Genomic DNA, 71,920 nt, shown 5'->3' on the forward strand with positions numbered 1-71,920 from the left:
GCAAAAATCCCAGAACCACACGGGGGGACCTAGTGAATGACCTGCAGAGAGCTGGGACCAAAGTAACAAAGCCTACCATCAGTAACACACTACGCCGCCAGGGACTCAAATCCTGCAGTGCCAGACGTGTCCCCCTACTTAAGCCAGTACATGGCCAGGCCTGTCTGAAGTTTGCTAGAGTGCATTTGGATGATCCAGAAGAGGATTGGGAGAATGTCATATGGTCAGATGAAACCAAAATAGAACTTTTTGGTAAAAACTCAACTCGTCGTGTTTGGAGGACAAAGAATGCTGAGTTGCATCTAAAGAACACCATACCTACTGTGAAGCATGGGGGTGGAAACATCATGCTTTGGGGCTGTTTTTCTGCAAAGGGACCAGGACGACTGATCCGTGTAAAGGAAAGAATGAATGGGGCCATGTATCGTGAGATTTTGAGTGAAAACCTCCTTCCATCAGCAAGGGCATTGAAGATGAAACGTGGCTGGGTCTTTCAGCATGACAATGATCCCAAACACACCGCCCGGGCAACGAAGGAGTGGCTTCGTAAGAAGCATTTCAAGGTCCTGGAGTGGCCTAGCCAGTCTCCAGATCTCAACCCCATAGAAAATCTTTGGAGGGAGTTGAAAGTCTGTGTTGCCCAGCGACAGCCCCAAAACATCACTGCTCTAGAGGAGATCTGCATGGAGGAATGGGCCAAAATACCAGCAACAGTGTGTGAAAACCTTGTGAAGACATACAGAAAACGTTTGACCTGTGTCATTGCCAACAAAGGGTATATAACAAAGTATTGAGAAACTTTTGTTATTGACCAAATACTTATTTTCCACCATAATTTGCAAATAAATTCATTAAAAATCCTACAATGTGATTTTCTGGAGAATTTTTTTTCTCATTTTATCTGTCATAGTTGACGTGTACCTATGATGAAAATTACAGGCCTCTCTCATCTTTTCAAGTGGGAGAACTTGCACAATTGGTGGCTGACTAAATACTTTTTATCCCCACTGTATGTTCCTTTTATCTAATATTATGTTTTGGTTGAAGATCTGATAACATTCATTATCACAAATATGCAAAAGTAGAGAAAATTAGAAAGGGGGCAAATACTTTTTCATAGCACTGTATTATTGAGTCAGGAATAAAGAAAGATATCATAATTTAGAAGAAGTCATGGAAATCCTAAAAAACGGTTTTACTACGATTGCCACCCGAGTCAGCGACCTCACATAGATAAATTAAGAGCCAGTTTTTCGCTTTTACTGGGAAAAATCCACCAAAGTAGTTTCTCCAAACAATTGCAAAAGACAGAACCATTAAAAGGGAGGGTGTAACCCCACCAACAGTAAGAGGATAATACAAACCAGATGTTGTGGTTGTGTGACACGCTGTTTTGGCCTGTCAACCAAAGCCTACAGTCATACATAATACTCCTGGGATGTAAAATGTAGTCTATTTCATGACTTATGTCTCTGTGATCCCTACTAGCATTTGAAAAGAGGTTAGTTACACACCACAAATACTGTAATTACACAAATATAATATAGTTCTTAACATTATAATATAAAGGCTCAAATGAATATTCAATAACACTTCGGTTCACCAGGAAGAATAAATTAACTTCAATTCAAATCAGTTTCCCAAGAGGACACAATTCTTTATTCTTGCAGTTTGGTTCATAAAATCTCCTGAATAAACCCAGCCATCTTCGAGGACAGTGTTTGTTGAGCTCCCTCATACTCCAGCTTCCTCTGTGGCCTTTCAGTTTCCACTGACTGACCACAGCTCCCCCAACGCAGTCCTCCTCTGACCTTTCTAAATAAGCAGCAGCACTATGAAGTTTGCCAACACCCTGATGGTCAAATAACAGGGTTGTGGTTGGACCAGCATCAGCCTCCAGACTTCACCATGGGCTGATTCTACTCGTTAACACTGTGGTGGCCCAGACAGGCCTGAAACGCCCTAGAAACTTCTGCCTTCAACTGCCCCATCCCACTGGCCCAATTATTCATGATAATTACACACCTTTTTTCCCTTCTTGATGTTCAGACATGGGACTTGCTTTGGAGATTTATGTTCCTCAACTTCCTAAAGTTACTTCACTGAAGAGAAGGCTTTGAATGGTGGGGTCTCTTGTTTAGAGGGAGATAGTGTTTGAGAAAGACAGAATGATCATCCCTCCCTGCCAGCACTGAGAAACAACAATCACAACAATCACACAGCACAGCTGTAACTAGTTACTGTATGTTACCACCACATCCATGAGGCCAAATACAACTTTATTTATGAAAAGTAAATCAGCGACCCACAACTGCCTCTGTGGCTGGTTTCATGGCAATGGAATGGGTCCTGTGCAAGATACAGTGGGGAGAACAAGTATTTGATACACTGCCGATTTTGCAGGTTTTCCTACTTACAAAGCATGTAGAGGTCTGTCATTTTTATCATAGGTACACTTCAACTGTGAGAGACGGAATCTAAAACAAAAATCCCGAAAATCACATTGTATGATTTTTAAGTAATTCATTTGCATTTTATTGCTTGACATAAGTATTTGATACATCAGAAAAGCAGAATTTAATATTTGGTACAGAAACCTTTGTTTGCAATTACAGAGATCATACGTTTCCTGTAGGTCTTGACCAGGTTTGCACACACTGCAGCAGGGATTTTGGCCCACTCCTCCATACAGACCTTCTCCAGCTCCTTCAGGTTTCGGGGCTGTCGCTGGGCAATACGGACTTTCAGCTCCCCTCCAAAGATTTTCTATTGGGTTCAGGTCTGGAGACTGGCTAGGCCACTCCAGGACCTTGAGATGCTTCTTACGGAGCCACTCCTTAGTTGCCCTGGCTGTGTGTTTCGGGTCGTTGTCATGCTGGAAGACCCAGCCACGACCCATCTTCAATGCTCTTACTGAGGGAAGGAGGTTGTTGGCCAAGATCTCGCGATACATGGCCCCATCCATCCTCCCCTCAATACGGTGCAGTCGTCCTGTCCCCTTTGCAGAAAAGCATCCCCCAAAGAATGATGTTTCCACCTCCATGCTTCACGGTTGGGATGGTGTTCTTGGGGTTGTACTCATCCTTCTTCTTCCTCCAAACATGGCGAGTGGAGTTTAGACCAAAAAGCTCTATTTTTGTCTCATCAGACCACATGACCTTCTTCCATTCCTCCTCTGGATCATCCAGATGGTCATTGGCAAACTTCAGACGGGCCTGGACATGCGCTGGCTTGAGCAGGGGGACCTTGCGTGCGCTGCAGGATTTTAATCCATGACGGCGTAGTGTGTTACTAATGGTTTTCTTTGAGACTGTGGTCCCAGCTCCCTTCAGGTCATTGACCAGGTCCTGCCGTGTAGTTCTGGGATGATCCCTCACCTTCCTCATGATCATTGATGCCCCACAAGGTGAGATCTTGCATGGAGCCCCAGACCGAGGGTGATTGACCGTCATCTTGAACTTCTTCCATTTTCTAATAATTGTGCCAACAGTTGTTGCCTTCTCACCAAGCTGCTTGCCTATTGTCCTGTAGCCCATCCCAGCCTTGTGCAGGTCTACAATTTTATCCCTGATGTCCTTACACAGCTCTCTGGTCTTGGCCATTGTGGAGAGGTTGGAGTCTGTTTGATTGAGTGTGTGGACAGGTGTCTTTTATACAGGTAACAAGTTCAAACAGGTGCAGTTAATACAGGTAATGAGTGGAGAACAGGAGGGCTTCTTAAAAGAAAAAATAACAGGTCTGTGAGAGCCGGAATTCTTACTGGTTGGTAGGTGATCAAATACTTATGTCATGCAATAAAATGCAAATGAATTACTTAAAAATCATACAATGTGATTTTCTGGACTTTTGTTTTAGATTGCGTCTCTCACAGTTGAAGTGTACCTATGATAAAAATTACAGACCTCTACATGCTTTGTAAGTAGGAAAACCTGCAAAATCGGCAGTGTATCAAATACTTGTTCTCCCCACTGTATATAAATGGCCCCAAGTCTGTTGGACAAATATTGGTGAACCAAAACAAAAAAACATTCAAATACTGGACTGTGATAGAGCATTTTAAAGTTTATTTAGGAGAAATCAAGTACAAAAAACAGTGTCATATTCTTCTGGAGAAATAAGACCAAAAATGAACAAAATACAGATGAACAAACCGTCTAAGGCAATGTAGTTTCCCATGTGAAGAGACAAATGGAGGAGTTAGTTCCTGCAACTTGTTGTTTAGAGGCAAAAGCAGTCAAATACCAATTAAATAACATTGGAACATTAAACCCCAACGTATCACTGAGATTCAACTCGTGACAAACCCTTACAGTTCCACTGCGGTACAGAAACAGGCAGAGACTCAAAAACCTGCAGCAGTAATGTCACCCTGACATCATGCCAAGAGAGCCTTATTCATAGAACGACTGGTGTTCCTGCACTTATCAAACCTCAGACAACCCTGGAAAAAGATCAACTTTTTAGATAGATACAAATGCATGGTTAGAGGATCATGAATATCCAACGGCTACATATCATGTACATTGTTCTGTCAAAAAAAAAAATCTCTACGATCATTACGCGCGGCGCAATGATAGTCTTTAGATATCAAAGTAAAAAATAAAACGAGAATATGAGTTTATATAGTAATTTTCAAAACAGAATATTGAATGCAAGTACATAATTTTTTCACAAAGAGCTGACTAAAACAATCTCAACGTACTATACCATTTTCTATCAGCGTTAACTCATAGGTTTACTAAAGGAAATGGAAAACATTTCAGAAAGGTCATTCATCCTCATAAACTGCACCTCTATAAAGTACTTTAGATTTTCTGCTAATCCCCTTGATTCTGTTAATGTTTTTTAAAGTCCCATACAGTTTACACTATAGAAACACCAACGTTAGGAGACCCTATCCCTCTTTCCTCAAAGCTTACTCTTACTCTTATTTTAAACAAACAAATATTAAGTTGGGTAGTAATGGTGGAATGTTCATGCCATCGTCTCAAGACAAGCTTGAGCAAGGCTTTCGTTCAAGGCCAGCCATGATACATGTGGGTGAAGTCATCAGCAATTAAATGTTTAGGGGAAATAAACCTTACACTTTCCAAAGTGAAGAATGTCAAGTAGACATCCTCATCGCGAGTCATTTTAACAAAATAAAAGTTAGTCAAAATGTTATAGTATTCCAAGTTAAACTGAAACTAAACATCAGATTGGAATAAATAAAACCACAAATAATGGCATTATGGTGAAGATAGTCAACTCTAAGACAGGACTGCTCTACAGATGTTAAATGTTGACTATTCAGTCATGCGTCTAAGCCATAGCATCCCGTACCAACCACATGATAACAACATAGCCTATTATACTGCATTCAGACAGCCTTGCCAGAGGCTGCGATTTGTAGATGGATGCTAGTGTATACATATTTTAATGAAAACCATATACAAAAAATATATTGAGTACGACTGTACCAGCAGTAAGTATTTCTAAAACTGTTACTGACAAAAATAAATTCTGAGGGTAAATAGTATAGAATAACAAGGCTTAGTTATTATAATAGACACCAGCTATTTGAAACATGCATCTCGGTAAGCAGAATACTATCCTTATTACTAACTGTATCTACGAAATAAACCACAGTGAGTACTAAAATAACAAAAATATAAAAACAAAAACGTAAAAGTCCACAAAAGAGAACATGAGTCCAGTTCTGAATAGTTGAAAAGAGAAAAAAATAGAGAAACATTGGGACCAGAGAGAGACCAGAGCCTTGATAGCATTACCACTGTTAGTATTGTTAAAACAAACAAAAACGTACTGCATGCTCCAAATGAAACAGGTATGCTGTTACCACAACCTCAATCTAACACATAATAGTGCAAATCAGAACCGGCCTTCCTTTCAAAGCAAAAACACACAAACACATGGTCACATGTGGAGAGTTAACGGAGATGGCAGGAGGATGAAAACAGAAGAGAAGCAAAGCAGACTATGGCTTTCTGTTTGAAGCAGCAGGCAAGTTCTTTGGTTAATAAGAAAGGCATGAGGGAGTTAAGACAGAACAGTATGCCTTCTCAAAGGCCAAATTAATTGATCGTTTTGGGAATCTCTGTCAGGGTAAGTGTTAAAAATATACAAAATGATACACCTCAAATAAAGACAAGTTGACATCAAGGCTGCCCAATACTGGTCCTAGAGAGCTCCTCAAATGGATATTTCTGCTTTCAAAATTAAGAATTTGAACACTTGGACTCAAACCAAAACTGCCCTAACTGAACAAATGTATAAAATCCTCCCAGATCGGAGTGTCATTCATTTAATAAGAGCAGGGAGAACCCCCCAAGGTCTGTAAAAGGCCAGCCTTGGTGTATAATACAGTATTAAAACTGGTGATTCATCATCTTGTCTAGAGTTGTTCTGAGCTCAGGGAAGTCAAGCTTGACAATGAATGGTATAGGGAGGTCAATCGGTGCGCTTGTCTGATGCGATAGACAAAGGAAGTGGTTGTGGTTCACCATTCAACATTAAGGGAGGTCCAGCCAGTGTTTCAGGAGTTGGCCTCTGGACTGTGGGGGCGTCCCCCCGGCCCCTTGGCCTTGATCTGGAGCCAGGTCTTCCCCAGGGCCTTGGCAAAGTGGTCATCCACCGAGCCTGTGATGGACACAGAATTGGAGACGAGCTCGGGCTCCTTGTAGTTCTTCCCCAGGCTGCGGCGGAAGTGCTCCTCGATCACAGGGTCGACTGCAGTGTTATCTGGGATTACAGAGGAGAGGAGAGTAAATCAACATTTCAAGAGTGGCATGGTCACAATGGTACAAATTATATCCAATTTATGCACAGATTTACCACATTAGTAAGGTAATGTGGTGCTAAACATTTACCATTGGCCTTCCTCTGATCCATGGGTGGGCTGGGGCTGTGAGACTTGTGGCAGTGAGACAGGTTGCAATTGCGATTGCTTGCAGGAGCACAGGTGATCACAGAGGGACGATTCTATAAGATATAAACAAACAAGTTAACGACATACTATACAAGACTGTACGTAAGACACAACTGACCAATGCATTTAGTAATTGTCAGAATTACCTGTGGTCTGTCCACAGGGCCGGGCATTGCAGGCCTCTCTGTGCCACCCAGTCCAGAGTCCACACTGTTTTTAGTCAGAGCCAGGGGCTGGTCCATCGCATAGGAGGGGATGGAGGCGTACAAGTGGTTGCCATGGAGGCCGTTGGAGGAGGAAGTGATGCGCTCCACGGGGCTGTGGCCGAGGATCCATGGGTCGTTGCGGTTATCTCCACCGGAAGGCTGTCCCCTTGTTAAAGAGAGGACAAGTGGCAGATTAACCAACAGCCTGACACAGACCACCAACTGCTACGGTTATTCATAGGCCACTTAAAATCAACCCTGCTTTGAAGTCAGGAGATTGGGCCTTACAGACTGTCGCTTAATGAGGGTGCAGGGATTCAGTGCATGGATTGTTTAAAGAGCAGCAGACACAGTGTTTACTTACGACACACTTTGGCACATACAGTGAGGGAAAAAGGTATTTGATCCCCTGCTGATTTTGTACGTTTGCCCACTGACAAAGACACGATCAGTCTATAATTTTAATGGTAGGTTTATTTGAACAGTGAGAGACAGAATAACAACACAAACATCCAGAAAAACGCATGTCAAAAATGTTATAAATTGCGGGCGCTGCAGGATTTCAGTCCTTCACGGAGTAGTGTGTTACCAATTGTTTTCTTGGTGACTATGGTCCCAGCTGCCTTGAGATCATTGACAAGATCCTCCCGTGTAGTTTTGGGCTGATTCCTCACCGTTCTCATGATCATTGCAACTCCACGAGGTGAGATCTTACATGGAGCCCCAGGCCGAGGGAGATTGACAGTTATTTTGTGTTTCTTCCATTTGCGAATAATCGCACCAACTGTTGTCACCTTCTCACCAAGCTGCTTGGCGATGGTCTTGTAGCCCATTCCAGCCTTGTGTAGGTCTACAATCTTGTCCCTGACATCCTTGGAGAGCTCTTTGGTCTTGGCCATGGTGGAGAGTTTGGAATCTGATTGATTGATTGCTTCTGTGGACAGGTGTCTTTTATACAGGTAACAAGCTGAGATTAGGAGCACTCCCTTTAAGAGTGTGCTCCAAATCTCAGCTCGTTACCTGTATAAAAGACACCTGGGAGCCAGAAATCTTTCTGATTGAGAGGGGGTCAAATACTTATTTCCCTCATTAAAATGCAAATCAATTTATAACATTTTTGACGTGCGTTTTTCTGGATATTGTTGTTGTTATTCTGTCTCTCACTGTTCAAATAAACCTACCATTAAAATTATAGACTGATCATTTCTTTGTCAGTGGGCAAACGTACAAAATCAGCAGGGGATCAAATACTTTTTTCCTCACTATATAACTATATTGAACAAAAATATAAAACGCAACACGTGAAGTGTTGGTCCCATGTTTCATGAGTTGAAATAAAAGATCCCAGAAATTTTCCAGATGCACAAAAAGCTTCTCTCTCTCAAATTGTGCACATATTTGTTACATCCCTGTTAGTGAGCATTCCTCCTTTGCCAAGATAATCCATCCACCTGATAGGTTTTGGCATATCAAGAAGCTGATTAAACAGCATGATCATTACACAGGTGCACCTTGTACTGGGGACAATAAAAGGTCACTCTAAAATGAGCAGTTTTGTCACACAACACAATGCCACAGATGTCTCAACTTTTGAGGGAGCGTGCAATTGGCATGCTGACTGCAGGAATGTCCACCAGAGCTGTTGCCAAAGAATTTAATGTTCATTTCTATACCATATAAACTCAATTTTTGAGAATTTGGCTGTACGTCCACCTGGCCTCATAACCGCAGACCATGTGTATGGTGTTATGTGGGCGAGCGGTTTGCTGATGTCAACGTTGCCCTATGCTGGCGGTGGGGTTATGGTATGGGCAGGCATAAGCTACGGACAATGAACACAATTGCATTTTATCGATGGAAATTTGAATGCACAGAGATACCATGATGAGATCCTGAGGACCATTGTCGTGCCATTCATCCGCCGCCATCACCTCATGTTTCAGCATGATAATGCATGGCCCCATGTTGCAAGGATCTGTACACAATTCCTGGAAGCTGAAAATGTCTCAGTTCTTCCACGGCCTGCATACTCACCAGACATGTCACCCATTGAGCATGTTTGGGATGCTCTGGATCAACGTGTATGACAGCGTTTTCCAGTTCCCGCCAATTTCCAGCAACTTCGCACAGCCATTGAAGAGGAGTTGGACAACATTCCACAGGCCACAATCAACAGCCTGATTAACTCTATGCGAAGGAGATGTCGCACTGCATGAGGCAAATGGTGTTCACACCAGATACTGAATGGTTTTCTGATCCACGCCCCTACTTTTTTTTTTTTAGGGCATCTGTGACCAACATATGCATATCTGTATTACCAGTCATGTGGAATCCATAGATTAGGGCCTAATTTATTTATTTCAATTGACTGATTTCCTTCTATGAACTGTAACTCAGTAAAATCTTTGAAATTATTGCATGTTGTGTTTATATTTTTGTTCAGTATACATGCACACTTCTCCTGTGTACAATACTTCTCTGATATTAATGCCAGCGAATGTTTGGATACATTTGACATTTAAAAAAAATATTGTAATGTAAAAAAAAAAATATTTCAAAGTATGTAACGGTAGATTAAGACAGACATGTTTACACTTACAGTTGAGCAGCAAACAGTCGACTCATTTTGGTCATGTGGTCGTTGTCACAGTCAATGCAGTCGTCCACTTGCTCCTCACCATACTTCCTTTTGCTGGGGCAGATGGGGGGAGGACCGGTCCTCATGTTGGTCATTGTAGAGGGCAGTGAGGGCATCCTGGACTCACCTGTGAGAGAAGATTCAGCTGTAGAGAACACTCTCTGTTTATACCTTGCATGCAAACCAAGGTGGTCGTCTCAATAATGTAGAACTGCAGAGTATTCAGAACGTTTTAAAACACTAAATCAGTAATACTAGGAGTTTGCCATCCTCCCCCACATGATCTAGTTACCAGCTGTGACCATTACCTGAGAAGTGGGGACTAGAGAAGGTTTAGCCGATTAAACTCAAATCCACGATGGAGTTGAGTGGTAATTATTGTGGGTGGACTTGAGCTCTGACGTCAAATAAAATGATGTTTTTATCAGAAACGACTGATTTCCGCACCCAAAGAATAGCCCACAATTACACACGACATTGTTCTGTGTTTTTGATCAAATCTTCATTAAATGTGACATCGGAGCTCCAGTCCGCCCACAGTAGTCGCCATCATAAATCGTGGAGTTGAGTTTAGTCGGCTAGAGAAGGTTTAGCTTTACCTCATCTGTCAAGCCTTGCAGCCACACTAGCTAGGTTTCCATCCAATTGGTGACAGATTTATGCAAATATTCTAAAATCTGCATAAATAAAATATGCGCATTTTCCTACCAGAAATGTGTTTCCATCAAATTGACTTGTTGCGGATGATGTGATGACATTTGTTGTGGATGATGTGATGACATAGTGCACATAAAAATAACTTTTGCGGTTAAATTGCTATGTACCGAATACAAGTTAAATGGGTTTCCATCGCATTTTTAACCTTACTGATGGTTTTGTCACACAAAAAAGGCGTTATATACTGAGTATACCAAACATTAGGAACACCTTCCTAATATTGAGTTGCACCCCACCCATTTGCCCTCAGCACAGCCTCAACTCGTCGGGGCATGGACTCTACAAGGTGTCGAAAGCGTTCCACGGGGATGCTGGCCCATGTTGACTCCAATGCTTCCCACAGTTGGGTCTAGTTGGCTGGATGTGTCCTTTGGGTGGTGGACAATTCTTGATACACACAGGAAACTGTTGAGCATGAAAAACCCAGCAGCGTTGCAATTCTTGACAAACCGGTGCGCCTGGCACCTACTACCATACCCCGTTCAAAGGCACTTAAATCTATTGTCTTTCCCACTCTGAATGACACACATACACAATCCATGTCTCAATTGTCTCAAGGTTTTAAAATCCTTCTTTAACCTGTCTCCTCCTTCTTTAACCTGTCTCCTCTCCTTCATCTACACTGATTGATGAGGATTTAACAAGTGACATTAATAAGGGATCATAGCTTTAATCTGGATTCACCTGGTCACTCTTTGTCATGGAAAGAGCAAGTGTTCTTAATGTTTTGTATACTCAGTGTATTGATGATTGTGGTCTACAGGGAAAAAAAGAGGACTAAGCACGCCCCCATTCTCATCGACGGGGCTGTAGTGGAACAGGTTGAGAGCTTCAAGTTCCTTGGTGTCCACATCACCAACGAACTATCATGGTCCAAACACACCAAGACAGTCGTGAAGAGGGCACGACAAAGCCTATTCCCCCTCAGGAGACTGAAAATATTTGGCATGGGTCCTCAGATCCTCAAAATGTTATACAGCTGCACCATCGAGAGCATCCTGACTGGTTGCATCACCGCCTGGTATGGCAACTGCTCGGCCTCCAACCGCAAGGCACTACAGAGGGTAGTGCGTACGGCCCAGTACATCACTGGGGCCAAGCTTCCTGCCATCCAGGACCTCTATACCAGGCGGTGTCAGAGGAAGAAAAAAAAACTAGCCACCCTAGTCATAGACTGTTCTCTCTGCTACTGCACGGCAAGCAGTACCGGAGCGCCAAGTCTAGGTCCAAAAGGCTTCTCAACAGCTTCTACCCCCAAGCCATAAGACTCCTGAACAGCTAATCATTGCTACCCGGACTATTTGCACTGCCCCCCCCCACCCCCCTCTTTTACGCTGCTGCTACTCTGTCTATTATTTATGCATAGTCACTTTAACTCTACCCACATGTACATATTACCTCAATTACCTCGACTAGCCAGTAGCCCCTCACATTGACTCTGCACCGGTACCTCGGTATATAGCCTCCCAACTGTTATTTTACTTTACTGCTGCTCTTTAGTTTTTTTTTTTTTTTTTTTAATTTACTTAACACTTTTTGTATTATTCTTTAAAAAATGCATTGTTGGTTAAGGGCTTGTAAGTAAGCATTTCACTGTAATGTCTACACCTGTTGTATTCGGCGCATGTGGCAAATAACATTTGTATAGCAAATTGCATTCTTTTAATTTGTCAAATGGCAGCCAAGCATCAAACCTCATGTCACCAGAATAAGACCCTCTCCTTTATTGGAAAGGAGCATAAAGCTAATCACCTTACACCCCTGTGAAGTTCATCATAACTTATTTTATCTGTATCCTAATTAACTGCATGCTTTCCCGAGACGTAGTTGGAGGACCACAACATGCCATCGCGTGACTCCAAGTTTACTTCGATATGATGGTTATTATATCAACATTTGCGCATAAAAGCGTTTCCACCGCCATTTCTCACATAATTTTACAGACACAAAAAGATCCCACCTTGTCAAGTGTATTTTGTTTTGTCGACATTTGGCAAGTTTACCGACAAAATTTGCTGTTTCCATCAGGCCTGTCGTGACATTTTGTACTTTACTCGCATGAAAAGGTTGGATGGAAACCTGGTTAATGACTCAAATCTTAGAATTTGAGTGGTTACAAAACTGATCAATAAATTCAATTGTGCTTTTAATGCTAGTTAACTAAACACACGGTATTGTTTGTTATGGTGATAATGGATTGATCAACAAATAATGGGGGAAGCCATAGCATAGATAGCTGGCTACCTAGCAGTGGTGTAAAGTAGCCTACTTAAGTAAAAAAAAAAATACGTTAAAGTACTACTTAAGTAGTTTTTTGGGATATCTATACTTTACTATTTATATTTTTACTTCCCTACATTCAAAAAAAAATAAAAAACGTTTTACTTCCCTGACACCCAAAAGTACTCCTTACATTTCAAATGCTTAGCAGGACAGGAAAATTGTCCAATTCACGCACTTGTCAAGAGAACATCCCTGGTCATCCCTACTGCCTCTGATCTGGCGGACTCCCTAAACACAAATGCTTCGTTTGTAAATAATGTCTGACTGTTTGAGTGTGCCCCAGCTATCCGTACATTTAAAAAACAAACAAAAAAGGGTGCCGTCTGGTATGTTTAATATAAGGAATTAGAAATGATCTATACTTTTACTTTTGATACTTAAGTTACATTTAAAACCAAATACTTAGACTTTCATACAATTTTGTACTTTTTCCACCACTGTTTGCTAACTATCTGAACTAGTTACGAGGGCTACTAGTTAGTTAACGTTAGTTACTGTAGTTAGTTAACGTGAGTGACTAATGAGCAGCTAGGATTAGGCCGATAACAGATTTAGCTAGCTATTGAAAATGAGTTATTCTGCCTTACCTTCGTAGTGTAGTCTCCCGATATTGTTGTTCATTTTGTCCAGGAACTGATAGTTCAACAGGTCCATTCTCGTGAAAACCATTTACGCGTACTGGCTACTTGCTAACATCAAAGTTAGCAAAATAGCAGCTAGCTAGCCAGCTAGCCAGTAAGTGTCCGTCCTAGAATATAATATAAAATATTAGTTAGTAGCTAGCTAGGTAACGATAACGTTCGAGTACACGCGTTGCTGTACCAAATACATAACATTAGCTATCTAACGTCATAGCTAATAGTTTAGCAACCTCTGCGAACTAGCTAGCCAATGCGTCCGTGTCAAATGGCCCTCTTCGCCTGTAAACATTGGATAAGTGGCTAGGCTAGCTAGCTAACTAACTACCTTGGTAGTAAGCTACTAAGAAGCTAGCTGAGCTAGTGCAAGCAGCTAAAGTTAGCTAAGACGCTAGCTAACTTTTTCAAAGTTGGTAAAACCCACAGATATAAACTTACAATGTGTTCGAGGTCCAGATCAGATGATCGATAGTCAAAACGAACTGTGGATCAACGTTCGAAAATCAGTTCGCTGGTTCCATCGGTATTACAATTTTTTCCGCAGTTTTCAGACAAAAGGGACGTTGCGCCACATCTCAGACACAGCCTAGCTAGACAGTGAAGCTGCTAACTAAGCTAGCTAGCTAGCCAACTAACCCTGGTGACTATCTTCTCTCCCACGACCCCTCTCAATTTACTACAAGGTTCTGTGCGTCAGGCCCCACTGAACGAAGGGGCCACACAAAGGGGGGACTTTGACAAGCAAGAGAGAGGTAAAGTCTTCGGTAACGCTTCACTTGAAGCAAATAGAATAACTTAATTTTTCCTGAGAGCTGTTTGGTTTTTGTATTCAGATTAGTCATAAACCTAGTGATTCTTGAGTTTCGACTCCTGGTGGTCTGAAAAGCAACTAGCTAATACATTGAAAATACTACAAGGCCAAAATATATCACATTTGGAAGAGCTGTTTTAAAACATTGTGTAATTTTCAATGTTGAGTGTTTACAGTGAATATTGAGCACACATTTTACTCTTAAAAATGTGATCTCTGATATAGGGAGTTCCCATAATTTTTTTGTGTTTCAGACATTTCGCCCCGGAATAGAAAAGATTGAAAACCTCTGCTTTACTTTTATTTTTTATAATCTTTATTTAAAAATTTTTTACATTTTACAAACATAATAGATTAATTCATATAAATACAAATCTGTTTTCACATCAATACATGGGTTCATTATTAGGCTGATTTATATATTTAATAGTGTCCATGGAAGTTTTTGTTGGTCAACTTGTTTTTTGGACAGTAACCCGGCCTAGACTCCCCAAGCACATAGCAAGGATCATACTCTCTGGAAGGATAACACCTTGAGAGGAACCAGACTCAGGGGGTCTGCATTATGGATGGTATGTAATGTAAAGGTATGCAACTCATTATCTAAAACCTTTATAAGCCTATGGGTATGGGATCCTCGCCACAAAATAAACGGCAGGTGAAATATGATACCATAGGCCTATGGGTCATTAGGCCTAATGATATTGTATGTTTAACTAAAGATAGTACATCACGATGACTGGATTATGTCTTTATGAGCGTGTTTATAATGTGTTAATAATTTAGCGACAACACCTAGCGACCTTGTCAAAGGGTTCGGACCTCTTGGCGTAATGGTTGACAGTCGCTGGACCTGGTTTTGAGTCCTGGTTAGGGCTATCCCACAAATCCGCTGTTGGTGTCAGAAGTGGGATAGCGCCTGTGAAGCCATCGGAGAGGCATGTACACGTGAGGGAATTGGTATAGAGAAGCTTGGGGACTCGCAGTCCTGAAGGAAGGGGGTAATGTAGTGACCTTAACCCAACACCTAGCGACCTTGTCAAGCGGTTCGGACGTCTTGGTGTAACTATTAAGGTTTTGGCTTGACAGTCGCTGGACGTGGGTTCGAGTCCCGGTCGGGGCTACCTCCCGAATTTGCTACAATATATTATATAATGTATTTGTAGGTGATGGGATGATCATAGTAATTTACTAGTGTCGTTTGCAGAAGTCTCTACCCTCATATCAACCACTGTTGTCCTCCTACTCATTAAGACTTGTGTCCTTCCTTTCTGTCTAAATCAGGTCTGATCACATTTACATTCCACAATCTCTACACTTATCATCCTACCTGAGAGAATAGCAGATTTCTAATGCCAGTTTCCATGGAGATACATTTTCTGCCACTGGTTACAATGCGTTCTACACTCGGTGCAGCGAATAGCCTAGAGCTGTAGAGGAGCAGCATGACATGTAATAACATTGCCTGAGGGAAAGAGCACCTCTGAGGTCAATGTGTTATGTGGGAGAACATGATTCATGCCCTACTATAATAATGGCGTAAAATACAGTACAGCGTCATCATTAGCATAGTATTTTTCTTCATATTTCACAGTACATCATTTGTCTGACAATGGCTTTTAAGGATGTTATCAAACACTCAAGACAGAGCAGGGAATTAATTATGGTATCTCAAGTGAACAAGAAGGCTACATACAAATTGGCAGTAGGCAACGTGACATACAGCATTTAATCTGTGTATGCAAACATTTGTATTTTTTATGAGCTTTTCTCAAATACTATTACAAAAACTCTCCCAAATATTAAACAGTGCTGCAGTATATTGTATACTATTTGACTATACTAATTCATATTCTTTTACACCATCAAAGCCATAGAAAAGACTGTGATGATCAGTAGCCTATCTGAAAAAATAATTAGATAGCATGGTATTATGGGAATTAATCTAATTGCAGCAAGAGCAAAGCTGCCCAATCATACATTATGCAGACCTCTACACACCCACATTAAAAACCATGTTAGTCATGTGCAATAGTAAAGATAGGTCAATATTAACAAAAAATACTGTGTTTTAAATCACCTCTAGTGGGAAATCCACTTGGATGAATCAGAATGGCTGCACGGGGCTTTCCTCAGCTAAATTATCTGCTTTATGGGGATGGGGATGAATCCATCACATGGCAACGTGAAGGAGGGGGTTAACACTACAGCATGCATTGGTGTCCCAGGGGACTGCTGCTGCCACTTGCCTGCCTCTCCTTCCGCAAGCCACACTGACAGCAGACCAAACAGCCATTTTCTCTCTCCATCCTCATAGCTGTATTAGGCACAGGCAGCTATGGATATAGAGGCATCATAAGGAGAGAGAAGGGGCAGGCTGTGTTGGAGGTTTCCTCTATATTACTACCATGTGCAGTTCCATTGGAAACCCCACTTCCCCCTTTTTTCTTTTTTTTTTGCAGTGGTACGAAGAGACGTGACTCTTGTGAGGCAGTACAGAATGGGGGGAGGGGTAGAGGAGGCAGGCACGACACAATACGAATGAGTGGGAGTATGGAGGAGAGGAGAAGAGGGAGGGAGAGCGTGTGCATCTCTTGCAGTCGTTCAGGCTAGCAGAGAGGCAGGCGATTGGCTGAGGGGGAGAATAGCGTCACTGCCACAGTGAGGGGAGCTCTGAGGATGCACGGCTGAGCTGGGAGGAAACACATTACATTCACTGGGAGTTTGCATGGAGAAGAGCTGAGCCTTCAACCAGCTGCATCCTGGGAAGTGGCGCCTTCTGCAAATTAATCCAACCCTCAGGTGACATCGTTTGGCCTCGACCGTTCCCCTAAGGACTCTTCACATCCAGCCCTTGTTGATTCGTCTGCTCTGTCTGCTCTAACAGCCCTCCATCTTCTCCAGCCATGAATTACCTGCGTCGGCGCCTCTCTGACAGCACCTTCATCTCCAACCTTCCCAATGGCTACATGACGGACCTCCAGAGGCCTGACCCTGCTCAGCCTCCTCCCCCAGCTACAGCAGGCCCAGCCAAGTCTCCCACGGCTGGGACCACGCCGCCCGCCACCTCCCCTACCCCCTCCCCGGCCCCGGAGAGGAAACCCCAGCAGTCACAGTCCAGTGGGGCAGGCTTCTTCAGCTCCATCACCAACGTAGTCAAGCAGACTGCGGCCTCGGCAGGACTGGTGGAGCAGACCACGGTCACGACGCCCAAGAAGTTTAAGATCCTCCTGGTCATCGACGAACCACAACAGGAATGGTGAGGCAACATACTGTGTCTTGCTGTAGAATGGTGTGATGTAATGATGTGAATTATTGATGTGTTGATGTATGTGTTGTTTGTGTTCTGTAACGTTGGAGCTGCCCTCTTGGCCAGGTCACTGTTGTAAAACAGATATTCTGCTCAGGTTCCTTCTTGAAAAGAGGAGCTCTCAGATGGACCTGGCTTGTGGTAAAGTAATGGTTAAAACAACCTGTCTGCAGATCAGATTTGATCAGGTTACTGCTGTGGGTGGTCTAATGCCAGTGCATGTCGCTCTAATGACAAAACACAGATGCTGCTGCTCAGGAGGAGAGGAGGAAACAAAGTCCACTGACTGACTCACCATGTTAATGACATTACAGCATCAGGGAGTCTTTTTATTGCTTGCCTCACCCAAATACAGTGGTTTCCTGCAGTAATTGACAGGCATTCAGTGGTTTATGTCCTTTTTGACATGATTCACATTTCAAAATGACAGATTGGCCTTGCAGCAGGAGGACAATTCTATATATTTTGAGGAGGGTTGACTTGGTATTCCAAGAAACCCATGTGCATTCTGCTGCTATTTTTTATATTAGGTCAGTTTCTTGCAACCACCTGTGAGCATGCGCCAGACTTAAACCCATTTAATTGATTAGTCTGTTCAACCCAGTGCACTCTTTCGTGGCTTTGCATCATTGTGGAGAAAGGCAATTGCATGAATATTCAACAGCCAGTGTGGGCATGGGAAAATGCATGTGTGTTTTCACTATTGAGTAAAGACTGCAGTGCTTTCCAGTCATCATTGAGGTTCCCTTTCCCTTCCCGCTCAATGATAGGATCCCTGGTCACATGACCACCTGTCTACCATCACAGAGAGTCAATCCACAGACTTTATCTTTGGCCAGTCATGCAAAGACAACACATGGCATCATTGTATGAATAGGTGATACATAGGCTAGTAGTAGCACTTGAAGAAATTGAGTTAAAAATTATGTTATGTGTGTGCTCTGCATTACAATGCTAGTTCAGGCGGACACCTCTCTTTAATGCTGTGTGTTGAGTAGGAGGCAGGCAGGAGAGAAGGCAGATCATGACATGAATCCAAAGAGCAGATGGCATATATTAAAGGCCCAATGCAGCTGTTTTTTTGTCTGAATATCAAATCATTTCTGGTACCTTACTGTAATAGTTTTGCATTAAAATGGTCAAAAAGAAACAGAAATAGCTTTTTAGCAAAAACTATTTCTCAAGCAAGAATTTTACTAAGATGGTCTGGGAGTGGTCTGAGTGAGGAGGGGGAGGGATATGTAATCAGAAAACTAGTTGTTATTGGCAGAGAGGTTTGTAACTCTCTTTGTTATTGGTCTATATGAACTTATACTGCCTGGTGATGTCACCAGTCAGGCCAAAACTCTACCCATGCAAAAACCCTGCTGATTAGAAGTATGTTTCATCAGCTGTTGTACAATATGATACAAAACACAGGAAAAACTGAATTTTGACTGCACTGGGCCTTTAAAGGGTTTTCACAGCAGCACTGACAGGTAGCTGTTGGCTCTCCTAAGAGCTACTTTAATAATATTTTTCCAATGTTCTGTAAAATCGCATATCTTGCTTTGAAGAGGTAAATGCAAGATATATTGTAGATAGTAGGCCTACATTATCACATACCAGAGTCCTGAAGAAGGTAGCATGAAGATCAATGTTTTTAGATTTTGTGATTGTTTTGTGATTCTTGCTATGTGTTTTGTCTTGTGAATTCATATTAACTAGGTATATTTGCTTCTATGTAGTGTTGATGGTTACTTGTTTGAAAATGGTTCCTCAGCATCTGCTGATTTTCCTCAGACATGTGTAGCTATATACAGTAGGCTATGTGCGGTAGGCTATATAGAGTGGTCTATATGCAGATGGCAACTGTAGCCTGAGGGACACATCTGCATTTGGATGACATGTTGCTTTCTGGAGAGTGGCTATTCCAGGTTGAGTCCTGTGTGTGTGCATGATTCATCTCACCATGCAAAATGGCTGCTACTACAATAACAAAGGCAGAGTGGACGGATAACGTTTATTGGCATTTGGCATACTGCAGATGCATTTATGATATTGGTGTGTATGTTGAATCAGTGCAAGCTCCTTTTAACAATGAGGATCACTATGCTTGCACTGCGGATATAGCCTATAGCCTAAGTAATGCTAGATATTTGAATACACGTCACATTGTATCACGGCTGAGGGAGCCCATTTAGGTAATAGAAACCCAGATAAATCCTAATAAGATCATACTCATGGCATTTTAAATGATGCCATGTTTTTTGGCTCCACATAAGAGCAGACAGTCAACGACCTGAGAATAAATATAATCATTGTTTTCTTATGGGATATGGGAATGCATCTATAATCATTAAATAATCATTAAATGTACCTGGATTGTTTTCGGTCTAATACCACATACAGTAATGCGAATCATGACCGGACTATCTGCACTGACTCTATGCACACTCACAGGACTATCCACACACTCACACATACTTACACTAACATACACACATACACTTATATACACACACACACATAACCCACAAACACATTCACACGCATACCGATGCCACAAACACATACTTACATACACTTACATACACACACACATAACCCACACACGCATACTGACACCGCACACACACACACACACACTTTCACACATGTACACATTCACTAATCATATATGCTGCTGCTACTTTGTTTTTTTACTATTATTATAATAATAATAATAATTATTATCTATCCTGATGCCTAGTCACTTTACCCCTGCCTTAATGTACATACAGTACCTACCTCAACTACCTGGTACCCCTGCACATTGATACAGTACTCCCCGTATATAGCCCCATTCTTGCATGTTTTTATTTATCTTGTGTCTTTACTCAATTATTTTGAACTGGGAAAGAGCTTGTAAGTAAGCATTTCCCTATAAGGTCTACACCTGTTGTATTCACTGCATGTGACAAATAACATTTGATTTGACATCAAAAACAGTTATGGAAACATTGAAGACATCTGAGTAAATTACGTTACCTTTCACATACCAGCCGTAGAGCCATAAGTAGAGCCATTACTTTTCTATTATTTCTCTATTTTCTTTCTCTCTCTATTGTTGGGAAGGGTCCGTAAGTAAGCATTTCACTGTTAGTCTACACTTGTTATTTACGAAGCATGTGACGAATACAATTTGATTTGATGCCTCTCCTGGCATCGTTAGCTGTTTCCCTGTTTCATGTTTCCACCACTTAGCCACTAGAGAGACCTGCCACTCGCTCCCAAAGCCTGCCTCAGGCTCAGCACCACATCTACATTTCATGTGTAGATGTGGCTCTGTCGTAGCCGGCCGCGACCGGGAGACCCATGGGGCGGCGCACAATTGGCCCAGCGTCGTCCAGGGTAGGGGAGGGAATGGCCGGCAGGGATGTAGCTCAGTTGGTAGAGCATGGCATTTGCAACGCCAGGGTTGTGGGTTCGATTCCCATGGGGGGCCAGTATGAAAAATTGTATGCACTAACTGTAAGTCGCTCTGGATAAGAGCGTCTGCTAAATGACTAAAATGTAAATGTATGTGTCTACAATAACAGTGATTCAGTTCTGAGGCCCTCTCACCTTTTACACTCTTTGGGATTGGTGACCAACAGCAATCTGTTAAACAGTAGGAGAGCTAGCTAGGGGACTTTTGCCTCTGTCTGATTGCCCCATTGATTGTGTAATTTCTCGTTACTCTTTGGCCTTTTAGCTTGCGGTTGTATTTCATAAGGATGAGCTGTTTATGACTGTAGGTTTTTACTTAGGCGTTGACATTAGCTTGTCTTTCAGTGCCCAGTAAAATATCCGTATTAGCATGTCTGTGGTGGTGATTCATTGTTAATAAAGGTTACTGATGTCACCATAAAGAGCATAGGCCTAATTACATATATAGATGTGATGAATACGTAATCACTTAATTGTCTTTGAGTCTGGAATATTGGAATACAAGATATTCTGTTTGAACAAGAACAGTATTTAACCCATAAAATTATCAGATATCTACTTCAGACAATATTTTACAACTTTAGTGTTTCCTACATCTCCTCCGTTTTCAGACCTGATCATTTTTAGTCTGTAGGCCAACCTCATGTGACGTCAGCTCTGAACTCTTGGCTAGAGGGGCTTTGAGGGTTGTGTTTTAGTGTTGGAGGGGCGGTTTCTGGGTCAGAAATGTTGTGCCCTGTGCAGGAGATAAAGACAGAGGCTGACAAGCCCCAGTATAGTAGCCTTAGGACATACACTGAAATGGAATCCGACAGGAATACTCCAGACTCACTAACACAACAGAAGGCTAAGCTAGGCTATGACCACTGGTTTCAGGCCTAAACACAAACCTGCTGCTGATTATTGCATGGTAGCAATGCGCTAACATCTTTCACAGTTTATGTCCTTATTATTATAGTTGTGAATGTTGTTGCTGACAGTACTTGTTTCTTGGCATTATCACTGCAGGCATTTAATAAACCTTTCCTCCCCTTCTCTCCTACTCAACTATCTTAATGAGACTGTTAGTTGCTATGGAGAGCTAGACAAATTAACTTGCTAGAAACCAAACAGAGAATTTTCTCAAAATGTGATAAACTGGAGAATAGCACACTAGTATAATGACCAAAGCTTGCCTCAGTGACAGTGATTATGCCAAATCATCCCTCCATTAGTGTGATTATATATTTAGCTAATCTAATGAAAATGCAATTAGAAGTAATTGCTTCAAGTATTTCACAGTGTCATGTTTTTTGTGAAAATGATATTTGTCTTTATGTGGCGTAGCGACAGTGATATTCTAGCTTTTTGTGAATAGATCCTGGCTTCTGTAGTCGTATGAAAGGGTATTGTTTCAGCATGATGACACTCTCCCACTGTGTACCACATATATCATGCTGTCCTTGTAGCAGAGATCATGGCTCTAGGACTGACCCCAGGCCTGTACGTATATCAGATCAACCGTCTGACACTGCTGCCCTCAAATGCCTAATTATCCTAGCTTTACATTTACATTAACTCCTCTTTCCATGTACAATGCAAATAATGCCATGAAGTGTACAATTCCCTTGTCAAAGTATGTTATCTGCATCTGCCTCCTATACATTTAGCATGAGCATACTGTGGTGTCAGAGGTTGTTGAGCTGGAGTTGAACTGTCTAAAGATGCACTACAGCCAAGGGCCTAAGACAACGTGTTATCTGTTATTAAAGTGTTATCTAGAGAACAGTCTTCCTTTATGAAACCCTAACAGAAATGGGACAGCACTCACTCACTCACAGAATGGCTGCTCAGTGCAATATCATCCTGCCTCAGAAGGAAACATCAGAACAAAGCAGCACTTCTAGTCCCTGGCTGCTCTTTGCCTGCTACCTGTTGGAAGTGGCATGGCAATTTCCCCTCGACTGACAGACTTTCAAATGGCTTTAAGATTACATACTCTCTAGTGGTTCTGTATTGACTTTGTGCATTGTAGGAATGAAGCATGTAGGCCAGATCACCATTACCATTATACTGGATGTGTCACAAATATGGCATGCTAAAGACGCCTCTTCAGATCTCATTGATATACTAGCATGGTGAGATGAGTTGGACTACTGCTTGAGTTGCTCTGTTTCAGAGGTTTGGAGATCAGATAAAATAAGTAGTAGAATAAGTAATAGCAATTTCCTGAAGACAGAAATAAACACAGAAATATAGAATATTATAAACTGGGTGGTTCGAGCCCTGAATGCTGATTGGCTGAAAGCCATGATATATCAGACCGTATAGCATGGGTATGACAAAAATACATATTTTTACAGGTCTAATTACATTGATAACCAGTTTATAATAGCAATAAGGCACCTCAGGGTTTTGAAGTATATGTCCAAAATACCACGGCTAAGGGCTGTATCCAGGCACTCCGCGTTGCGTCGTGCATAAGATCTGCCCTTTGCCGTGGTATATTGGCCATATACCACACCCCATTGGGCCTTATTGCTTCAGGACTAGAAGCTTCCCCTAACCTCTGATAAAGGATCAGATGGTTACGGTTAGGATTGGGTATGTCTTGTGACAGGAATGCTGTGCTATACATCACAAGGTGGACAAGGACAGATGGAACTGTCTCACTTATCAGACAAGTGTCAGAGGTTTGCTCTTGCCTCGTACAGTAGAGAGACAGCAATAGCCATTACTCATTCACTCAGTGTTGTAGAGTGGAGGTCACATACTGACTAGGAAAATTAAGACAAAATAGGCCTGTTAGTCAGACTTGCAGTGCAAAATTATCATAATTAAGTTTGCCTTTGTTTGACATATTCATCTAAATCAACTAATCACTGGTTATTTGGTAAATCACTGATCAAACGGAAGGCACTATTAACTGTCTTGGCCATGTTTTCACAATGGGAGGAAGCAAATGTTAATGATACATTAGTATTCAGGTAGGCTTATGCATGCCTCCATCCCACCCCAACCTGTCAAACTCATCTCTGAATCATCTCACTCTTTCAGAAACAAATATTTTTAGAGGCCATTTGAAATACGTTGTGCAATTGAGCATCTGAACTGTCCTATTTTCATGCAAACAATTTGATTACCTCCGGCTATTGTTTCTCCATCCTAACCTGCTCAAGCAATCTGCAATCTGCAATTTGCATAGCAATGTGATTCCATCAGTCAGTGAAGATCAACAGATGCCTTTAGCTCGCTCTTCTGTTTCTCATTACTTCTTTCATTTGTCTCCTCAATGTCCATGTTGATTTACAGAAATTAGCTACTGGAATGCCCCTCCAATATTTGCTCTTGTGCTCTCTCTCTCTCTCTCTCTCTCTCTCTCTCTCTCTCTCTCTCTCTCTCTCTCTCTCTCTCTCTCTCTCTCTCTCTCTCTCTCTCTCTCTTTCACTCATAATCCTTAAGAGTCTATCTAATTAACATAATATAACAATCTCCATAAAAATCTGTCAATTTAAGATAGAGATATGTTTTTTTGCATGGGCTACATCTCAATCCACAGCATCCCCCTATGTCGGCCTCCCGCATTTGGGGTGGAAAGTGGCAGAGCTACAGCGCTGTTTGTAAGGCCAGGAGACATCCTGAAAATCGGTCTTCTCATGAAAATGTCTGTAGCATCCGAACTCATATGACCACTCTATGGAAAGATGATACTCTCATGAACAGGATGGTGTTTCTCCATTTTGCTCTACGACCCCCACAAGCCCAACGGGACACGTCTGAAGTTGGTACCACCGATTTGCAAACTTCTGTATGTAGCGTCCGAACCGTTTGGCCTACAAACAAATATGACCCCACTATGGAAACGGGAGACTCTCACGAACACGATGGTGTTCTCCATTTTGCTGTACAACCAGGTACTGGTGTAAAAAATTAATGGAAGTATGGTGGTAGTTTTGTGCCAACAAAAAAATGGGGTTAAATATATGTTAAAAAAAAAAAAAAAAAAATATTTCCTGATCTTTCTTAAACTGTATCTCCGAGATATAGGAAAGAAACTTCAAAACCTTATTCCTTATGATTTATTTTTTGACTGTCTGTTTTGCCATTTATGAATGTGTTATTCAATGCATTTCTATGGGCTATAGTAGTAAAGGCCAAATTCAATATTTAATCAAATAATTATTTTAACAAGTGGCATGTACTTCATTTAATGCAGGAAGGTGTTGTTAGCATGTGCAATGGTCAGGGTGCAGAGCAAAAAAGCAAAGATCAATCAGTTGATTGTAGGTTTAATTATCTTTGCCTCAATGCATAGGCCTATGTAATGTAACCAACTGGGGTTTGAACCCAGGCCTCCTGGGATCAATAAAACTGTGTTAACTCGCTGAGCTAAAGCCTAAGCATTAGCTAGGGAAACTAATGCAGGTATTCAGGTGTCAAGGAAGGTTACTCATCATGTGAGTGTGATTCTGAACCACCTCCGCTTGTCACGAGTTACAAAGCCAGAACCCAGAAGCAGACCAGGACAAGGTAAGTTGAAACGAAGGTGAGTGTTTATTTACAAATTCAAGAGTGATGCTGAATAATCCAGGGAACAGAGCGGGCGGCGTTGATTAGTTGTTGGGGGTGCAGTGGTTGATCCCATCATGGCTCGGCAGCCGCCGACCACCAGGCAGAGGTTGGATGAAGGTCCCGGATGAGTGACTGCAGATGGAACAAAACGGAGGTAAGTAAACAACAAACCAACAAGGTGCAAAACAACAAAACTAACGCTAGACGCTCTAAGACTGATACTCTGGTAAACCTACTGTTCATGGCTAACGATCCGGCAGGGAATGGATGTTAGGCCAGAGCCTAAGAAGGGTGATGATCAGGACCAGGTGTGCAGATTGCTGATGGGATGCAGGTGCGGAAATCAAGAGAGCTCCCGGAGCGTTCCCGAACCCTCGGGAAACTGGAGATCACGAACAGAAAAACTAGTCCACAGACAGGACCCGACTCAGACTGCCGGGATCGTTACAGTACCCCCCTCCGACGAACGCCACCGGGCGGACTCCCCGGAGCGCCAGGATGGAGGCGGTAGAAGTCACGGATGAGGTCAGCATCTAGGATCTGTCGCCGCGGAATCCAACTCCTCTCCTCAGGACCATACCCCTCCCAGTCCACGAGATACTGGAAACCTCGGCCCCGCCGTCTGGAATCCATGATGCGCCGCACCGTGTAGGCAGGACCGCCTCCGATCATCCGAGGAGGAGGAGGAGGAGGCGGAGGAGGCAACAGAGGACTGAGGAAAACAGGCTTGAGGCAGGAGACATGAAAGGTGGGATGGACTCTGAGCGTCCTCGGGAGTTTGAGTCGAACTGCCACCGGATTGATCACCTTCTCCACCACAAACGGACCAATGAACTTCGGTAACAACTTCCTAGACTCAGTCCGTAAAGGAAGATCCCGTGTGGCCAACCAGACCCTATCTCCGATGGTGTAGGTGGGAGCGGGGATCCGGCGACGATTCGCCTGGAGCTGATACCGGTCCGAAACTCTAAGGAGTGCCTTTCTGGCCCGATGCCAGGTCCGGTGGCAACGACGAATATGGGCCTGAACAGAAGGCACTGAGAGCTCCTTCTCCTGAGAAGGGAACAAGGGAGGTTGGTAGACATACAGGCACTGGAAGGGAGACATCCCAGTGGCAGATGTAGGGAGAGTATTGTGGGCATACTCAACCCAAGGCAACTGAGAGACCCAGGAGGTGGGGTTGGAAGAGGCCAGGCAGCGTAGCGTGGATTCCATCTTCTGGTTGGCTCTCTCCGCCTGACCATTAGATTGGGGGTGAAACCCAGATGTGAGACTGACTGTAGCTCCAATGGCCAAACAGAAGGACTTCCAGACAGCAGAGGTAAACTGAGGGCCACGGTCGGAAACGATATCACTGGGCAACCCATGGACCCTGAAAACCTCCCTAACCAGGATCTCGGACGTCTCCGAGGCAGAGGGAAGCTTGGCAATTGGCACAAAGTGGGCGAACTTGCTGAATCTGTCCACGATAGTCAGAACGACCGTGTTCCCCTCAGAAGCGGGCAACCCAGTGACAAAGTCCAGGGCCAGATGCGACCATGGTCGCCGGGGAATAGGAAGGGGGTGAAGTAGTCCAGAGCTGGGCCGATTGGTACTCTTATTCTGCGCACACACTGGACAGGCAGCAACATAACCCCCGAGTATCCTCGGCCATGGCAGGCCACCAAAAACGTCTGCGAAGAAACGCCATCGTCCGAGCCACGCCAGGGTGACAAGCCATCTTGCTGGCGTGGGACCATTTGAGGACCGCAGGGACGAACCGACTCAGGCACAAACAACCGACCGGGTGGACCGTTACCGGGACCGGGCTGCGTCCGAAGAGCCGCCATCACCTCCTCCTCAATCTTCCACCTAACAGCTCCCACGACGCAGTTCCGGGGGAGAATTGTCTCGGTCTTGGACCCACTCTCCTCCGTCTTGGAGAACATCCGAGACAAGGCGTCCGCCTTGCCGTTCTTAGATCCAGGTCGGAACGTCAGGGAAAAATTGAATCGTCCGAAAAACAACGACCACCTGGCCTGACGGGAGTTGAGAGCGTCTAGCCGATTGCACGTAAGCAAGGTTCTTGTGGTCAGTCCAGACAATAAACGGCTGCTCCGCCCCCTCCAACCAGTGGCGCCACTCCTCCAAGGCAAGTTTCACCGCGAGAAGCTCCCGGTTACCCACATCGTAATTCCTCTCCGCAGGCGAAAGGCGACGAGAGTAGTAGGCGCAGGGATGGAGTTTACTGTCCGTGGAGCATCGCTGCGACAGGATGGCGCCAACTCCCACATCAGACGCGTCCACTTCAACGACGAACTGACGGGCCGTGTCCGGTTGAGAGAGAATCGGTGCGTTGGTGAATCGCCTCTTCAAATCCAGAAACGCTCGATCCGCCTCCGGATTCCACTTGAAGCTCCTGATACTGGAAGTCAAGGCCGTCAACGGAGCGGCCACACGGCTGTAATCCCGGATGAATCTGCGGTAGAAATTCGCAAACCCCAAAAATCTCTGGAGCTGCAATCTCGTACCGGGCTGGGCCCATTCCAGAACCGCTCTAACCTTCTCCTGGTCCATCCTAATCTCTCCCCTGGAGATGATGTACCCGAGAAAGGATGTCGTGTGGGCGTGAAACTCGCACTTCTCGGCCTTCACGAACAGGCGATTCTCCAACAATCGCTGCAGAACCTGCCGGACATGCTGGACGTGGTCGGAAGGTTCCTTCGAGAAGATCAGAATGTCATCCAGGTAAGCAAACACAAAGAGACCGATCATATCTCTCAGGACGTCGTTCACCATACTCTGGAATACCGCTGGAGCATTGGTCAGTCCAAACGGCATCACCTGATACTCGAAGTGACCCATCGGTGTATTGAAACCCGTCAACCACTCGTCTCCCTCTCTGATCCGGACCATGTGATACGCATTGCGTGGGTCTAGCTTGGTGAACACCGTAGCACCCTGTAAGGAGTCGAAGGCAGAACTCATCAAGGGCAGGGGATACTTGTTCTTGATCGTGATGTCATTCAAACCCCGATAATCAATACACGGTCGAAGAGAGCCATCCTTCTTACCCACAAAGAAGAATCCTGCCCCCAGGGGGTGATGACGAGGGACGAACGAGACCAGCAGCTAGGGACTCCTTGATGTAGGTCTCCAAAGCCTCACGTTCAGGGCGGGAGATACTGTATAACCTTCCCTTGGGGTAGACAGCTCCAGGGAACAGGTTGATGGCACAATCATATGGTCGGTGGGGAGGGAGTGACAGAGCCTTCTGCTTACTGAACACTTTCCCCAAATCGTGATATGTCTCGGGAACCAGGGACAAATCTGGGGGTTTAGCCTCAATCACCTGACTGGGAACCGAATGGGGACAGGCAGTCTTGAGACAGTTAGCATGACAATCAAGGCTCCAACTCGTTACCTTGCCCGTCACCCAATCGAACGTGGGATTGTGTTCCTTCAGCCAGGGGTATCCAAGGACCAGAGGAACATGGGAAGACGGCAGAATGAAGAATGAAATCATCTCCGAATGATTCCCCGACAACAGCATCTTAACCGGTTCAGTCCTCATCGTGATACGTGCCAGACTACTGCCGTTCAGAGTGGTCGCTTCAATGGCTTCCGGCAATTGCTCCTTGGAAAGCCCCAGCTGTTCCACCAACTCGGCATCAAGAAAGCTTCCATCGGCACCTGAATCGATAAAAGCGTTAATCGCTAAGCTCTGATTCCTGTTCACAAGGGTAGCCGGGAAACGGGGTCTGACAGAGGTACTGAGAGGTTGAAACTGGCTCGCTAAAAGTCCTCCCAACTTTAGCGAGCCGGGCAGTTTGACGACCGCCGGGAACAAGTGGAGATGTAATGTCCCGAGCTACCACAGTAGAGGCAGCAGTTGGTCTTACGTCTATGTTGACGCTCCTCCTTGGTTAACCCGTGCCGCCCCACTTGCATGGGTTCAGAATCGGGAGAGAGGACCTCTCCACTAATCCTTTGTGGTGGAGAATGATCGACGTGTTCTGGTCCACCACCCGACCCGACTGGGAACTGAGAAGCTGATCGATTGGACGGACCCCATTGCTTCTCCCTCCTTCGGCTCTCGGACTCGATTATCCACCCGAATAGACAAGGCTACCAAGCTGTCCAGGTCACTAGGCTCCGGATAGGAGATCAACTCATCCTTGAGCTGCTCCGACAGACCCTGGTAAAAGGCCGCTTGCAGAGACTCCTCATTCCACCCACTCTCCACAGCCAACGTCTTGAACTCGATCACGAAGTCGGCCACGCTGCGAGTTCCTTGGTGAAGCGAAAACAGGCGCCTAGCGGCGTCCCTCCCTCGGACGGAATGGTCGAAGAGCTTCCTCATCTCGGCCGTGAACCCCTGGTATGAAGCCATGCAGGGGTCTTGTCGTTCCCAAACGGCTGAAGCCCACTCCAGCGCTCGACCACGCAGCAACTCAATCACAAAGGCTATCCTAGCCTTGTCTGTGGCATAAGAGTAGGGCTGTAGATCGAACACTAACCCACACTGCATAAGGAAAGAACGGCATCTTCCCAGCTCCCCCTCATATTTATCCGGCGCCGGAACCTTGGGCTCACGGAAGGACACAGCTCCAGACGCGGCAGGCGAGATGGGTGAAACCGGTAGTGGATCCTCCACCGGAAACTTGCGCTGGTTCTGGACCTCCGTCAGACCGGTAGAAAGGTTCCAACTGACAACGCTATCTCCTGTAGTGCCGTGCTATGTTGTCCCAACATCTTCTCCTGATGGGAAATGGCATGGCGAACAGAGTCCAGGTCCGCTGGGTTCATACTGGCCGGATCGTTCTGTCACGAGTTACAAAGCCAGAACCCAGAAGCAGACCAGGACAAGGTAAGTTGAAACGAAGGTGAGTGTTTATTTACAAATTCAAGAGTGATGCTGAATAATCCAGGGAACAGAGCGGGCGGCGTTGATTAGTTGTTGGGGGTGCAGTGGTTGATCCCATCATGGCTCGGCAGCCGCCGACCACCAGGCAGAGGTTGGATGAAGGTCCCGGATGAGTGACTGCAGATGGAACAAAACGGAGGTAAGTAAACAACAAACCAACAAGGTGCAAAACAACAAAACTAACGCTAGACGCTCTAAGACTGATACTCTGGTAAACCTACTGTTCATGGCTAACGATCCGGCAGGGAATGGATGTTAGGCCAGAGCCTAAGAAGGGTGATGATCAGGACCAGGTGTGCAGATTGCTGATGGGATGCAGGTGCGGAAATCAAGAGAGCTCCCCGGAGCGTTCCCGAACCCTCGGGAAACTGGAGATCACGAACAGAAAAACTAGTCCACAGACAGGACCCGACTCAGACTGCCGGGATCGTTACACCGCTATACACATACATTCAGTACATCCTCCACAAGTAGGAACTGAATCAGGGAGACAGTCGTGATACCCATTCCTTAAACCAACACTGACCTATCTACAATTTCAGGCATTGTCACTGTGGTTCTGTTTCTGAGTCATGTCTTTGGCAGCCCCACATATATCAATTTATCATAACACAGATAATCTACAGGCTTTTCATTCCCTGTGACTGTGCTGCTGTGACTCATATTCAGATTATTGTTTTCCTCCACAGCCACAGATAAATCCCAGACTCAAATTAGATCAGCAATAAATTATTCAGCCAGTCCTCACTAGGGTGTGTTTGACAAACGGTACTGACATGAAACAAACAAGTAGAAGATATATCGAATCATTTTTCCAATAGTATTTTTCTTCTGCTAGTAGGCTTCGGTGCTCACTGCTATGTGTCATTTCAATAGAAAGTTGAATATATGCTGGCCATTGAAACTTTGTATGGCTCTACTGTAGGCCTATATGCAGCACCTTTTGGTTACTTTGGCCATTGAACTATACAGCAGCATTTTAGAGAAGGTTTGTCAGAAGACTGTTTGGGGTTTTAGACCTCCGTAGAGAACAGCCATTTTGTAATCTTTAGTGGAGGAGTATCCCATTGAAATCTGTACACTTCTCTACAGCATGGTTCCAGTTGAAGTTTCGGCCATTGAAAAGCTTGACATAGTTCATTGGCTAAGAGCAACACCATGGCAACACTGACGAGAGGAGAGGCAATGCTTTCAACAGTCCCCTGACACTTAGTTTGTTTCAGGTCACTAAGTTTGTCTCCATTGATTAACCTCCCTTCCCCTCGCTCATCACTTTAAGAGCATGACGAAGGTCTCCTCTCTTTGTCTGTGGTTCAATTCAATAAATGCACTGTGTATGGGTTCAATAATGCCCAGCCTGCCTGTCTGCAGAGAATGAGTGCCAGTACCTCTGTACAGACATAGCTCAATGCTAAGCTGATATTAACACTGGATGCGCTATTGAGCCAGATAATTTCAGCCATTTTATGGAATTGTAAAATGAATCTCGTTCTGAGGGCTTTTGACTGCAATGCACCATTCAGGTAAGATCCACTAGATGGAAGCAAATGCTGCAACACGGGGGACTACTTAAATTTCATAAAAGGACTAAAACAAATCATAACATAAAAAAGTGATTAGTAGTGGAGATGACACTACCTTGACTTTATCACTTTAACAATTCGCCATGACATGTTTATCTGAGGGGAATGTGTCACAAGACAGAATGTTTTGGTAATGGTGTGGTGTGTATTTAAAGTCTTTGCTCCATAAAATCCATATTGATGCATTTTAAAGTCAATGAAGTGTGTCTTATTCAATATTGACTGGAGCCATTTGTGATTGTAAATTGATGGAAGGCGTTCACAAAGAAACGTGATCACAAGGAATCAATAGCAGAAGGATCTATCAGTGTTATCTCACCATGTCCTCTAAAGGTTAATCAATTATCTTCCCTGTTGCCTAGGGCCAAACTCTTCAGAGGGAAGAAAGTACACGGAGATTATGACATCAAAGTGGAACAGGTAAGCCTCGATAGGCAAACTGCGTCGATTTACTTTTGGCATCTGTCTCAGATAGAGTTGTCTACATAGATACTTTTATTCCATTCCAGCCAATACATATACAGTTGAAGTCGGAAGTTTACATACACCTTAGCCAAATACATTTAAACTCAGTTTTTCACAATTCCTGACATTTAATCCTAGTAAAAATTCCCTGTCTTAGGTCAGTTAGGATCACCACTTTATTTTAAGAATGTGAAATGTCAGAATAATAGTAGAGAGAATGATTTATTTCAGCTTTTATTTCTTTCATCACATTCCCAGTGGGTCAGAAGTTTACATACACTCAATTAGTATTTGGTAGTATTTGTTGTCCTTTGTTGTCCTTAAGCCATTTTGCCACAACTTTGGAAGTATGCTTGGGGTCATTGTCCATTTGGAAGACCCATTTGCGACCAAGCTTTAACTTCCTGACTGATGTCTTGAGATGTTGCTTCAATATATATCCACATAATTTTCCTTCCTCATGATGCCATCTATTTTGTGAAGTGCACCAGTCCCTCCTGCAGCAAAGCACCCCCACAGCTTCACGGTTGGGATGGTGTTCTTCGGCTTGTAAGCGTTCCCCTTTTTCCTCCAAACATAACGATGGTCATTATGGCCAAACAGTTCTATTTTTGTTTAATCAGACCAGAGGGCATTTCTCCAAAAAGTACGATCTTTGTCCCCATGTGCAGTTGCAAACCGTAGTCTGGCCTTTCTAAGGCGGTTTTGGAGCAGTGGCTTCTTCCTTGCTAAGCAGCCTTTCAGGTTATGTCGATATAGGACTTGTTTTTCCTCCAGCATCTTCACAAGGTCCTTTGCTGTTGTTCTGGGATTGATTTGCACTTTTCGCACCAAACTACGTTAATCTCTAGGAGACAGAGCGCGTCTCCTTCCTGAGCGGTATGACGGCTGCGTGGTCCCATGGTGTTTATACTTGCGTACTATTGTTTGTACAGATGAACGTGGTACCTTCAGGCATTTGGAAATTGCTCCCAAGGATGAACCAGACTTGTGGAGGTCTACAAATTGTTTTCTGAGGTCTTGGCTGATTTCTTTTGATTTTCCCATGATGTCAAGCAAAGAGGCATGAGTTTGAAGGTAGGCCTTGAAATACATCCACAGGTACACCTCCAATTGACTAAAATTATGTCAATTAGCCTATCAGAAGCTTTTAAAGCCATGACATCATTTTCTGGAATTTTCCAAGCTGTTTAAAGGGACAGTCAACTTAGTGTATGTAAACTTCTGACCCACTGGAATTGTGATACAGTGAATTATAAGTGAAATAATTTGTCTGTAAACATTTGTTGGAAAAATTACTTGTGTCATGCACAAAGTAGATATCCTAACCGACTTGCCAAAACTATAGTTTGTTAACAAGAAATTTGTGGAGTGGTTGAAAAACAAGTTTTAATTACTCCAACCTAAGTGTATGTAAACTTCCCACTTCAACTGTATACAGTGCCTTGCAAAAGTATTCATCCCCCTTGGCGTTTTTCCTATTTTGTTGCATTACAACCTGTAATTTAAATGGATTTTTATTTGGATTTCATGTAATAGACATACACAAAATAGTCCAAATTGGTGAAGTGAAATGAAAAAAATTACTTGTTTCAAAAAATTCGAATAAATAAATAACGGAAAAGTGGTGCGTGCATATGTATTCACCCCCTTTGCTATGAAGCCCCTAAATAAGATCTGGCGCAACCAATAACCTCCAGAAGTCACATAATTAGTTAAATAAAGTCCACCTGTGTGCAGTCTAAGTGTCACATGATCTGTCAAATGATCTCAGTATATATACACCTGTTCTGAAAGGCCCCAGAGTCTGCAACACCACTAAGCAAAGGACACCACCAAGCAAGCGGCACCATGAAGACCAAGGAGCTCTCCAAACAGGTCAGGGACAAAGTTGTGGAGAAGTACAGATCAGGGTTGGGTTATAAAAAAATATCAAAAACTTTGAACATCCCACGGAGCACCATTAAATCCATTATTACAAAATGGAAAGAATATGGCACCACAACAAACCTGCCAAGAGAGGGCCACCCACCAAAAGTCACAGACCAGGCAAGAAGGGCTTTAATCAGAGAGGCAACAAAGAAATATAACCCTGCAAAAGGAGCTGCAAAACTCACAGCAGAGATTGGAGTATCTGTCCATAGGACCACTTTAAGCCGTACACACCACAGAGCTGGGCTTTACGGAAGAGTGGTCAGAAAAAACCCATTGCTTCAAGAAAAAAATAAGCAAACACGTTTGGTGTTCGCCAAAAGGCATGTGGGAGACTCCCCAAACATATGGAAGAAGGTACTCTGGTCAGATGAGACTATAATTGAGCTTTTTGGCCATCAAGGAAAACTCTATGTCTGGCGCAAACCCAACACCTCTCATCACCCAGAGAACACCATCCCCACAGTGAAGCATGGTGGTGGCAGCATCATGCTGTGGGCATGTTTTTCATCGGCAGGGACTGGGAAACTGGTCAGAATTGAAGGAATGATGGATGGCGCTAAATAAAGGGAAATTATTGAGGGAAACCTGTTTCAGTCTTCCAGAGATTAGAGACTGGGATGGAGGTTCACCTTCCAGCAGGACAATGACCCTAAGCATACTGCTAAAGCAACACTCAAGTGGTTTAAGGGGAAACATTTAAATGTCTTGGAATGGCCTAGTCAAAGCCCAGACCTCAATTCAATTGGGAATTTGTGGTTTGACTTAAAGATTGCTGCACACCAGCAGAATCCATCCAACTTGAAGGAGCTGGAGCAGTTTTGCCTTGAAGAATGGGCAAAAATCCCAGTGGCTAGATGTGCCAAGCTTATAGAGACATACTCCAAGAGAGCTGCAGCTGTAATTGCTGCAAAAGGTGGCTCTACAAAGTATTGACTTTCGGGGGGTGAATAGTTATGCACGCTCAAGTTTTTTTTGTCTTATTTGTTGTTTGTTTCACAAGAAAAAATATTTTGCATCTTCAAAGTGGTAGGCATGTTGTGTAAATCAAATGATACAAACCCACCAAAAATCCATTTTAATTCCAGGTTGTAAGGCAACAAAATAGGCAAAATGCCAAGGGGGGTGAATACTTTCGCAAGGCACTGTAGCTCCTCCCACCAGCCTCCTCTGATCTATGCTGTATTTATGACTATTGATATACACTACCGGTCAAAAGTTTTAGAACACCTACTCATTCAAGGGTTTTTCTTTATTTTTACTATTTTCTACATTGTAGAATAATAGTGAAGACATCAAAACTATGAAATAGCACATATGGAATCATGTAGTAACCAAAAAAGTGTTAAAAGTTAAATATATTTTATATTTGAGATTCTTAAAATAGCCACCCTTTGCCTTGATGACAGCTTTGCACACTCTTGGCATTCTCTCAACAAGCTTCATGAGGTAGTCACCTGGAATGCATTTCAATTAAGAGGTGTGCCTTCGTAAAAGTTAATTTGTGGAATTTCTTTCCTTCTTAATGCATTTGAGCCAATCAGTTGTGTTGTGACAAGGTAGGGGGGGGGGGGGGTATACAGAAGACAGTCCATCATTACTTTAAGACATGAAGGTCAGTCAATATGGAACATTTCAAGAACTTTTAAAGTTTCTTCAAGTGCAGTCGCAAAAACCATCAAGCACTATGATGAAAATGGCTCTCATGAGGACCGCCTCAGGAATGGAAGACCCAGAGTTACTTCTGCTGCAGAGGATAAGTTCATTAGAGTTACCAGCCTCAGAAATTGCAGCTCAAATAAATACTTCACAGAGTTCAAATAACAGACACATCTCAACATCAACTGTTCAGAGGAGACTGTGTGAATCAGGCTTTCATGGTCGAATTGCTTCAAAGAAACCACCACTAAATGACACCAATAAGAAGAAGAGACTTGCTTGGGCAAAGAAACATGAGCAATGGACATTAGACCGGTGGAAATTTGTCCTTTGGTCTGGAGTCCAAATTTGAGATTTTTGGTGCAACCGCTGTGTCTTTGTGAGACGTGGTGTGGGTGAACGGATGATCTCCGCATGTGTAGTTCCCACCGTAAAGCATGGAGGAGGTGTTATGGTGTGGGGGTGCTTTGCTGGTGACACTGTCTGAGATTTATTTAGAATTCAAGGCACACTTCACCAGCATGGCTACCACAGCATTCTGCAGCAATACTCCATCCCATCTGGTTTGGGCTTAGTGGGACTATCATTTGTTTTTCAACAGGACAATGACCCAACACACCTCCAGGCTGTGTAAGGGCTATTTTCCCAAGAAAGAGGGTGATGGAGTGCTGCATCAGATGACCTGGCCTCCACAATCCCCCGACCTCAACCAAATTTGAGATGTTTTGGGGTGAGTCAGACCGCATACTGAAGGAAAAAGCAGCCAACAAGTGCTCAGCATATGTGGGAACTCCTTCAAGACTGTTGGAAAAGCATTCCAGGTGAAGCTGGTTGAGAAAATGCCAAGAGTGTGCAAAGCTGTCATCAAGGCAAAGGGTGGCTATTTGAAGAATCTCAAATATAAAATATATCTTCATTATGTTTAACACTTTTTTGGTTACTACATGATTCCATATGTGTTATTTCATAGTTTTGATGTCTTCACTATTATTCTACAATGTAGAAAATAGTAAAAATAAAGAAAAACCCTTGAATGAGTAGGTGTTGTAAAACTTTTGACCGGTAGTGTAGTTTCTACATTCAGTTCTTCAGATGGATCTGTCTGTTTTTCTGCCATCCAGGCTGAGTTCAGTGAGATCAACGTCATAGCTCACTCCAACGGGTCTTGTAATGTGGACATGCAGGTTCTGAGGAACGGTACCAAGGTGGCCAGGTGAGACACGTGCGGACGCGCGCACAAACACACACACCACACACACACACACACACACACACACACACACACACACACACACACACACACACACACACACACACAAGCCAAACAGTATTATCTGAAATCATTGGCACTTCACCAGTGCCGCAAAAGGCAATTTTTCATAAGCAACATACTCAAACATCGAATCTGAAAATGTGCCATTGTCACGCCCTGGCTCTGGGGACTCTTATATGTTGAGCCAGGGTGTGTAGGGTCTATGTTTTGTGTTCTATGTTCAGTTTCTAGTTCATGTGTTTTCTAGGTTGGCCGGGGTGGTTCTCAATCAGAGGCAACGAGAATCAGCTGCTGCTTGTTGTCTCTGATTGGGAACCATACTTAGGCAGCCTGTTGTGCACTTGTGTTTTGTGGGATCTTGTTCCGTGTAGGTTTGTGTTTGTTAACCGAGGACTTCACGTTTCGTTTGGTTGTTTTGTATTTTGTATCGTGTTGCCAGTACACTATTAAAGAGATGTACGCATATCACGCTGCACCTTGGTCCACTTATTACGACGATCGTGACAGAAGATCCCACCAAAACAGGACCAAGCAGCGTGTCCAGGAGCGGACAGCCTGGACTTGGGAGGAGATCTTGGACGGGCAGGGGTCCTGGACTTGGGAGGAAATCCAGGCCGGTATGGATCGGCGTCCGTGGGAGGAGACGGTGGAGGCGCGCCATAGAGAGGAGCAGCGGCGCCAACCGGGCCGACGTCGGACACGCAAGAGGCAAACCCAATAAAAAATTTGGGGGGGGCACACGGCATGGACGACGGGGCTGCTGGAGGCAGCTACTGGGCAAGTTTGTGGATTAGGAGAGGAGGCCACCGAGTTTGGGGGGCTGGAAGGGAGGTTGGCGGAGCCTAGAGGTAGAGCAGAGCCAACTCCCCGTACTCAGGCTAGGCAGCGTGAGACTGGGCAGGTTCCGAGGTATGCGGAGCTGCGTACTGTGCCGCGAGTGGTCCGGCACAGTCCGGTACGCCCTGTGCGAGCACCACGCACGTGTCGTGCTAAGGTGGGCATGCAGCCAGGACGGAGTGTGCCGGCTCAACGCTCGTGGCCTCCAGTACCCCTCCTCGGTCCCGGATATCCTGCGCCAGTGTCACGTGCTGTAGTGCCAATATGAGTACACAGCCCTGTACGTCCTGTGCTGATGCCGCACACAGTGTGTGTAAAAATAGGCATTCAGCCAGGGCGGGTTGTGTCAGCTCTTCGCTCCAGACTTCCAGTCCGTCTCGCCAGCCCGGCCTGGCCTGTTCCTGCTCCCCGCACCAAGCCTATGGTGCGCGTCGCCAGCCCGGCCCGGCCTGTCCCTGCTCCCCGCACCAAGCCTGTGGTGCGCGTCGCCAGCCCGGCCCGGCCTGTTCCTGCCCCTCGCACCAAGCCAATGGTGCGCGTCGCCAGCCCGGCCTGTTCCTGCCCCACGCACCAAGCCAATGGTGCGCGTCGCCAGCCCGGCCCAGCCTGTTCCTGCCCCTCGCACCAAGCCAATGGTGCGCGTCGCCAGCCCGGCCCGGCCTGTTCCTGCTCCCCGCACCAAGCCAATGGTGCGCGTCGCCAGCCCGGCCCGGCCTGTTCCTGCTCCCCGCACCAAGCCTGTGGTGCGCGTCGCCAGCCCAGCCCGGCCTGTTCCTGCTCCCCGCACCAAGCCAATGGTGCGCGTCGCCAGCCCGGCCCGGCCTGTTCCTGCTCCCCGCACCAAGCCTATGGTGCGCGTCGCCAGCCCGGCCCGGCCTGTTCCTGCTCCCCGCACCAAGCCAGTGGTGCGCTTCGTCAGCCCGGTCCGGCCCATTCCTGCTCCCCGCACCAAGCCAATGGTGCGCGTTGTCAGCCCGGTCCGGCCTGTTCCTGCTCCCCGCACCAAGCCAGTGGTGCGCTTCGTCAGCCCGGTCCGGCCCGTCCCTGCTCCCCGCACCAAGCCAATGGTGCGCGTCGCCAGCCCGGCCCGGCCTGTTCCTGCTCCCCGCACCAAGCCTACGGTGCGCGTCGCCAGCCCGGCCCGGCCTGTTCCTGCTCCCAGCACCAAGCCAGTGGTGTGCTTCGTCAGCCCGGTCCGGCCCATTCCTGCTCCCCGCACCAAGCCAATGGTGCGCGTCGTCAGCCCGGTCCGGCCCGTTCCTGCTCCCCGCACCAAGCCAGTGGTGCGCGACGTCAGCCCGGCCCGGCCTGTTCCTGCTCCCCGCACCAAGCCTACGGAGCGCGTCGCCAGCCCGGCCCGGCCTGTTCCTGCTCCCCGCACCAAGCCAGTGGTGTGCCCGTCAGCCCGGTCCAGCCCATTCCTGCTCCCGCACCAAGCCAATGGTGCGCGTCGTCAACCGGTCGGCCCGTTCCTGCTCCCGCACCAAGCCAGTGGTGCGCGACGTCAGCCCGGTCCGGCCCGTTCCTGCTCCCCGCACCAAGCCTGTGGTGCGCGTCGCCAGCCCGGTCCGGCCCGTCCCTGCTCCCCGCACCAAGCCAGTGGTGCGTGTCGTCAGTCCGGCACAGCCGGTGCCTGTTTCACCGGTGCCTGGTCAGGTACCGGTCAGCTGCTCCACACCGGAGCCTAAGCAATCCGCTCCACCGATGTCCAGCTCCAGCCAGCGGGACCAGACCAGGGGCGCTACGGGGGGTTGTTAGAGGGTGGTGGTCACGCCCGGAGCCGGATCCGCCTCCGAGGCGGAATGCCCACCCGGCCCCTCCCCTGTTGGGTTTATGTTGGCGCGGTCGCAGTCCGCACCTTTGGGGTGGGGTACTGTCACGCCCTGGCTCTGGGGACTCTTATATGTTGAGCCAGGGTGTGTAGGGTCTATGTTTTGTGTTCTATGTTCACGATCTAGTTTATGTGTTTCTATGTTGGCCGGGGTAGTTCTCAATCAGAGGCAACGTGAATCAGCTGTTGCTTGTTGTCTCTGATTGGGAACCATACTTAGGCAGCCTATTGTGCACTTGTCTTTTGTGGGATCTTGTTCCGTGTTGGTTTGTGTTCATGACCGAGGACTTCACGTTTCGTTTTGTATTTTGTATCGTGTTGCTAAGTACACATTAAAGAGATGTACGCATATCACGCTGCGCCTTGGTCCAATCATTATGACGATCGTGACAGCCATGGTTGTGAAGGTCAAACCACTTTTCATTTCTCTCTGAAGCATCTGTGTATTTATGTTTTACAGGTCATTCAAGCCTGACTTTGTCCTCATCCTCCAACATGCCTTCAGTATGACCCACAATGAGGACTTCCGTAACCTGATCATTGGTCTGCAGTATGGGGGCATCCCCAGTATCAACTCGCTGGAGTCCATCTACAACCTGTGTGACAAGCCCTGGGCGGTAGGCAGACAGAAGGCTGGCTGGGTGCAATGCATGAGACTTGTTTATTTGTGTCTTAAGTCAGTGGCATAACTTCACTAATGGATGTCTCACTAATGGATATCAAATGTTTGTCTCTAGTTTGCACAGCTAATAAGCACCTACAGGAAGCTTGGTGCAGAGAAGTTCCCTCTGATCGAACAGACCTTCTATCCCAACTACAAGGAGATGGTAATGACCTAATCATGTCCTCTGAAAATGTAGCCATTAATGTGGACTTATTTTGCTTCGTTGTATCATGAAACCAGACATAAAACAATCATGTCTGACGGTTTATCACTCAGGTTGCCATGCCAACGTTTCCTGTAGTTGTGAAAATTGGACACGCTCACTCAGGAGTAGGAAAGGTAAGAATGTTATTAAGGCTTGATATTGTTATTCTGTAGACTGTCGGGCTGCTAGTGGAGGGTGTTGGTTGGCGAGAGGTGCATTCTGGTCTGGTTGTTATTATTGTTCATTACAAAAACAATTACATCACAAAAAATAAGGTTATACTAGCAGACAAAATACATGGGTTAATGTTGCCGTTTGGAGAGGACCTGGTTGTTTGAGAGAACCACTGACGACTATCATCTCCTAATGTTGTTTCCTCCCTGGGTTTCTTACTGTACTTACTGTGTGTGTTGTGTCCAGGTGAAGGTGGATAACCACAGTAAGTTCCAGGACATAGTCAGTGTTGTGGCTCTCACCCAGACCTACACCACCACAGAGCCCCTCATCGACTCCAAGTACGACATCAGAATCCAGAAGATTGGCAATGACTACAAGGCTTACATGTACGTACTATTCGCCATTTTGTATTTATGATTATTCCTCTGTTGTAAGCTAATGTAAACATCTGAAAACCTTTAAATGTTCCACATTAGGCATACAGTGAGGGAAAAAAGTATTGGATCCCCTGCTGATTTTGTACGTTTGCCCATGATCAGTCTTTCATTTTAATGGTAGGTTTATTTGAACCGTGAGAGACAGAATAACAACAAAATAATCCAGAAAAACGCATGTCAAAAATGTTATAAATTGATTTGCATTTTAAAGAGGGAAATAAGTATTTGACCCCTCTGCAAAACATGACTTAGTACTTTGTGGCAAAACCCTTGTTGGCAATCACAGAGGTCAGACGTTTCTTGTAGTTGGCCACCAGGTTTGCACACATCTCAGGAGGGATTTTGTCCCACTCCTCTTTGCAGATCTTCTCCAAGTCATTAAGGTTTCGAGGCTGACGTTTGGCAACTCAAACCTTCAGCTCCGTCCACAGATTTTCTATGGGATTAAGGTCTGGAGATTGGCTAGGCCACTCCAGGACCTTAATGTGCTTCTTCTTGAGCCACTCCTTTGTTGCCTTGGCCGTGTGTTTTGGGTCATTGTCATGCTGGAATACCCATCCACGACCCATTTTCAATGCCCTGGCTGAGGGAAGGAGGTTCTCACCCAAGATTTGACGGTACATGGCCCCGTCCATCGTCCCTTTGATGCGGTGAAGTTGTCCTGTCCCCTTAGCAGAAAAACACCCCGAAATAATTAATGTTTCCACCTCTATGTTTGACGGTGGGGATGGTGTTCTTGGGGTCATAGGCAGCATTCCTCCTCCTCCAAACACGGCGAGTTGAGTTGATGCCAAAGAGCTCGATTTCTGTCTCATCTGACCACAACACTTTTACCCAGTTCTCCTCTGAATCATTCAGATGTTCATTGGCAAACTTCAGACGGGCCTGTATATGTGCTTTCTTGAGCAGGGGGACCTTGTGGGCGCTGCAGGATTTCAGTCCTTCACGGCGTAGTGTGTTACCAATTGTTTTCTTGGTGACTATGGTCCCAGCTGACTTGAGATCATTGACAAGATCCTTCCGTGTAGTTCTGGGCTGATTCCTCACCGTTCTCATGATCATTGCAACTCCACGAGGTGAGATCTTGCATGGAGCCCCAGGCCGAGGGAGATTGACAGTTATTTTGTGTTTCTTCCATTTGCGAATAATCGCACCAACTGTTGTCACCTCCTCACCAAGCTGCTTGGCCATGGTCTTGTAGCCCATTCCAGCCTTGTGTAGGTCTTCAATCTTGTTCCTGACATCTTTGGAGAGCTCTTTGGTCTTGGCCATGGTGAAGAGTTTGGAATCTGATTGATTGATTGCTTCTGTGGACAGGTGTCTTTTATACAGGTAACAAGCTGAGATTAGGAGCACTCCCTTTAAGAGTGTGCTCCTAATCTCAGCTCGTTACCTGTATAAAAGACACCTGGGGTCATAAATCTTTCTGATTGAGAGGTTGTCAAATACTTATTTCCCTCATTAAAATGCAAATCAATTCATAACATTTTTGACATGCATTTTTCTGGATTTTGTTGTTGTTATTCTGTCTCTCACTGTTCAAATAAACCTACCATTAAAATTATAGACTGATCATTTCTTTGTCAGTGGGCAAACGTACAAAATCAGCAGGGGATCAAATACTTTTTTCCCTCACTGTAAGTATCTGCCTTTTTTGTTGTTGTTGTGTAATCCAGAAGTGTAATCGAATTAATCCAAGACAATTTAATTTGTGAATCCTTGAATTAACAATCAACAGGGACTTTAATATGTATACCATTTGTATAATGTCTCATACATTATAGGAGGACTTCAATCTCTGGCAACTGGAAGAGCAACACAGGCTCAGCCATGTTGGAACAAGTGGCCATGACTGACAGGTATGAGTCCTGAACAACAGCAGTACAACACCACTGACAATGCTTCCATTCTAATAGGACAAGACAAGAGAATGCCAGACAATAGCCTGTCTCATTACGAAAGTCAATTATAATTCATGTAGCTCATTATGAAACAATCTAAATGTCTGTATTGATACAAGTTAGCACTCTGTATTGTGTTCTCTCTGAATGGTACACAATTGATTAAAGCCATTTGAGTAATCACACTGCTACATGCAAATTATCTCTATTAAATAGCATCACACTCGTCCTTGACATAAATCTGTTGACTGTGACACTATGTAAGACCACTTTGTGTGAGATCTATCCTCCTTGGCTTGTGTTCAGGTACAAGCTGTGGGTTGACACCTGCTCAGAGATCTTCGGAGGGCTGGATATCTGTGCTGTCAAAGCCATTCATGGAAAGGACGGGAAAGATTACATCACTGAGGTAGGTGTTTCCTAGTAAGTGTAAAATATTTCACATCGCCTGAAATATTGCAGGAATTATTATGATGTATTACCTAATTATTCAGCTGCTCTCAACACACAGGCAGTTTGCTTATTAAATATTTTGAAATATTCAACATATTTGTTAACCAATGTATTACTGTATTCCATAACCTTGTTAGGTCGCTATCTGGTTGTTATGGGAACAGCAGCCTACACATGATATGGTTAAATGTTCATGTTTCACAGATGGCACAACTATTGAGAGCATGGGATGGTATCCAAACATATTTCCCTAGCCATTCAGTTAAACCCTCACTTTAACCAAATGTGACACACAATCTACTGTGCTTCCTTCATAACTTACTCCACGTCCACCTTCTCTTCCTCTGGTAATAATACCATCTTCTGTGTGTGTCAGGTGGTGGGGTCCTCCATGTCGCTGGTAGGAGAGCATCAGGCAGAGGACAGGCAGCTCATCACTGACATGGTGGTAGCCAAGATGAACCAGGCAGTAGGACGGACACCCGCTGGGTCTGCTAACAGACCAACCACCATGCAGCCGTCACAGGTATGGTGAAGTAGGCTACATACACCAACTGTATGGGAATATGATCAGTCATAGTCTCACAGGTAGGCTTTTAGGAAATCCTGTTTGAGAGCCTCCACCTGTATTAGAGTTTAGTGTATAATATCCATATTACTGTGTCTTAGTAACTAGTGTATAGCTAGATTTGTGTATAGCCTTTGTGTATTGCCAGATTAGTATAAAACCAACATTGGATCTATATTCTTGTTGGAAAAGTACATTCTTTAAAGCAGTATGAAAACAGAATTGTGTCATAAGGACATTTAACTGTAGTGTCTCTGGGAGTAACACTTTGTTTTGTGTGTTTGCAGAGTGGTGTCCAGAAGGACCTGGTGGTTGATCCCAAGACTGGTGCTACACGCCCTCCTCAAGGTTGTCTGCAATACATTCTCGACTGTAATGGCGTTGCAGTGGGGCCAAAACCCGTCCAGGCCAACTAATTAGCCCGCCAAAGTGGAAGTCTATGTAATATTGAAATGATGATGACGTACATTAGCTGAACACAAAAGCAGAGAGGAGGGGAGGGAGTTGGGGAGTGGAGAGACGTTAGACAGACTGAGATCTGGCTGGTGTTAAGTTTGGCCCAGAGTGTACTGCTGGCCTGGAATGTGTTTTTCCTCTATGCAGTGTCAAGATGTACTGTCCACTTGTTTCCCTGTTGATTTAGTGTGCTTGTAACGGTCGCCTCTGTTTCTCTGTAGCCGTTGTTTTCTTTGGGGCTGTTGTTGACGGTGTAATGAGCAGATTGTGTCTACACTGAGTCTAGTGCTGCTGTGTGTCAGGTGTTTGATTTAGTCATTATTCATCATTTGACCCCCCCCCCCTCCATTTTGGTGTGTACTTTTAGATATTGTCAAACTGGTTTATCGTGCAGTTTGACGTTTGTGTATATGTCAATATGTAAATGTGGGTGCGTGTGTCTGTAGTGGTGATTATTTTCATACATATACTAATATAATAGGTAATTATCTTTTGTTTTGCCTGAATGATATGAAGGCAGGTAACTGTATGTTTTAAATGTCAGATGATCAATCAGGATGTTTCTTTAGTGACATCAATGTTATAGTTCCAAACTACTGTCCCTGTGATTTATGCATTGTGAATGTGTCATAATATGGAATACATATTGTATAAGTTATACAAAATAGGTGTATTCATAAACAACCAAGTGTTAGAGCCAAGAAAGCTAATGAGTACACCAACACATACAGCAAGATCACTTCTATGTAGACCTTCATTGTTTAAAAGGAGGTTTGAAACATGTATGAAACGTTGCTGTTTCTTTGTTCATTATTAGCAGATAGACTACCCATACTTCCCTCAGTGAACATTGCTATAATAACCAACTCCTAGCAAGACAGTTCTTTGACAGTTTTATAAATTGTCTCTATGCACAGAACACAGCCATAGATGTCTTCATGTGTATGAGGACAAACATATTAGATAACTTACAAAATTACAATAGACTACTCTAGCATTTTGAGAGAAATAATACATATTTGACTTATTTATTATCACTCAGCACTTATAATCACAGTCCCCACACTGTAAATATATAGGATATGTTTGTGGCAGCTGCATTTGCGTCAGCAGAGAGGAGAGATTGTGATAGAGTTAGAGAGTAACTGTGATAGTAGAATGCTCTCATTAAGATTCGTTAACAGAATGACTCTAGGGGTGTGTTCATTATCTAATGAGATTACAGTAATAACCGTTTCCTCTTAGGTCTATGATGCATGTGTAAACCTATTTGTGATATTTCAGGAAGTGAAGTAGTCAAATTAGTCCTGTCATTTTCAATTATGTTGTCAAGTAAAAAATTAAATTGTGCTTCAGTGAAATGGTCTTGCATAATAATATATTTAAATTACTAGGTATAAGGTTTCTGATACCACCATACACATACCGTCCATGCTCAATATCAATGACTGTAGTGGTGTTGCCATGACAACAGGGATGGCGCTCTGTATTGCAGTGATGATATGTGTGGAGTTATGCTTATGTTACTGCCATTTAAAAATAATTTGACATATTTGCCTTATCATACTCCTCTGAGTTAATGGAGAGTGCAATATATATGTTTATAACTTTATATTCTTTATATTTTTAGTACCAGATCTTCTTCCATAATTTATTCATAGAGCTATATTCACAAGTGGGATACAAACATTCTCCCATAGCTACCACTGTTGTACATTAAAAACACCTGCATTAAGTAGTAGTTATTAGAAGCCATGCATGTGTCCTATTTGGTGAAATGGTCGTACAACTAAGAATACATCTATATCAAGGTAATTGTACATGTGTGTCCCATTCTAAAACACTTTGTTTGTTACTAACAGAATTGTACAAACGAACTATGTTTAGCAAGCTCAGTGTGCAAGTTATTTTCCTAGGTGTATGAAATAACATTGTGTCTGTGCAGATAGCCTAACCCAGAGAGTAACCCTGTAAAAGCCTTGCCTGTGGCTTTATGGTTTTGTGTTTTGATTTGTGGAGTAAAATGCCATGACGTATCTACAAAAGGGAGGATAGAGCGGTGGCACCAAGGTCCTTAATAGTTGCATAGTGACGTATTTGTTGTGGAACTAATTGATTAAAGAAGTTATTGTCAGGGGAAACTCAAAATCAGCCATCCTGCCCAGGTGAAACTCCTTTGCTGGTTCAGTTTTTCAAACCTGCTGGGTTGCAGCTATTTTGGACCAGGGTGACTACTATCTGTTAAGTGTGCACTCTTGGAACTAGTGTTGAACTGTTTGAAAAAATCCAGTACAGATAACAATACATTGTAGAAAAATTCCCCAAATTGATATTTTCCCCTGTCACTGGCAATAAAGCTTCCTTTGCAATATATGTTCAGTCTGTGTTGCCATATTTGTTATGGTTGTATAAAAACACTAGGCCTATATCAACGAGCAAATCACCCTATATTGTGTCACTATGTACAGTATATACAGTGGATAGGGACTCTTTAAAAAGTCAGTTTATAGAAAGTTATGTGGAGCAAGAGAACCAACAACAAACACAGGCGAAGAAAGGTCAGAACACAATATCAATTTACTTTTATTTTAAGACCTACTAATGGTAGTCAAAGTATGTATTTATCTATCATATCATATTATTAAAGTGGGGAAAACCAAATAAATGTGCAAACATATTGGTTGGTCAAAACCCCTCCATCAAACCCTCATGAAGCATGTGCGCCCCACATTGCATTGCTTCTAATGCATGACAGATATCTGCAGTATTGTAATAATGTATCCCCCCCCTGCTTTGTGTTTCTTTATTTGGCAGCTTTTACCTCCTCCCTTGACCAGTGTTGATTTTAGACTGTCTACTGTTATTGTCAGGTGGTTTTAGGGACAAATTTACCCATACAAATGTGAAAAAGGTACAGACTAATATTCAAAGCCTTTGGTACATTATTCAATATACTCTCTCCACAGCAAAAGTGTGATAATATCATAAAGTATTTATTGTACTAAAATTAGGGGCCCCAAGGATCACTATCACAAAGTCCCAGGCCTGCTCCAAAGTCAGCTCCTAAAGCTTCTGCTAAAGACTCAAGCCAGAGGCCTACCCCAACCACACAGCAGCCCCATCCGCAGTCAGCGAGTCAGGCCAAGCCCAGACCAGGAGGCCTGGAGGCTCAACAACCACTACCACCTCCAGCACAGCCTGCCAAGCCTGCACCCCCAAGACAGCGCAACTCAGTACCTCAGGTCCAACCCGAGTCCAAGGCTCCTCCACAGGCCTCAGTCCTACCCCAGCCTGAGCCACTGGCCCAACCCCAAAATGAATCACCGACTCAGGCACAAGGGAAGGCCACCAGTCCTGAGAAGAACCAGCCTCCAGTGGTAGAACAGCCAACAGCAGAGGAAAAGGCAGAGGCACATCCACCGCTGAAGTAAGAGCACATTGTCAGCAACACTTTAAATATACTTAGTGTCGACATAATTACAAGGTTAAACCAAACATAATAGCCTGTATCTAAGAAATATAATGCTCTACAGTCAATTGGTAAGGTTATTTGACCTTCGGCTTACTACTACTACTGATTATAATCACTACTATTTTTTTTTTTCTCCAGTAAATCTCAGTCCCTGACCAACGCCTTCGGCCTGAAGGAAACATTCTTCTTTCGCACAGCCAGTGAAGACATGGCCAAGGCCGAGACCATACGAAACTTGAGGAAGTCTTTTGCAAGTCTGTTCTCTGACTAGACACACTGCAGGTTGACTAACCCTGAAACAGAGGGAATCAAAGTGGTGTACCGAAACCAGTCTCTGTTTCATTGACCTCTGTATCACAAAGTGTTACATTAACCTCCTTCCTGTTTATCTAGATACATACGTACAGTTGAAGTTGGAAGTTTACATACACCTTAGCCAAATACATTTAAACTCAGTTTTTCACAATTCCTGACATTTAATCCTAGTAAAAAATTCCCTGTCTTAGGTCAGTTAGGATCACCACTTTATTTTAAGAATGTGAAATGTCAGAATATTTCTTTCATCACATTCCCAGTGGGTCAGACGTTTACATACACTCAATTAGTAATTGGTAGCATTGCCTTTAAATTGTTTAACTTGGGTCAAACGTTTCGGGTAGCCTTCCACAAGTTTCCCACAATAAGTTGGGTGAATTTTGGCCCATTCCTCCTGACAGAGCTGGTGTAACTCAGTCAGGTTTGTAGGCCTCCTTTCTCGCACACGCTTTTTCAGTTCTACCCACACATTTTCTATAGGATTGAGGTCAGGGCTTTGTGATGGCCACTCCAATTCCTTGACTTTGTTGTCCTTAAGCCATTTTGCCAAAACTTTGGAAGTATGCTTGGGGTCATTGTCCATTTGGAAGACCAATTTGCGACCAAGTTTTAACTTCTTGACTGATGTTGCTTCAGTATATCCACATAATTTTCCTTCCTCATGATGCCATCTATTTTGTGAAGTGCACCAGTCCCTCCTGCAGGAAAGCACCCCCACAGCATGATGCTGCCACCCCCTTGCTTCACGGTTGGGATAGTGTTCTTCGGCTTGCATGCTGTCCCCTTTTTCCTCCAAACATAACGATGGTCATTATGGCCAAACAGTTCAATTTTTGTTTCATCAGACCAGAGGACATTTCTCCAAAAAGTACGATCTTTGTCCCCATGTGCAGTTGCAAACTGTAGTCTGGCTTTTTTATGGCGGTTTTGGAGCAGTGGCTTCTTCCTTGCTGAGCGGCCTTTCAGGTTATGTCGATATAGGACTCGTTTTACTGTGGATATAGATACTTTTGTAGCTGTTTCCTCCAGCATCTTCACAAGGTCCTTTGCTGTTGTTCTGGGATTGATTTGCACTTTTCGCACCAAACTACGTTAATCTCTAGGAGACAGAGCGCGTCTCCTTCCTGAGCGGTATGACGGCTGAGTGGTCCCATGGTGTTTATACTTCCGTACTATTGTTTGTACAGATGAACGTGGTACCTTCAGGCATTTGGAACTTTCTCCCAAGGATCAATCTGACTTGTGGAGGTCTACAATCTTTTTTCTGAGGTCTTGGCTGATTTCTTTTGATTTTCCCATCAAAGAGGCACTGAGTGTCACACCCTGGCTCTGGGACTCATTATGTTGAGCCAGGGTGTGTTCATTTCTATGTGTGTATTTCTATGTTGGTGTTCATTCTAGTTTGTTGTATTTCTATGTTTGCCTGAGTGACTCCCAATCAGAGGCAACGAGTGTCAGCTGTTGGCTGGTTGTCTCTGATTGGGAGCCATATTTAAACTGTATGTTTTCCCTTTGTGGTTGTGGGTTTTTGTTCCGTGTTCGGTCATTGATACCGTGGACGTCACGAGTCGTTTCTTGTTTTGTTTCGTGCTTTAACTAATTAAAGTCATGTTTGTTCATCACGCTGTGCCTTGGTCTACTCCTTACCTCGACCTTGACAGAAAAACCCACCATGCAACGACCAAGCAGCGTGTCCAGGGGCAGCTCTTGGGCTGGACATGGGAGGAAGCGCCGGGAGAAGAGACGGTGGAGGCGCGCCGTAGAGAGGAGCTACGGCGTGATCAGGGTCAGTCGTCGGACGGTCGTGAGGCAACCCCAGAAAATTTTTTTAGGGGGGCACACGGCATGGACGACGGGGCTGACGGAGGAGAAAAGGGGGCGGATCCAGAAGGCCACCAGGCCAGGGGTACACCGCCCTGTACGTCCTGTGCGGATGCCTCACACGGAGTGTGTGAGGGTAGGCATTCAGCCAGGACGGGTGGTGGCCGCTCTTCACTCCAGGCCTCCTATCTGTCCCTGCTCCACGCACCAAGCCTACGGTGTGCGTCGCCAGCCCAGTCCGGCCTGTCCCTGCTCCACGCACCAAGCCTACGGTGTGCGTCGACAGCCCAGCCCGGCCTGTCCCTGCTCCACGCACCAAGCCTACGGTGTGCGTCGACAGCCCAGCCCGGCCTGTCCCTGCTCCACGCACCAAGCCTACGGTGTGCATCGACAGCCCAGCCCGGCCTGTCCCTGCTCCACGCACCAAGCCTACGGTGTGCGTCGCCAGCCCGGCCCGGCCTGTTCCTGCCACTCGCACCAAGTATATGGTGCGCGTCGCCAGCCCGGCCCGGCTTGTTCCTGCCACTCGCACCAAGTATACGGTGCGCGTCGCCAGCCCGGACCAGGGGCACTATGGGGGGTGTATTGGAGGGTGGTGGTCAAGGCCGGAGCCAGAACCGCCGCCGAGGAGGTATGCCCGCCCAGCCCTCCCCTGGTTTGTTTAGTTGAGGCGCGGTCGCAGTCCGCGCCTTTAGGGGGGGGGGTACTGTCACACCCTGGCTCTGGGACTCATTATGTTGAGCCAGGGTGTGTTCATTTCTATGTGTGTATTTCTATGTTGGTGTTCATTCTAGTTTGTTGTATTTCTATGTTTGCCTGAGTGACTCCCAATCAGAGGCAACGAGTGTCAGCTGTTGGCTGGTTGTCTCTGATTGGGAGCCATATTTAAACTGTATGTTTTCCCTTTGTGGTTGTGGGTTTTTGTTCCGTGTTCGGTCATTGATACCGTGGACGTCACGAGTCGTTTCTTGTTTTGTTTCGTGCTTTAACTAATTAAAGTAATGTTTGTTCATCACGCTGCGCCTTGGTCTACTCCTTACCCTGACGATCGTGACACTGAGTTTGAAGGTAGGCCTTGAAATACATCCACAGGTACACCTCCAATTGACTCAAATGATGTCAGAAGCTTCTAAAGCCATGACATCATTTTCTGGAATTGTGATACAGTGAAATATAAGTGAAATAATCTGTCTGTAAACAATTGTTGGAAAAATTACTTGTGTCATGCGCAGTAGATGTCCTAACCGACTTGCCAAAACTATAGTTTGTTAACAAGAAATTTGTGGAGTGGTTGAAAAATGAGTTTTAATGACTCCAACCTAAGTGTATGTAAACTTCCGACTTCAACTGTATATGCTATTTAATTACAGTAATATTGAGTGTGCTCAGAGGTCAGGTAAAACAACATAGTGTTTGCCAAGAGTGTGCAAAGCTGTCATCAAGTCAAAGGGTGGCTATTTGAAGAATCTCAAATATAAAATATATTTAACACTTTTTGGGTTACTACATGATTCCATATGTGTTCTTTCATAGGTTTGATGTCTTCACTATTATTCTACAATGTAGAAAATAGTAAAAAATTAAGAAAAACCCTTGAATGAGAAGGTGTGTCCAAACTTTTGACTGGTAGTGTATATACAGTGCCTTGTAAAAGTATTCATCCCCCTTGGTGTTTTTCCTATTTTGTTGCATTACAACCTGTAATTTAAATGGATTTTTATTTGGATTTCATGTAATGGACATACACAAAATAGTCAAAATTGGTGAAGTGAAATGAAAAAAAGAACTTGTTTCAAAAAAATGAATAACGGAAAAGTGGTGCGTGCATATGTATTCACCCCCTTTGCTATGAAGCCCCTAAATAAGATCTGGTGCAACCAATAACCTCCAGAAGTCACATAATTAGTTAAATAAAGTCCACCTGTGTGCAATCTAAGTGTCACATGATCTGTCAAATGATCTCAGTATATATATACCTGTTCTGAAAGGCCCCAGAGTCTGCAACACCACTAAGCAAGGGACACCACCAAGCAAGCGGCACCATGAAGACCAAGGAGCTCTCCAAACAGGTCAGGGACAAAGTTGTGGAGAAGTACAGATCAGGGTTGGGTTATAAAAAAATATCTGAAACTTTGAACATCCCACGGAGCACCATTAAATCCATTATTAAAAAATGGAAAGATTATGGCACCACAACAAACCTGCCAAGAGAGGGCCACCCACCAAAAGTCACAGACCAGGCAAGAAGGGCTTTAATCAGAGAGGCAACAAAGAAATATAACCCTGAAGGAGCTGCAAAGCTCCACAGCGGAGATTGGAGTATCTGTCCATAGGACCACTTTAAGCCGTACACACCACAGAGCTGGGCTTTACGGAAGAGTGGCCAGAAAAAAGCCATTGCTTAAAGAAAAAAATAAGCAAACACGTTTGGTGTTCGCCAAAAGGCATGTGGGAGACTCCCCAAACATATGGAAGAAGGTCAGAGTACCTTCTTCCATATGTTTGGGGAGTCTCCCACATGCCAGATGAGACTAAAATTGAGCTTTTTGGCCATCAAGGAAAACTCTATGTCTGGCGCAAACACCTCTCATCACCCCGAGAACACCATCCCCACAGTGAAGCATGGTGGTGGCAGCATCATGCTGTGGGGATGTTTTTCATCAGCAGGGACTGGGAAACTGGTCAGAATTGAAGGAATGATGGATGGCGCTAAATAAAGGGAAATTATTGAGGGGAACCTGTTTCAGTCTTCCAGAGATTTGAGACTGGGATGGAGGTTCACTTTCCAGCAGGACAATGACCCTAAGCATACTGCTAAAGCAACACTCAAGTGGTTTAAGGGCAAACATTTAAATGTCTTGGATTGGCCTAGTCAAACCCATCCAACTTGAAGGAGCTGGAGCTGGAGCAGTTTTGCCTTGAAGAATGGGCAAAAGTCCCAGTGGCTAGATGTGCCAAGCTTATAGAGACATACCCCAAGAGACTTGCAGCTGTAATTGCTGCAAAAGTTGGCTCTACAAAGTATTGTCTCTGGGGGGGTGAATAGTTATGCACGCTCAAGTTTTCTGTTTTTTTGTCTTATTTGTTGTTTGTTTCACAAGAAAAAATATTTTGCATCTTCAAAGTGGTAGGCATGTTGTGTAAATCAAATGATACAAACCCACCAAAAATCCATTTTAATTCCAGGTTGCAAGGCAACAAAATAGGATAAATGCCAAGGGGGGTGAATACTTTCGCAAGCCACTGTATATATACAAATGATGTCCCCCCCCACTTCTAAAACCAAAGTTGCGCCCCTGATATTTATATACTATAGTATTCACTGTAGTGTTTTAGTGGACTTTACTGTAGTATTTACTGTAGAGTTTTTGCAGACATGACTCTAGTATTTCCTGTAGTGTTTTTGCAGACATTACTGTAGTATACTGTAGTATTTACTATAGTGTTTTTGTTTTATTATCTTTGACATAGAAGTGGGGGCTTTCTCCTTGAGGAAACCTACTGGACAAACACTAAAAGAGAAAATGTTCCATAACCTGTATGTAGCTAGGACTGGAGTCTGAACGGATAGTTCGGAGCTTCTGCTCTTTTCTATGACCTGTAGGGAACACAGTATATGGTCTATACTTCGCATGTAGGTTTATCACTCATGGGTGGCACCCAATTGCCCTTCGTACCCGTTCCCATAGTTCTATATTTCCTTGTAACACGTGTACAGGTAGACCAGAAACGCCATCCTTGATTGGCAGAGGATCAATTACTCTGATTAGAAGCACCTGGACTGTGCTCACCTGTGTTCATACAAATGTTGTTTCTGATTGTAAACGTTGAACCTATACACTGAAGAAGGCAAAAGCAGAACCATCTGTGTATGTTACTCTCCTGATGCCGTACAAATAATACAAATGAAGAAGTAAGCTTTACGCAACATCTTTTTGAGTGCGGACCCATCTCTAATTTTTCACACAAAAAATTGGGATATGGGGAGGGGAATGGGTGGGGGTATGTGCAAATTACATACTGTAGTATTACTGTAGTTAAAAACTGTAGTGTTTTTGCGAACACTGTAATATTTTTTGCGGATAATATTGTAGTATTACAGTATACTACAATATTCTATAGTAAGTACTACACATGATTGAGGGATGCTACAGTGTGTAGTGTATTCTACAGTGTACTACACATTTCTATAGTAAGTACTACACATGATCCAGGGATAGTACAGTGTGCAATATAGTATTCTACAGTATACAACAAAATTCTATATTAAGCACTACATGATTGAGGGATACTACAGTGTGTAGTATAGTATTCTACAGTACATTTTTTACATTTTACATTTTAGTCATTTAGCAGACGCTCTTATCCAGAGCGACTTACAGTTAGTGAGTGCATACATTTTCATACTGTACACTACTAAATTATAAAGTAAGCACTATATGATCAAGGGATACTACAGTGTGGAGGATAATATTACACAGTATACTACAAAATTCTATTTTAAAGGGATACTTCGGGATTTTGGCAATGAGGCCCTTTATTGTGCTAGCAGATACCCACAAACTTCCAGTCATTGCGCTAATGCTAGTTAACATTGGCTCGCGAAACAACTAACTTCCTTCATACTGAACACAGAGACATAAAAATGGTTTCCACAAGTTCATCTGACTCTGGGGAAGTAGATAAAATCCAGAAGGATCCCTTTAAGCACTACATGATCGAGGGCTACTACAGTGTGGAGTATATTATTCTTGAGTATACTACAGAATTCTGTAGGATGCACTACACAATCAAGGGATATTACAGTGTGGAGTATAGTATTCTACAGTATACTACAGTTTACTACATAATTCTATATAATTCTATAGTAAGTACTATAGTATTCTATAGTAAACCGTAGTATTTTTTAATGTGGGTAGGCCTATCTATATGTCTGGAAGTACACGTCGACATAAACTGTTCAATCTGGAGTTCAATCATACAGTATATTAAATATGGGCTATTTTAGTGGAATAGTAATAAACATTTGGCTTTGTAAACCGTATTGTTTGCATGATTAAATCCACTGATTGGTTTCTGCAGTCCTACAACTTTTAATAAAGTTGCCATGCATCGATAAGCAAAGTGACTCTAGAGGCCTACATTCTCTGCATTACAAATGCAGAAGCAACCTATGGAATTCCATGTAAAGTGCTGTTTCTTGTGAGTTTAAAATTAATAGATTATACATGTAGCTACATTCACCAGCCAGTTTATTTGGTACACCCATCTAGTACTGGGTCGGACCCCCCTTTGCCTCCATAACAGCATTCTACAAGTTGTCAGAAACATTCAACAGGGATGTTGGTCCATGCTGACGCGATGGCATCACTCAGTTGCTGTAGATTGGACGGCGGTACAGTCATAATGTGAACAGCCCGTTCCATCTCATCCCAAAGATGCTCTATTGGGTTGAGGTCTGGGCACTGCGTAGGCCACTTAAGTAAACTGAACTCGCTGTCATGTTCCAGGCAATGTTTTTCCAGTGTTGGTGATCACGTACCCACTAGAGCCGCTTTTTCTTGTTTTTAGCTGATAGGAGTGGAATCCAGAGTGGTCGCCTGCTGCAATAGCCCATCCGTGACAAGGATCGACGAGTTGTGCGTTCCACGATGTCATTCTGCACACCACTGTTGTACTGCACCGTTATTTGTCTGTTTGTGGCCCGCCTTTTAGTTTGCATGATTCTTGCCATTCTCCTTCAACCTCTCTCATCAATGAGCTGTTTTCACCGACAGGACTGCCGCTGACTGGATGTTTTTTGTTTGTCGCACCATTTTCGGTAAGCCCTAGACACTGTCGTGCGTGAAAAGCCCAGGAGGGCAGCCGTTTCTGAGATACTGGATCCGGCGCGCCTGGCACTGACGATCATACCACACTCAAAGTCACTTAGGTCACTAGTTTTGCCCATTCTAACGTTCAATCGAACAGTAACTGAATGCCTCGATGCCTGTCTGCCTGCTTTATATAGCAAGCCACACCCACGTGACTCACTGTCTGGAGCGATCCAATTTTGCGAACCGGGTGTTGTACCTAATAATCTGGCCTGTGAGTTTATGTATATTGTAAGCCTATGGATTTATGTGTACTGCTGCTCTGAATATAGTTATTTACTTCAATATTCATATGAGAATCATATAATCTCATAAACTAGTCTACAGTAGCCTACATCATTCTACTATTCCAGTCTACCTATGAAATCAGATAGTCCCTCAGTGCAACAGGTTTGTGCCCAGTTTTCAGTGAAGGATTACTCCAAAGTCCAACCCGTAAATTGAGACGGGAGGGAAGATGGGAAGCAGTGCAGTTCGCAAAGGGAACTTCTGTTATTCAAACACTGGTCGTGTGACCCACATGTAACCTGTCCTATTATTCAGCGACCCCGTGATCAAGAAAAAGGAAGACATATTGCTGAATATGTGAATTAAGCTTCATAAGTGAATAGTGAAGAACGAGTTGATATTTTGTGTTGCAGATCAAGACAGGTAGGCTAAGCTACATAAGCCTTGAATAATTCTGATTGCGTGAGAATGTAGACTGCTCCGGCTATCTAGTTTCAAAAGGTGAACATGTGCAACTGTCTGTCAAGGATATTCATGAACTCAACTGATACAGGTTTTAGATCCATCAAAGGCTATAATTTGTTTCATTTGACAATTTATCTAGACCTATTTGCATAGACATACAAAACCTTTTTGGATTATAATAAGAATTTATTTCGTCAATTTAAATGTTAGCTTGTCTGTAATTCGAACAAAATATATGCTACTGTAAATTTTTTACAGTTAGATAAAAGTTTATTTATTCCACCCAAGTTGTCAATTTATACCATTGTATTTCTATTATTATTCTACTCAAACATCTTCAACAGTCAGTAGAACTCAAATCATAAAAGTGGTACTAACTCATGTCAATAAGATTTCTTATCATTTAACGTTTTTGAGTACTGTAAACAAATATTAGGTTATTGAGTAAATATAACTTTATTTATTTGTGTTCTGGTAATCTAGTTATTTCGTTTTTACAGTCAATCTAACATTTATTAAATAAGTTGTTCTTACTTTTATTTCACCTTTATTTAACCAGGTAAGCCAGTTGAGAACAAGTTCTCATTTACAACTGCGACCTGGCCAAGATAAAGCAAAGCAGTGCGATAAAAACAACAACACAGAGTTACATATGGGGTAAAACAAAACATAAAGTCAAAAATACAACAGAAAATATATATACAGTGTGTGCAAATGTAGCAAGTTATGGAGGTAGGGCAATAAATAGGCTAAAGTGCAAAATAATTACAATTAGTATTAACACTGGAATGATAGATGTGCAAGAGATGATGTGCAAATAGAGATACTGGGGTGCAAATTAGCAAAATAAATAACAATATGGGGATGAGGTAGTTGGGTGGGCTAATTTCAGATGGGCTGTGTACAGGTGCAGTGATCGGTAAGGTGCTCTGACAACTGATGCTTAAAGTTAGTGAGGGAGATAAGAGTCTCCAGCTTCAGAGATTTTTGCAATTTGTTCCAGTCATTGGCAGCAGAGAACTGGAAGGAATGGCGGCCAAAGGAGGTGTTGGCTTTGGGGATGACCAGTGAGATATACCTGCTGGAGCGCATACTATGGGTGGGTGTTGCTATGGTGACCAATGAGCTAAGATAAGGCGGGGATTTGCCTAGCAGTGATTTATAGATGGCCTGGAGCCAGTGGGTTTGGCGACGAATATGTAGTGAGGACCAGCCAACAAGAGCGTACAGGTCACAGTGGTGGGTAGTATATGGGGCTTTGGTGACAAAACGGATGGCACTGTGATAGACTACATCCAATTTGCTGAGTAGAGTGTTGGAGGCTATTTTGTAAATGACATCGCCGAAGTCAAGGATCGGTAGGATAGTCAGATTTACGAGGGCATGTTTGGCAGCATGAGTGAAGGAGGCTTTGTTGCGAAATAGGAAGCTGATTCTAGATTTTTCTTTGGATTGGAGATTCTTAATGTGAGTCTGGAAGGAGAGTTTACAGTCTAACCAGACACCTAGGTATTTGTAGTTGTCCACATACTCTAGGTCAGACCCATCGAGAGTAGTGATTCTAGTCGAGTGGGCGGGTGCCAGCAGCGTTCGATTGAAGAGCATGCATTTAGTTTTACTAGTGTTTAAGAGCAGTTGGAGGCTACTGAAGGAGTGTTGTATGGCATTGAAGCTCGTTTGGAGGTTTGTTAACACAGTGTCCAATGAAGGGCCAGATGTATACAAAATGGTGTCGTCTGCGTAGAGGTGGATCTACTTACGTCTACGACGTCTTTACTTAAAATAATAAAGTAGTAGTAAGACACATTGATATTTAAGTAAAAACACGATTTATCTGTGTTGTGCTGATATAGAATTACTACGTTTTTTAAAGGATTGGGGGTATTTCAAAATGTTTAGACTTTATGATATTTTTACACAATGTTGTATTAATGTTTGAAGAAATAAAAGTATATTTCTAAAATAGTATTAAGCAGTTTGTTGTGCTATGAGGTGTAATTGATCATGATGAACGGATATCAAAACCGTCAGGCAAATTGACAGTCTATAATTTGACAAGCCATTCCCACCATCAACAAGGTAATGTGCACCACACTTAATGACAAAGTCTAATGCAGCATCCTGTAATGCTTACAGCTCTACCTCCAGTTACTGCTAGAGGAATGAGCACTGTGCTCAACAATGCCTGGTTACAGCTCTACCTCCAGTTACTGCTAGAGGAATGAGCACTGTGCTCAACAATGCCTGGTTACAGCTCTACCTCCAGTTACTGCTAGAGGAATGAGCACTGTGCTCAACAATGCCTGGTTACAGCTCTACCTCCAGTTACTGCTAGAGGAATGAGCACTGTGCTCAACAATGCCTGGTTACAGCTCTACCTCCAGTTACTGCTAGAGGAATGAGCACTGTGCTCAACAATGCCTGGTTACAGCTCTACCTCCAGTTACTGCTAGAGGAATGAGCACTGTGCTCAACAATGCCTGCTAAGGCGGGTTAAAAATGCAAATTGTCAAATACATAAAACAATGTTAAACATTAAGACACGACCACTGAAAATGACTAATCAGCACTACTTAATACTTACACTTGAAAAAAATATGTAATGAAGGTTAACAATTTAAGTAGAAGGGACCCTACATTTGTTTGTTCACTACAACACATTTTCCTCTTCAAGTAACTTCAATCGTTATAGTTCAGAATACATAATGTAATTTAGTGTCAAAAAGCTCATAAAACACAAAACAGTTAAGTATTTACAATTTATAAAGATAACCATATGGGTGGTGATGTCACTTTATTACTTAAAGTATTGAACACTGAAATTCTTTGAGTTAGGTTACTCAAATGGTTCTACGCAACGGGTTTCCACAACAAAAAATGTGTTAGCAGAACTAATTACATTTTACAGTGTAGTATCCAGACCTCAATATGATCAACGTAATTCTCAGGTGTTCCCTGTTAAGCAACTTCTAACACACTAACTATTTCAATCATACCACTTAGGTAACAAGATTGTTCCACGGGACTTTGTCAGTCTTCTGTTAAGGTATGTGTAGATCATTTATCAGCACACATCATTAGGGTTGCAAAGGAAGGGTATATTACTGGAAACTTTCTAAGTTTACCAGTACACTACTAGAATTTTTGTGTTTTTCAAGGATGTTTTGTAATCTATCAAAAGATATCTAGTGGCCCCTTTGGGTACTTAAGATTTTTACTGGAGTCTGTAATTATCTCTGGCCCTCTGTGTGGCGTTATCACATGTAAAATATATGATAAGATGATTTTCAAATACAACACAAGATGACAAAGCTGTAAAACATTATCCTAAATATAAACCATTAACTTCGTGAATACCATTGGTGTTTAATAGGATGGTTTCAGCATGAAATATCCTTTATATATATTTTTCACACTTTATTTATTTTAATATGTCAGTGTGTATTTGTTGTCAATGTTTTGGCATCAAACTGGTGGCAGTTGGGAAAAAAGGAAATAGTTGGAAGAGTTGTAGAGTTAATTGAAAATAATACTATTATTGCTAATTAATTAATTAGGCTATTTTCTCTTGAACCAAATGGTCTATCTACTAGAAGCTCATGGACAATATGGAAACCCTAAAAAATAATAGTCATACTACATATGAATACATTTTTTAAAAATGTATTCAAGTATAAATTACCAAAGTTATGATAGATTGCCATAGGTAGCTTTGGTAAACTACCAAACTTTTGCAACCATTATGCAAGACATGTACTGTAGATACGCACGCACGCGCACACACACATGAACACACACACACGCGCACACGCGCACACACACATGAACACACACACACACACACAAACAGACACCGTTTACATCGCACACAGCACAGGTTTGAGCATGTGCAAGACCTATTTGAGGTTGTAACGCTGTCTTATACTGGAAAGGAATGCCTATTAGATAAAAAAACTACTAGAATGAACATTTGATCCTCGCTTTGTGCATCACACTTAAAGCCTGGATTTACAGTTTTTCTCAATTGCTAAAACACTAAACCCTATTGTCTGAACCAAATGCTCAGTTGCCTGAACCCACTGATTGAATCAATCACTCTTTTGGCAAAACCATAAGCACTTTTCACCTGTTTAGACATAACTTGCCAACACATTTTCATTGTGATGCACCCGTGCTGCATAATGGTGAGCACAGGTGACAAAAGTCAAACACAATTAGAGCACAGGTGTCACCACTTGAACACAACAACTCAAAATTGATCACACTTGTGGCTAATGATGTGAGGGAACATATACAGTAAGCCAGTTCAGAGAGCACTGGTTTGTGAGGCCCTACAATGGATAGAAATCTGAGAGGAAGAGTTCGTGTGAGAGGAGGTCGAGGTGGTCGAGGTGGTCGAGGTGGTCAGCGAAGACAAAGAACAGTAATATCTGATGAAATCAGAGCTACTGTGATTGACCATGTTCTTGTCCATGGTATGAGCATGAGGGAGGCTGGACAAAGGGTACAACCAAACATCAGTAGATTCACTGTGTCCACCATAATCCGAAGATTTAGAGAAGAGAACAGGTAATTACCTTTTTTTGACATTATAGTACAGTATGTAAATGTTGACAGCAATTACTGTATGACATACTATATACTGTACCACAGTATACTGTAAGTAAGTATATGTTTCAGTACATCACTGTACCAATGTACTGTAGTATTGTAATGGAGGGTTGGTCTAACTGTTTGTAGGCCTAGTATTCCATGTATATTTTTTGTAACTCCATGTTCTCTTTTTGTAGAATTGAAAGACTGCCACATGGGGGTGGGAGGACAGGTATGTTCTCCCCACACCAAGAGACCCTAATTGTTGATATGGTCCGTGAGAACAATGCCATTAAACTGAGCGAAATTCAGCAGAAGATCATTGAGGACCATTTAAATTTTGAGGGTATCAACAGTGTCAGCCTCTCTACTGTTGATCGTGTCCTCAAGCGCAACAGACTGCGCATGAAACAGCTATACAGAGTGCCCTTTGATCGCAACTCAGACAGAGTCAAAGAGCAAAGATTCCAGTATGTACAGGTTGGCATATATCCAGACACATTCAATGTTGATTACTATAAGTAGTGATTTACTGTAGTGCCCTAAATCACTTTTTTCCGTATCACTTACAAAACTATATCTATTTCTACAGAGGGTTTTTCAACTGGATGCAATGGAAAGACCCCATCAATACATCTACATGGATGAAGCTGGGTTTAATCTCACCAAAAGGAGAAGGAGAGGCCGTAATGTGATTGGCCATCGGGCCATTGTTGGTGTTCCTGGGCAGCGTGGTGGCAATGTCACATTATGTGCTGCCATCAGCAATCATGGGGTTGTCCACCATCATGCCAACCTGGGGCCCTATAACACTCACCAGCTCCTCATTTTCCTCAATCACATGCGAGATGCTTTGTTAGTGCAGCAGGATGAGCATCCCATCTATGTTGTTGTTTGGGACAATGTGAGTTTTCACAGAGCCCTCCAGGTTAGAGAGTGGTACAATATGAACCAAGGTTTTATCAATCTTTGCCTTCCACCGTACTCCCCTTTCCTAAACCCCATTGAGGAATTCTTCTCCTCATGGCGGTGGAAGGTATATGAACGCCAACCTTACACCAGGGTAAATCTCCTGCAAGCCATGGGACTTGCCTGTGGTGACATAGGTGTGGAGGCATGCCAAGCCTGGATACGGCATGCCAGGGTTTTTTCCCCGTTGCCTGGCCAGACAAAATGTGGCCTGTGATGTGGATTAAGTCCTGTGGCCTGACCCAGTACGGAGACATGATGCTGTGGCTGAGTAATGCACTTATTTGTATATTTTTGTACTTTATTTTTACATGGGCTTACTGTACACAAGTGGCAAACGCATAAGATTTCTGTTTGTTTTTACAAGTGCTACATGTAAATGCACAAGATTTCTGTTTTGTTTTTTTGTACAAGTGCTAAATGCACAGTTTTTTTTGTTTTGCAACATGCATTTAGCCTACAGTGAACAATAAACATTTATTTCTCCAGCTTCATGTCCTGAGCATTGTGTTTTCTATTTTTCTACGTAGTGTTTAGTGACTGTTCAGTGGTGTTTTTTATTTTGATTGACTCGGGGCACGATTTGACAACATAGTTCAGTTTTGAGCACAGATTGAACTGTTTTGAGGTGAAAGTTTGGTTTTGCAAGAAGAGTCTGAGGTTTTGTGAATGTAGCTTGAAAATTGGGTTTTGTGTTCACAGTTAAGAGAAAAGGAGAGCAGCTTTCAAGAAATGTGTCTTAGCAATCGAGAAAAACTGTAATTCCCACAAATTCATAATCAAATGTTGGATTGCTGATGGATGCTGCCTATGAAAGTTTTCTCATGAATTTTGAAAGACGCTAGCTACAGACGACAAGCGCCATTTATTATCCTACACTCAGATATGTTAAAAATAAAATAATATCTGGATTTCTGCAGAGAGAGAGAGAGAGAGAGAGAGAGAGAGAGAGAGAGAGAGAGAGAGAGAGAGAGAGAGAGAGAGAGAGAGAGAGAGAGAGAGAGAGAGAGAGAGAGAGAGAGAGAGAGAGAGAGAGAGAGAGAGAGAGAGAGAGAGAGAGAGAGAGAGAGAGAGAGAGAGAGAGAGAGAGTTGTACCTAAAGGTCTTTCTTTGAGTTGAAGTGAACGTGGCTATGTTCACCTGTCTCACCTAATGTCTCTAAAGATCTGTCTGTGTGTTCTAAAAAAGTGAAGAAATGTTCGGAGATGGTACAGTACAGAAGGTTGTGTTGACTTACAGTGGGGCTGAGAGTTCCTGCCAGGGGCCGCTTAGTTAGTTGTCACTCTCTTATCTCTTAAACACTGCAATAAACTGAATGAAAAGTTCTTAAAGTGCATTCCTGTGTTTGCCCTGAATCTAATGTATAGTACATAACTAGATCCATATTAGTGCAAATGCAGAATTAGTCCAATTACATTTCTTAGTTTTAACAGGCTGAGGTTATAATTATAATTATTACACCCAATCATAACAGCACTGGTAATGAATGGTTTTGCCTCTTCTGTGGTCTCCTTGATAGCTTTATTTATAGTAAATTAAGATATTCATACTGTTAGTTGACCTCTTCACTGCTGTCTTCTTATCCAGAGATGGTGGACACACAGAGAGCTGAGTGGCCCATGATGAGTTTTGGGCTGGGCACATTGGACCTGGCAGAGATGGACAACAGGATGAATAGTTTTGACATGAAGACCCTGTCAACCCTGGACCACCCTTACCTCCCCTCCCTGGAGTACAGCCTCAACAGTCCCCACCACCACAGCCCAGACAGAAACCACTCATTCAACCACAGACCAGACAGAAACTACTCATTCAACCACAGCTCAGACAGAACCCACTCATTTAAACACAGCCCAGACATAAATCAGTCATTCAACCACAGTTTAGACATAAATCAGTCATTCAACCACAGCCCAGACAGAAACCACTCATTCAACCACAGCCTACACAGAAACCACTCATTCAACCACAGCCCAGACACATTCAACTACCCATACAACTACACATTCAGCGAGTACCAATGTAAGTCTACTGTAAGGGACTTTCACTAAATCTGTCGTTTACTAAAGTGTAATACCTTAATTATCTATAAATGTAATATTATGTTAAAGCTATTGCCACACATGGCAATGTAAAACTTGTAGTGTATTTTAGGTTTAAAAAGGCTTCTGAAGTTTGAAAGTTTGACATTTCAGACTTGATTCCCTTACGAAAAATGTATCAACCATAGAAACATTTCCATTAATTATAATCCACATAATAATTCACATTTCCTGTTGCTGCAGGATTATTTTCCTGCTGTAGCAAACATGTTCAAATTAAGATCCTACATCTGAATCTCATTGTGTTCTCATTTGTCTTTGTTCAGGTTCGGTAAAAGTGGAGCCCATGTCCCCTCTTTGGTCTAGCAACTGTAGCGTTGTCAGCCTGTCCAGACCCCCTCTTCACTCCAAGTCCCCCACTTACACAGACCCCAGCACTCTGCTCTACATTGACTGCAGAGTATGTGGGGACACGGCATCAGGCTTCCACTATGGGGTGCATGCCTGTGAGGGCTGCAAGGTAGGACTGAGACCTACCTACTGAGGTTCTGGTGGCTTGTCAGTATGCATAGTTATTGTGTATGCTTGGAGCTATACAAATGCATTGTTACACATTTGATCATAAAAACAAACTGATCACATTCCTATTTTTTTAATTCATAAAGCAGCAGCAGACTATATTTATTTTACAGTATTTAAAAGAAAGAATTGTGATCAATGTCAACGTGAGCTTGACATGAATCCAAGGGTAAGGGTGTGTGTTTATGTGTCAGGGTTAAATCTTTACTAATATTTGACCCCCTGGATGTTAAATAACATGTTCTCTGCCTTTCTCTTAGGGATTCTTCCGCAGAACCATGCGGTTAAAACTGGTGTATGACCACTGTGATCTGCATTGTCGGATTCACAAAAAGAGCCGGAATAAGTGCCAGTACTGTCGCTTTCAGAAATGTCTGCTAGTGGGCATGTCACGCGATGGTAAGCCCCTACATTGTTGTGAAAAGTAGATTTGTTTACCAAGATTTTTAAGGGTCATGATTTGTCATATACAGTGCATTCGGAAAGTATTCAGACCCCTTGACTTTTTTCACATTTTGTTACGTTACAGCCTTATTCTAAAATGCATTAAGTTATTATTTTTCCTCATCAATCTACACACAATACCCCATAATGACAAAGCGAAAACAGGTTTTTAGAAATGTTTGCATATTTATAAAAAATAAAAAACAGAAATACCTTATTTAAATAAGTATTCAGACCCTTTGCTATGAGACTCGAAATTGAGCTCAGGTGCATCCTGTTTCCATTGATCATTCTTGAGATGTTTCTACAACTTGATTGGAGTCCACCTGTGGTAAATTCAATTGATTGGACATGATTTTGAAAGGCACACACCTGTCTATATAAGGTCCCACAGTTGACAGTGCATGTCAGAGCAAAAACCAAGCCATGAGGTGGAAGGAATTCTCCATAGAGCTCCGAGACAGGATTGTGTTGAGGCACAGATCTGGGGAAGGCTACCAAAAAATGTCTGCAGCATTGAAGGTCCCCAAGAACATAATTCTTAAATGGAAGAAGTTTGGAATCACCAAAACTCTTCATAGAGCTAGCCGCCCGGCCAAACTGAGCAATCGAGGGAGAAGGTCCTTGGTCAGGGAGGTGACCAAGAACCCAATGGTCACTCTGACAAAGCTCCAGAGTTCCTCTGTGGAGACGGGAGAACCTTCCAGAAGGACAACCATCTCTGCAGCACTCCACCAATCAGGCCTTTATGGTAGAATGGCCCGATGGAAGCCACTCCTCAGTAAAAGGCAATGCCAAGCGTCACGTCTGGAGGAAACCTGGCACCATCCCTACGGTGAAGCATGGTGGTGGCAGCATCATGCTGTGGGGATGTTTTTCAGCAGCAGGGACTGGGAGACTAGTCAGGATCGAGAGAAAGATGAACGGAGCAAAGTACAGAGAGATCCTTGATGAAAACCTGCTCCAGAGCGCTCAGGACCTCAGACTAGGGCGAAGGTTCACCTTACAACAGGCCAACGACCCGAAGCACACAGCCAAGTCAACGCAGGAGGGGCTTCGGGACAAGTCTCTGAATGTCTTTGAGTGGCCAGCCAGAGCCCAGACTTGAACCCAATCTAACATCTCTGGAGAGACCTGAAAATAGCTGTGCAGCAACTTTCCCAATCCAACCTGACAGAGCATGAGAGGATCTGCAGACAAGAATGGGAGAAACTCCCCAAATACAGGTGTGTCAAGCTTGTAGCATTATACCCAAGAAGACTCAAGGCTGTAATCGCTGCCAAAGGTGCTTCAACAAAGTACTGAGTAAAGGGTCTGACCAGACGTGGTCCTCTGTAGCTCAGCTGGTAGAGCACGGCGCTTGTAACGCCAAGGTAGTGGGTTCGATCCCCGGGACCACCCATACACAAAAAAAATGTATGCACGCATGACTGTAAGTCGCTTTGGATAAAAGCGTCTGCTAAATGGCATATTATTATTATTATTATACTTATGTAAATGTGATATTTCCGGGGTGTTTTACTTATACATTTGCAAAAATTTCTAAAAACCTGTTTTTGCTTTGTCATTATGGGGTATTGTGTGCAGATTGATGAGAGAGAAAAAACGATTTAATCCATTTTAGAATAAGGCTGTAACAAAATGTGGAAAAAGTCAAGGGATCTGAATACTTTCCGAATGCACTGTATGTTAACTCCAAAGCTTTGCATTATGTAAGTGTGGTAGGCTACTCCAATTCATTAGCCTAAAGCTCATTAATAACCTTTTACTGCAGTGGGCTAAATCAGGGTCACACAGAGTGATTCTTGGTAGTCTTAAAACAAATCGACTTTGAAACGAAAGAATACACCTCACACACATGGTTATGGGCTTAAAAAAAGAAGACACCTGTACCATGTCAGATATAGAGTTGAAATGTATTCAATTTTGAGTTTGCATCCCAATATTACACTTTATATACATCACAGAACACTGAAATATAACAAAACTGTTTGACATAGAAACACCGGATTTTCGTTGTAAAAACTTTATTAAATAGGAAATTAGGAAAGATATTACTAACATTCCACCCATGAGGCCAAAGAGGGCGCTTTTAGTCATTGACTGCATTAAAGGGCTGCTCTTTTGATTGTCTTGCATTAAATTAGGAAAGGATAGCTAACAGCCATAAGCACATTCCCTCCTTCTGCCTTGATGTGTTTGACCATAATTTTTTTTAAACATAATATTATACAGCAACTTCAGAAAGTATTCACACCCCTAGACTTTCTCTACATTTTGTTGTGTTACAGCCTGAATTTAAAATTGATTAAATTTAGATTTTGTGTCACTGGCCTTCACACAATACCCCATAATGTCAAAGGGGAATTCTTTTTTTTCTGTGGCACGCACAGCAACAGGGAGCGAGGGAGACATGCAGTTAACCAAATCCTCTACTTTAATCTTGAAATATAACTGCAACTTTATTCTCGACATACAATTATGAGTTTATTCTCAAAATATTGCCACTTTATTCTCAAAATATTGCCACTTTATAATCAACTTTATTCTCTAAATATTGCCACTTTTTTAAAGTACTATTGTGCAAAAAAATTATTATTCAAGTATCACCACCCATTGCCATTTATTTATTTTTCACTTGGCCCTAATACTCTTCTGTACCTGAATACAAAGTGTTATGTTTGGGGCAAATCCAACACATAAACACATCACTGAGTACCACTCTCCATATTTTCAATGCCCACTCACAGGGCACTCTCTGACACTTCAAAAAGGGTTGACAGGGTTTGATAACACTTATTTAATGTCAAGGGTAGGGATGGCACAATTACCAGATAACCATGTAACCGATGGTTATGGATGAAGACCTTCATGAAATTAAAATAACCGTCATAACCATTTTAAAAAACAGCTGACTGAAGACGGGACGGCCGGGCATTCGTGCGGTTGAGTCCGTTTCTGCGGTAACATGGACTCTTAACAACGTAATGAAACGTTGTTGCTCCAAGGCAACGCCCCCCTCCCTGCAGCACCAGCACACATTGAAATAGAATGAATAGAACGGGTTTGGAAACTCTAACCCTGGCAATTTGACTGGTAAACTCATGGGTACACTCGCAATGGCTGCATGGTATTGGGATGCAATCATTTCCATGGTAATGTAGAATGTTCATTCAAATGATGTTAACTGATGTGGCTCATGAAATGGAATGTATTTTTTCTAATGTCAGTTGAGTTGAATCAACAAATCACAGCACACATTGATGGTTACACGTTCTGCTTTAACTTCCTGCTTTGCTCCTATGGGTGCACTCGCAATGACCGCCAGTCCACCCATTATGCCATCATTGACTTGAATGGGGACACCCGTTTTATTCATTCTATTTCTATGGCAGCACAGTCAGGAGCGGAGTAGAAGAGAAAATGTGTGTAATTTTTCTTTTTTGTTATTCGAACGGTTATAAAGGTGACCGCAGTCATTTGGCTGACCAATAACCGTCATCCAAAATTACATGACCGTCACAGCCTTAGTCAAGGGTGTTAAACATATTCAATGTGAACTGTTTCAACAGCAGGTGTCTGTCTGAAACTGGGCCTTAAGTCTTTGGAAAGGTTTCTACACAGCAGGATGAAGTATATTCCTTCTTTAGCCAACGTCTTTGTCATTGTCTTGTTTGGGCAGCCAGTGATGTGAAGCATTATTCAATACAGAAAGAGTCTGACTGGCACCCAGGCTAGAATATAATGATTCTGATGTCCCCACACAGCCACCCGCTTCGGCCGGATGCCCCAGGAGGAGAGAGAGAAGCTGCTGGCTGAGTTTATGGATATGACCCCCAGGAGCCCAGAGTCAGCGGACTTGAGAGCCTTGTCCAGACAGCTGTGTCTGTCCTACCACAGACACTTTCCCCTGACCAAGAGCAGGGCCAGAGCTATCCTGTCTGGGAAGACCCACGGAAACTCAGTAAGGGCCAAATTGTTACTTGAGATACTATACAACTACATGCACAGAATCTTTAAAGTTTTGCATGAATTATGCATTGATACCAATGGAACATTTGTGATATGAGTCAGAACAAACCCATTGAAAGCCACTTTACCCCTCTCTCTCTCTCTCTCTCTCACACACACACACACACACACACACACAGACACACACACCAGACATTTGGTTCTGTATATTTGAATATCACAGTTTTTGGTAAATGCACTCTGTCCTGATGTGGTCCTCTGTAGCTCAGCTGGTAGAGCACGGCGCTTGTAACGCCAAGGTAGTGGGTTCGATCCCCGGGACCACCCATACACAAAAAAATGTATGCACGCATGACTGTAAGTCGCTTTGGATAAAAGCGTCTGCTAAATGGCATATTATTATTTTTTATTATTATTTACTGGTAGCAAAATATCAGTATACATTAGGAAGCAGTAATATTGGGTCATCTAAGTTTGTCTAAGAGGAAATAACTAATAGACAGTTATTTATACTTTAGAGAAGCAGATATATTTTCACTAACCTAAAAGTCAGGATTTTAATTTCCCTTTAATTTCCTAGTTAGATGAACCTGTTGTGCACCAAGCAAGGGGCCTAATACTGAATCACTACTGATTGCCAAGAGAATGAATGGCAATGGATGGAAACGCTTCATAATACATCATTTTTAAGGGATGTCTCTCTTTCCTTCCAGCCGTTTGTCATCCATGACATGAAGTCTCTGACGGAGGGTCAGGACTTTATAAACTGTAGACAGTTCCCTTTCCTGGAGCACCAGAGGTCTGTACTGCCTCCTCAAGAGCCTGCTGGAGAGCTGGAGCTCTCCTTTTTCCGCCAGGTTCAGTTCCGCACCGCTGAGGTTGTACGAGAAGTCATAGAGTTTGCCAAGAGCATCCCTGGGTTCACAGAGCTGGACATGAATGACCAGGTGACCCTGCTGAAGTACGGGGTCATCGAGGTCATGTTGATCATGCTGGCGCCGCTGATGAACAAGGACGGCACACTGTTCGGCTACGGACAGATCTTCATGACCCGGGAGTTCCTCAAGAGTCTGAGGAAGCCCTTCTGTGAGATGATGGAGCCAAAGTTTGAGTTTGCGGTAAAATTCAACGTGCTGGAGCTGGACGATAGTGATATGGCGCTCTTCCTCGCCGTCATCATCCTCAGTGGAGGTGATGTTTTTCCGTTTTACATTTATGCGTTTATATTAGATAGATGCGGTAAAGAGGTCAATGGAACTCAACCCAAACGCGTGGGGGAAAGATGGCGTGGGGAAAATATCCAAAATCTCCTCATTGCCCCCCAGCAAAATTAGCCTACATTTAGGACGTTGTTTATACAATATGTGTATTTCACACTATGTTGAGGTAAAAATCGGAGTATAATGCTTGTATGGATGTCAACCCCAATACATGTTAATGTCATCGTCACCAATCAACTGCATTACAGTTCAAAATTACTTTGACTACCACCACCGATTTCTGTATGCTAGCTATTCTACCAGCTTATACGAACAGGATTTAGCATTTAGCAGTAACTTCTTCTAAACCCGAAAAGGAACTTGTAAATGTTATGCAGCAAAAACAACCAAATATATCAAAATCTAACTTTAGTAACCACATTGTGGGCCTGTTACAATACATCAATCATGACGGATTTGACGAATATCCACTTTGTTAGATCAGATTTGTTGAATGTGCGCCAATCAGGCATCCAGCTTCTATCCCCCACGGTCTGCGTTCCATTGACCTCTTTACCGCATCTATATCAACTGCAAGATTAGCTTTTTTATTGCTCAGAGATGGCTTGATTGGGTTTGAGAGCAGATATAAAACAACGGTGACCTATTTTATGCTATTTTTCTCATCAGGACATTGTAACTTCAGATCATTTGATGTATACTGTATGTCCAATCTTCCTCTATTTCCCTCCTGCCACTCTCTGGTGACCTCTAACCTTGACGTGCTCTACTCTAGACCGTCCAGGCCTGGTGAATGTGAAGCCCATCGAGGACCTCCAGGAGGCAGTACTGCAGGCCTTGGAGCTGCAGCTGAAGACCATCCACCCAGACTGCCCTCAGCTGTTTGCCAAGCTGCTGCAGAAGATGACCGACCTGCGGCCGCTGGTGGCCGACCACGTCCGCCACATCCACCTGCTCAAGAAGCATGAGCTGGAGATGTGTCTGCACCCCCTACTACAGGAGATCATGAGGGACCTGCACTAGAGTAGTGGAGACTATACACTGTGAT

General features: G+C 43.5%; 3 protein-coding genes and 1 non-coding gene across 6 annotated transcripts in view; 2 read left to right on the plus strand and 2 right to left on the minus strand.

The window, feature by feature from the left end:
- Positions 1-4,042: 4,042 nt before the first annotated feature.
- Positions 4,043-14,526, minus strand: LOC121545411 (transcription cofactor vestigial-like protein 4). Of its 3 annotated transcripts, none has more exons than XM_041855928.2 (6): positions 13,849-14,526; positions 13,360-13,520; positions 9,734-9,899; positions 7,075-7,300; positions 6,870-6,981; positions 4,043-6,741 (listed from the first exon to the last, which is right to left on the minus strand). In XM_041855928.2, the coding sequence occupies exons 2-6, from the start codon at positions 13,439-13,441 to the stop codon at positions 6,536-6,538; spliced, it is 792 nt and encodes a 263-aa protein (XP_041711862.1). In that variant the 5' UTR covers positions 13,442-13,520; positions 13,849-14,526; the 3' UTR covers positions 4,043-6,535. The 3 variants fall into 3 exon arrangements, with proteins under 3 accessions (XP_041711862.1, XP_041711860.1, XP_041711863.1); XM_041855926.1 differs by having other exon boundaries at positions 9,734-9,917; XM_041855929.2 differs by lacking the exon at positions 13,360-13,520 and having other exon boundaries at positions 9,734-9,917; positions 13,849-14,522.
- A 1,987-nt stretch (positions 14,527-16,513) lies between these two features.
- LOC121545410 (synapsin-2) lies at positions 16,514-47,252 on the plus strand. The gene is made up of 11 exons (XM_041855925.2): positions 16,514-17,480; positions 32,384-32,441; positions 37,199-37,290; positions 40,479-40,635; positions 40,756-40,845; positions 40,959-41,021; positions 41,308-41,450; positions 43,286-43,360; positions 43,709-43,811; positions 44,232-44,381; positions 44,711-47,252. The coding sequence occupies exons 1-11, from the start codon at positions 17,128-17,130 to the stop codon at positions 44,837-44,839; spliced, it is 1,413 nt and encodes a 470-aa protein (XP_041711859.1). The 5' UTR covers positions 16,514-17,127; the 3' UTR covers positions 44,840-47,252.
- Positions 47,253-53,962: 6,710 nt separating this feature from the next.
- Positions 53,963-54,017, minus strand: LOC121546876. Its single transcript, XR_005996465.1, has one exon. It is a non-coding gene; the product is annotated as a U7 small nuclear RNA (small nuclear RNA).
- A 10,106-nt stretch (positions 54,018-64,123) lies between these two features.
- The window catches only part of LOC121545409 (peroxisome proliferator-activated receptor gamma-like), an 8,962-nt gene continuing 1,165 nt past the window's right edge, over positions 64,124-71,920 (plus strand). Inside the window, exons 1-6 of the mRNA XM_045209547.1 lie at positions 64,124-64,637; positions 64,984-65,177; positions 65,497-65,635; positions 69,448-69,644; positions 70,366-70,843; positions 71,648-71,920. The exon at positions 71,648-71,920 is cut by the window's right edge and continues 1,165 nt beyond it. Of these exons, the coding sequence (XP_045065482.1) occupies positions 64,205-64,637; positions 64,984-65,177; positions 65,497-65,635; positions 69,448-69,644; positions 70,366-70,843; positions 71,648-71,895 (1,689 nt within the window). The 5' untranslated portion in view covers positions 64,124-64,204 and the 3' untranslated portion in view covers positions 71,896-71,920. The remainder of the gene's footprint in view (positions 64,638-64,983; positions 65,178-65,496; positions 65,636-69,447; positions 69,645-70,365; positions 70,844-71,647) is intronic.

The sequence above is a fragment of the Coregonus clupeaformis genome, chromosome 30, assembly GCF_020615455.1.
Source record: "Coregonus clupeaformis isolate EN_2021a chromosome 30, ASM2061545v1, whole genome shotgun sequence".
NCBI lineage: Eukaryota > Metazoa > Chordata > Actinopteri > Salmoniformes > Salmonidae > Coregonus > Coregonus clupeaformis.

What these genes read in the sequence shown, in the direction of transcription:
- LOC121545411 (XM_041855926.1), bottom strand. Translation starts at nt 13,441, where the DNA reads ATGGTTTTCACGAGAATGGACCTGTTGAACTATCAGTTCCTGGACAAA. An exon ending in CGGGAGACTACACTACGAAG is followed by an intron (nt 9,918 to 13,359) that starts GTAAGGCAGAAT and finishes TGTTCTCTACAG; the next exon opens with CTGAATCTTCTCTCACAGGT. An exon ending in GCCCTGTGGACAGACCACAG is followed by an intron (nt 6,982 to 7,074) that starts GTAATTCTGACA and finishes TATATCTTATAG; the next exon opens with AATCGTCCCTCTGTGATCAC.
- LOC121545410 (XM_041855925.2), top strand. Translation starts at nt 17,128, where the DNA reads ATGAATTACCTGCGTCGGCGCCTCTCTGACAGCACCTTCATCTCCAAC. An exon ending in AACGGTACCAAGGTGGCCAG is followed by an intron (nt 37,291 to 40,478) that starts GTGAGACACGTG and finishes TATGTTTTACAG; the next exon opens with GTCATTCAAGCCTGACTTTG. An exon ending in CAAGTGGCCATGACTGACAG is followed by an intron (nt 43,361 to 43,708) that starts GTATGAGTCCTG and finishes GCTTGTGTTCAG; the next exon opens with GTACAAGCTGTGGGTTGACA.